General features: G+C 47.8%; 1 protein-coding gene across 2 annotated transcripts; it reads left to right on the top strand.

Annotated features, from left to right (window-relative positions):
- Positions 1-27,599: 27,599 nt before the first annotated feature.
- LOC142578131 (uncharacterized) lies at positions 27,600-70,749 on the top strand. 2 transcript variants are annotated; one of them, XM_075687536.1, is made up of 5 exons: positions 27,600-27,662; positions 28,639-28,756; positions 46,370-46,456; positions 66,924-67,022; positions 70,588-70,749. In XM_075687536.1, exons 1-5 carry the CDS (start codon positions 27,615-27,617, stop codon positions 70,593-70,595), a joined length of 360 nt encoding a protein of 119 aa, XP_075543651.1. In that variant the 5' UTR covers positions 27,600-27,614; the 3' UTR covers positions 70,596-70,749. The 2 variants fall into 2 exon arrangements, 1 of the variants encoding a protein (XP_075543651.1); XR_012827182.1 differs by lacking the exon at positions 27,600-27,662 and adding an exon at positions 28,028-28,091.
- Positions 70,750-72,089: the final 1,340 nt, after the last annotated feature.

Genomic DNA, 72,089 nt, shown 5'->3' with positions numbered 1-72,089 from the left:
AGGGTATCATAGCTTTCATGTCTCAAACCTAGTATGCGAGTACCAGTATCTTTGCAGTGAAAGGAAGTCACATTATTACCAGACCTATGAGGGGAAGCCAAGTTTCTCTAGTTGAATATTTCCTGTCTTGTGCTCCTATATCCTCGAGTTTTTCAAAAATAACGGGTGCTTGAAATAAGTACTCTATATTGCTCTTAAATTTATCCTGCACCAGAGCCCATGTTATGTTACATTTCTTGAACACATTGCAGTGCTGTAGAGTATCAAAGGAAGAAAAAATGCCGTAAGTTGGCATTTTGGCCTTCTGTACAACAAAAATTAAGAACCAATCAATTACATCCACAAGTACAAAAGAACTACAAGAAACGGGGGTTAAAGGCACGTATACATTATGATAACAGGTGTAGATGGTGAGAATTCTAAGAGAAAGAACTATTAAAAACTAGGTACTAAAGACACATATTAATTATAATAGCAGAAATATTTGCAAAGAATTTGAAGAGACAAAAAGAATGTCTGTTCAAATCACTCCACCCCAACATTCATCCATGGCTCGATAAGTGATCACAGATGGTGATGCTGTTTGAATAGATGGTAGGTGAGCCACAGCTGTGAAATAGGTAGAACATGTAGAGGGGTCACCAAAGGTTGCACGCTGGTTGCACAGCAGGTTTGATCTCCGGAGTCACTCGAAACTGATGCGTTGAGCCTGGTTATACGTCGTTCGCAAGAGGCCTGGTCCGAGTGTGCGGCATGGCTTGGGTAAAATTTCGAGGCAACCTGAAAAAACACAGATCCATATATTTAAGCACCAAAATATTCTGTACCACAGGGCAAATCTGAAGTTTACCATCTGCAAATAGCAGATGATGAAAACAGACACAAGTCACCAGAGTCAAGGCATATAAATGTGCAAAAGTGTAAATGAATGTGAAGAGCAGCTTATAGGATTGAATCCTTCATTTCGTCTTTTGTGGATCAATAATAGTATCTTAAATAAAGTCAAGTGTACATGACCCTCCCTATTTGTGTAAGTAGCCTATTCCATGCCAGGTGTTCCAACCTGGCACACGACCACTTGGAATTTCTTTTTGAAAACTGAGGGCCCTTCAATACAGAACAAATCTCAATTTCACGCAATACTTAAAGCAAAAAAATTTTTACTGGCATAAACATTATGTCAAATTTTGTGTAACGCACCAAAGTATGCATCATAAAATGGCATAGCCAAAAATTTGGTTCCTTCATTAAGAGGGCCCAATTTTTAACGACAATGAAGAGAGGCCTCATACCAAAAACTTAACTGCTTATTAGCCACTGCTCAGTTTATTACGGCTGATTAAAAATGGACAAAATAGCTTATTAACTTTATTTTCACAGAAGTGACCTACAGCAAAACCTGCAAATTTCTGCAATCCATATGTTTAGGACTTGTGCTGCGTGCAAGAATGGTAACAGAAAGATGCATTATGCAGCAGTGCAGAGAGAGGAGGATAAACTTGGAAAAGAAGTCAGTTTTGGTGTACGTTTATCGGCCTACTTACCATTGAGGCAGCCCTAGTAAACTTATGCCAAATACCATGTATGAGAGTACATTGTATTGTTTTTTTAAATTGGTAAAGCGTTATCAAAGTAGTCTTTGTGTTAAGCAAGAAAAAGAAAATTGTACAAGTGGTCTCTTGTAGTTTCAAAATTTACATCGTATTTCGTCTAATACACATAGCCTCTTGGCAGCTAAGACAAAATGCACGGACTTGAGAATCCCTGCACAGATAGCAGGGAGTCTAAACTGCTTCGAAGGGACTTCTTTCATTGCTGAGTGACTACAAGCCATTTCACTCAAAAAGACGCCACTTAATTACAGGTATTTACCTGAATCTCTCTGTCGGCTGTCAGCCTGCTGGCATCATCACTAAGGCTGCCAACTCTTTAGTGGACGTAGTCGGGACATGGTGTCGGCAGGATGCAGTGGCAGAAGCCACCAAAGGCTCCCAACTCCCTAGTGGACGTAGTCAGGACAGGGTGGTGGTAGGACATAGGAGTAGGAGCCGCCAGAGTGTACCTGCAACAAATTTGCACAAATGTTCTTAGTCTTACCATGTCACGATTTCCAATAAAAATTGAGCTGTCTGTGTAACACGGCTACCAATACAAATAAAGGTAAACAGTTAGGTCCTACGACACAACTACAAGCCCGACAAAAAAGAAACGGTACTTATGTTTATGAAAATCTAAACAATGAAAAAAAATGTGCAACCGATTTGTGCGTGGAAGCTCGGTTGAAACCTGAGCTCATACCATCAAGTGATCTGCTAGTCAACTGCAAGCCTGCCACCTTAAAATGTCATTGTAAATTCTTTTACATGCATTATTTTAAGCTGCATTATTACAAGTTCAAAATCTCTTAATATAAGTAAATCACAAAGCTAATTAATTTAACGCATTCCAGTGGTGGTTAATGCAACAAAGTTCAAGCTCGGAATGAAGCTGGCCAAACTGGGCTGTGAAAAATAACATTTGGTTCTCTACATCTTGTTTTCCTGGCTTTCGCTCTAGCAATGGAATATACAAGAATTTTGACATTCCTGATATTTCACCATGTTAATTTTTATGCCATAATACTTCAGCAAGAGCAATAATGCTTTCTTTTAACTGTAAATGGTGATAGAACAAGAAAATTCATTGGAGGCAACGTTCTGAGAAGAAAAATCTCCTTCTCTTTGTCGAACTATTGGCTCCAGCGAACTTTGTTCTATGGCTCTTCATCAGTTCAAGTCTGTCTTCCTGTGTACCTCTGTACTTTCAATGTTATGTGAATGAAATTGTAATAACGGATCATTAGTAAATGTAGCTGATGAGGAACTTGGGCTTGTTGGTAGATAATGACAGAGTAACTGCACAACATAGAGATACAAACAAGGGAGGCTTGTGTGTGTTGTCTCCTCCAGCCATGTCTACCCTTTGGACAATTACTCTGTCTCAATGTAAAACTGTTACCCTTTGCACAATAATAGTGAAATGCATAAAGACAGGAAAGTGGACACAAAAGTTACAACAAATAGCATCATGTGCTAATGAAATATGCGAAATTGCCTGCTACGATTTGTCTCACCCATAACGTGCTGGATAAGATGGCACCTTCTGGCTGCTGCCATTTCTTGGATACCTAAAATAAAATACATTTCAAAATTTAAAAAATACACAGGACAACAGCAGTAGCCGAGGACATAACGCAATGTTTAGTGCAAGAAGGTAAACTAATCTCTGATATCCCCGCAGGGGCGTCTGCGCAAGCAGGCGTTTGGTGTGTTGCGACACCACGTACACGAGCACACGAGGGTTGGACCCTCCCGCGTGTAGCCGAGCGCGGCTTAGCCGTGTCTGAGGAAAGGGGGATCCTGGGGGTTGAGCTGATGCTGGGCGTTTCCATATTCGGTTATAGTGACGGCCATAACCATATTCGGTTATAGTGACGGCGTACGACTGGCGTGGTGCAGACCTGTATGCAAGCGCTTCCGCGTCCCCTCGTTGGGCTCCGTCGTGGGCGGTCGGCGCTGTTGCCGAAAATATACAATTTTTCATGGAAACTTCTTTCTCCTCCCTTGCTGATCGTCTTCAGAAACGAGGGCGCACCGAAGATGTCTTCAAGTTTTTCGGACGCCAAACCCAGAATTTTCCCCGTTTTCACGTTATTCATTCTGAAAAGCCAAACAAAGTAGTCCGAAACATCTCACCATTCCTTGTTTCAAAATCCCTGACTGATGTTTTTGGTCCAGGTTACAAGGTGTCGAGGATGGCAAGCGGCGACCTCCTCTTGGAGCTCCGCGACGTAAAACAATATGAGAAACAACCGCAACTAGTGTCATTCGGGGAGACCCCTATAACAGTAACCCCACACCGTACAATGAACACCACCCGTGGTGTTGTGTCAGATGATGATTTGCTTGAGCTGACTGAAGCAGAACTCCTGGAGGGCTTCAGCGAACAAAATGTGATCAATGTCAAAAGAATTAAAATGAGGCGGGATGGTAAAGAGATTCAGACGAAGCACCTAATTACTTTTGGATCAAGTATCTTGCCCGAGTCAATCGAGGCCGGGTACATCAAGCTCCGTGTTAGGCCGTACGTGCCAAATCCACTCAGATGTTTCAAATGCCAGCGTTTTGGCCACAGTTCGCAGAGCTGCCGAGGCCGCCAAACTTGTGCGAAATGCAGCGCGCATGAACACTCCTCTGAAGATTGTGAGAATTCTTTCCACTGTGTAAATTGTGATGGCGAGCATGCCGCATATGTTGCATACCTTCCTAAGACCAGCTTTGCCGAAGTGGCGCGTCAGAGGGCAGCGTCACAACGGCCTCCGGTGGCTGTTCGACCCACAAGCCGTGAGTCGGCAGTTACGCCATCTGCCCCCGCGGCGGTTGCAGCTAGCGCTGTTCCGTCTACCCAGCAGACGGGGCCACCGACCCCGAAGGTGAGCGCAGCCGAGGCTGCCCCACCCTCCCTGGCCCCTTCCAGCGCTGGCAACAGCCGGCGCAGCGAAATTCCTCAGGGAGCCCCATCGACCTCCGGGCTGGTGGGCGCAGGGGTCTTGCCCTCCAAGGCGGGACTCTCTCTGAAAACTTCTGGCTCGCAAGAGCACGTGTCCGGCGCCTTATAAGAGGCAATGGGCACAAAACCTATCCTCAAGGCGCACCAAGCGCCTAAGGAGCGGCGAGGCTCCCTCGAACGCTCCAGAAAGAGCAAAACTCCCGTTACAGGGCCTCGAAAGGGCTCTGTAATTTAATCACTGTAATTTCCATAATCACTACTTCTGTTTCTGTACACACAGCACCTATTATCTCCCAATATGGATACACAAATAATTCAATGGAACGTCAGAGGTCTTCTCAGAAACCTTGATGATGTGCAGGAACTTATACAAAAACACAATCCAAAAGTGCTGTGTTTACAGGAAACACATTTAAAAAACAAACACACAAACTTTCTTCGACAGTATCTAACTTTTCGCAAAGATCGCGATGATGCCGTCGCATCATCGGGCGGTGTTGCCATAGTCACTCATAGAAGTATAGCGTGCCAACCTTTACAGCTACAAACGCCCCTTGAAGCAGTGGCGGTTCGAGCTGTCCTACTAAACAAACTCATCACCATTTGCTCGCTTTACATACCCCCGCATTACCAACCAAACAAACATGAATTTTAGTCCTTGATAGATCAATTGCCAGAACCCTATGTTGTTCTTGGATATCTCAATGCGCACAGCAGCCTGTGGGGAGACTCTCGTATTGATGCGCGAGGTGGCCTCGTTGAACAGTTCCTTTTTTCGTCCGGTGCGTGTCTGCTCAATAAGAAGACACCCACATATTAACGCGATAGCGTTAAGGAGCTCGTGTCGCAGAAAAGCCGGTGTCGTCGGTGTCGGGTGTCGGCGTCGGCGTCCGCGGCGTTGGCCGTGAGCGATAAATCATGGCAGGCACTTAATAAATAAAAAGCCACTTCCAAGATGGGCTGGGTGGGAATCGAACCAGGGTCTCCGGAGTGTGAGACGGAGACGCTACCACTCAGCCACGAGTTCGATACTTGAAAGCGGTACAAAAGCGCGTCTAGTGAATGCGGTGTTGCCTTAGAAACGAGCCGTAGAAAGTTATACTGCGGTGTATATCGGTAATTATGAGCATGTAACTTACAGAAGTCGCATTTACACGAATAGCGAAGTACGTTTCCGCTACATTTCTTCTGCGCTTACCACACACGCAGAGCCATCTTGCGGCAAACAATAGACCCCCTTCTCTCAATGTACGGCGCTGCCCCGACAGGTGGCGCGCCGCGCGCGCATTGGGGCTGTGCGCGGACCGGTGCCAGGCGCCTCGCGTCCCCGACTCCCTCTCCCCTGACGACGCTTCGCCGTGCTCCCACACGGGTTGCAGAATCAAGCGCCGCTCCTTTCTTTAGATTACTATCTATCTATCTCTCTGCCCCTGCCGATCACGACGTTTGGCTGGCGTAGATCGTTTCCCCCTCCGAGACACCGAGTTCTTTGCTTCGTTCCGTTTGTTCAGGCGCTGCGTTTCGTTGCCGCGCCGAACGCTGCGTTGCTCGACGCTCACCGCGTGATAGGTGGGCGCAGAGTCCGATGCGGGGCGCCTCGTAAGTGATCACTGTCTGAGCGCATTGTCTTACAGCCCTTGGCGGGTCGACGGCAACGCTGTCGCGTTCCACTCTTGAAGGCGAAGCTTAAGCGTCCTCCAATTTTTTATTCTCTCGCAAACAGAACGTTTTCTTCAATTGACCTCAGCCTAGTTACCCCTTGTATACTGTCTGAACTCGAATGGGAAGTTACCAAGAATCCTTACGGAAGCGACCACTTCCCCATACTGCTAAAAAGACATAAAGAAAAAGAATGTCTACCACAGGCTCCTAGGTGGAAGATCGATACAGCCGACTGGGAGAAGTTCCGAAACTTAACTAATATCTCATGGAATGACATGTCTTGTTTAGGAATTGATGCTGCTGTGCAGTATCTCATAGCCTTCATTATAGATATTGCATATAAATGCATATCAGAAGTAAATGGCTTGGCATGTAAACGGCGGGTCCCGTGGTGGAACGAAGATTGCAGGATCGCTCGTAAGAAACAAAACAAAGCGTGGGGATGCTACGCGCTTCTCCCACTGCAGAGAATCTAGTCAACTTTAAGGAAGTAAAATCCCAAGGCAGCAGAACCCGCCGACTGGCCAGAAGAGAAAGCTGGCAGAAGTATTTATCGAGCATTAACTGGTTTACAGATGAGGCCAAAGTGGAACAGGGTAAATAGAATTAGAGGGCGACAAACATATTCACTCCCTCTGGTAAATACACAGGGCGATACACTGAAAGATCAGGCAGACTCACTTGCGGAGCATTTTCAGAGCGTGTCAAGTTCAAGCAATTATTCGCAATCTTTTCTCATATATAAACAAATAGAAGAACGTAAGCCATTAACAAGAAAAAGTCGAGAGAATGAGCCTTACAACCGTCCTTTCAGTATAGCCGAATTGAGAGCTGCCTTGAGCGCATGCAAGAGCTCCGCACCAGGATCTGATAGAATCATGTACGAAATGCTGAAAGACTTAGACAATGACACGCAAGTGACACTACTTACACTTTTCAACACTATCTGGGACGCAGGGTACCTTGCGACCGCATGGAAAGAAGCTATTGTGGTCCCCGTTTTAAAAGAAGGCAAAGATCCTTCCTCAGTGGCAAGCTACCGCCCGATAGCCCTCACAAGTTGCATGTGTAAGGTATTTGAAAAAATGATAAATCGGCGACTGATCCATTTCCTTGAACAGAACAAAATGCTTGATCCCTATCAGTGTGACTTCCGAGAAGGGCGCTCCACAACCGACCATCTTGTACGTATTGAAGGAAATATCCGGGACGCATTTATACATAAACAGTTCTTCCTCTCAATATTTCTCGATATGGAAAAGGCGTATGACACAACGTGGCGATACGGGATCTTGCGAGACTTATCGGAAATAGGCATTCATGGTAATATGCCCACCCTAATAAAAAGCTACTTGTCCAATCGTACCTTCCAGGTGAAAATCGGCAATGTGCTGTCCCGTCCTTTTACACAAGAAACTGGTGTAGCCCAGGGAGGCGTGCTCAGTTGCACACTTTTTATTGTTAAGATGACAACGCTTCGTGCTTCCTTACCACCGGCCATTTTGTATTCCGTCTATGTGGACGACATTCAAATAGGCTTCAAATCCTGTAACCTCGCAGTATGCGAGAGACAGGTACAGCATGGTTTGAACAAGGTGTCTGAGTGGGCAGAGAAAAATGGTTTTAAAATCAATCCTCAAAAGAGTTCTTGTGTGCTGTTCACAAGGAAGAGAGGTCTGGTACCGGATCCTTGCTTGGAAATATGTGGACATCAGATACCTGTAAACAAAGAGCACAAATTTCTAGGTGTTATACTCGACAATAAACTTACCTTCGTCCCACACATTAAACGTCTTAAAAAAAAGTGTCTGAAAACAATGAACCTAATGAAACTTCTATCCCAGACTACGTGGGGTAGTTACAGGAAGTGCCTAATGAACCTCTATAAGAGCCTCATCCTGTCGCGATTAGATTATGGTGCCGTGGTGTATAACTCTGCCGCCCCGAGCGCGCTAAAGATGCTAGATGCTGTTCACCATCTAGGTATCCGCTTAGCCACGGGCGCTTTCAGAACAAGCCCGATTGAAAGCTTATATGCCGAATCCAATGAATGGTCTCTCCACCTACAGAGGTCATACATAAGCGTTACATATTTCCTTAAAGTACGCTCTAATCCTGAACATCCATGTTTTGATACCGTTACAGATATGACGTGCGCAACACTTTTCAGCAACCGTCCCTCCATAAGACAGCCTTTTTCACTGCGTGTAAAGGAGCTTAGCAATGAAATGCATGTCCCACTCCTCGAGCATCGCTTAATGCACACAATCAAGCTCTTACCTCCTTGGAAGTGGCAGGTGATACAATGTGACATATCCTTTATAAAAGTTACAAAGCACGCTCCTGAGGCTGAAATAAGAATGCATTTCCTAGAACTTCAGTACAAACACTCCTGCGCAGATTTCTACACAGACGCTTCGAAGTCAAATGCCGGGGTATCCTATGCAGCCGTCGGCCCATCCTTCTCGGAATCCGATGTACTACATCCGGAAACAAGCATCTTTACGGCCGAGGCCTACGCATTACTCTCTGCCGTGAAGCATATAAGAAGATCAAAACTTTCAAAAGCAGCGATCTATACAGACTCCCTAAGCATCGTGAAGGCCTTAATGTCACTCTACAAACATAAAAATCCCGTATTCAATGAACTGTATTCAGTATTATGTAAAGCGTACTCATCTAACCAGAAAATCATAATATGCTGGCTCCCTGGCCATAGGGGAATCGAAGGTAACGTTCTCGCGGACGAGACGACCACGTCAATCACATCGCAAGCTGTTAACCCTACCGCTGAGGTGCCTGTCACAGACCTGAGGCCTTTCTTACGAAATAAACTGCGAAATCACTGGCAGTGCACGTGGGACGCGCAAACAAATAACAAACTGCACGTTATAAAGCCCCAGTTAGGTTTTTGGCCCTCCCCAACAAAATGTCGGCGAACAGATGTCCTATTCTGTCGCCTCAGAATAGGACACACATTTGGGACCCATCATTTTCTACTTACTGGAAGTGAACCTCCAACCTGTGGTAGATGCGGTGAGAGGCTGACCGTCCTCCATGTCCTCTTGGAGTGTCGGAAAGCCGAACCTGAAAGAATCAAAGATTTTCCGCTTGCATACCGTAATTACATCCCTCTACACCCGGCTATGTTTCTTGGTAAGGAACCGCTATTTAACACCAAGGTAGTCCTCGACTTCTTAAAGGATGTAGTTCTACACGTTATAAGCCCATTAAATTCGTAGAGCATCCAAGCTCCAGAGGATACCGCTGCGATAATTGTTTTGTATAGCACATGCCTCCAGGCCCTTGTGCTTCAAGCGCTCTAAGGAGGTAGTAGTGCTCCAGAAATTTCTTATAATCTGATGTATTTTACCTATCGTATCATTCTTTTTATATGCACCTAAATGTTCATAGTACAAGCCACACATCATCGCCATAATTTTATTATACAGATTTTATGCACTTTAGAGCGTATATTTTAAGGCCCCTTTACAGCCACGTCACACTAATTTCACAGTAGTAATATTTACACAGCAAACTCATTACCACATACATGGCGCCCTTTGGTCATACCTGGCCCTCGCGCCATAAAACCCCATACATCATCATCATTATCATCAATCTCTGATACACGGCAGACGAAATTTCCTTTATTAAGTTAGTAGAAAAATACACCACACTTCATTTCATTCAATACTGTCAGCGTTTCTTGGTACAAGAAAAAAGGTATTTCTGTATGGAAGCAGCAAAATAATAAATGGCCTTCTACTTTCACAAAATATGCTCCAACGACTAAGCCAACTACTGCAGTATATACTTAAAATTGTTGTATGCACATTACAATAGCCAAGACAGGATAAACTTGGATTCATATGCAGCTCACTGGAAGGTACAACTTTGCAATCAACTCATTTCTGCTTGGCAACTATACGCACTAACATAAAACTACAAATAAAAGGACCATGTTTTCATAAAACACCGCACTCAATATGAAAAATCAAGTAGCAATATTACAATTTCACCACATAACACAGCCACGTTTTGTAAGCCTAGTAGGATTTACTATATAAATGTTGCAGCATATTCATGCTTTTAAATATTTACAACCGTGAAAATAAAGATTACGTAAAAATAATACATTATATATAGGCTTAGATTGTCAGCTAATGTGTTTTGTGTTTTCTACTTACAGCCAAATGCACATAAAATTTGTTCTGTTTCAGCGCTTTGAAAGCGCTGTGTCTGTTCACTTGTGCATGCAGCCGCTTCACCACTCTTAAAATATCTGTGCTGCCACATCGCCTGACACTTCCAAACAGCGTTGTAGCGCTTTTATTATTCGCAGTAATATACTTAAAGCGCTAGTAAATCTTCAGAATACACAAGCTGTCGTTTCGACTACCTGTCTTCGCCAGCGAAACTCACACAGGTGCTAGTATTGTATCTACACTTCAAGTTACACCATACTTGATATTCTACGGATTTTTCGATGCGACAGACCGCTCGTCACTAGAGTCGTTAAGAATGGTGTTTCTCCTGGCAGTACATCTTTGCAATAATTTCAGATGCTCTCCTGAGGCTTCCGTCTGCCAGTAGCATTTTCGCATACGTACGCGCACGCATGCCTAAGAAACATCTGTGAACTGCCGAGAGAAACGTGGCGCAAAATGTAGCCATACCGGAAGGGCCGAGTACGCGCCGTTAGTAAACTCGAAACAAAACCTGATATGCTTACCTGAGATGTTAAGAGAAATATGGCACAGGTCACAGGTCCCCGCTGGTAGTGGTTCGTATGCATCTGGTCGTCTCTGTCCGTTGCGATCTCCCATATCACAATGAAAGATGCAGTGCAAACCGCAGCACTTCGAGCGCTTGTGACGGTCTGGCGAGCTGCACTTGCTCGATGTCGGCAAAGACGAAATCGGCGATACGCTGCTGCTGGCGGCCGTCCCCTCGTCGCAATCACACGGCACGGACAGAAGCTCCCACCGTAACTTGCCGCAACGCTTGGTTGCAGTCGCCCCTAACGCAGCGATTTCAGAACCACTCAACGACAACGTAGTCGCGCGTGATGCAGCGCAACTTCAAAATGGCGTCATGCTATTGACGGCTTCGGCTTTGGATCATTTTGTATCTGCACAACTGAGCAAAACAGTTGAGCTAGTTTCGGTTTTGTTTCCTCGCGTTGAAATAAAAACTGGTTTGCTCACTGATAATTTTACGTCACTTAAGTAATGTTCACGAATGAAACAGCCATGAATTTAACACGCGTGTTGAAATGCCCGCTACGTTCACTTGGCAGAAGCAAAATTTGCTCGTCCGAGCGTGGTTGCGTTTGAAATATCTATCGGTGGGCTGTCGGAGCATGCTCGAAGTGTGAAGACGCGGCGTAATTGTCCTTAATTTGCCTAGCTATAACGGTGCGGCTGCCCTTGATTTCTGTCGAGTGCAGTTTGCTCTGATGTGAGGTAGAGCTACAAAGCCGCCCATGTTACTGAATGATCTAGTGCACTTGAAGCTGCCAGAACTACGGTATTTCCTCCACAAGTTCTTGCGACTGTGTGCCGCTGTCACCAAATGCGAGCGTAGTCATTTGGCGGAGATTTAGCAGCACATTTTCTAGAACTATCGTTCGCCGCTCTCTCAAGACATGGAGAAGCAGCGTGGTTGGTCCTTAGTAAAATTTTCTATTTATTGCGAATTTTGCCATAGCAATTATATGGACACAACTGCCGAAATAGATCTGTCGGTGTTGCCGTGAGCTTACGTATCAAGTCAAGTGCGATAAGGTCCTATCCTGCGCCGTTGGCTGTGACTTGAGTTGAGTTGTTTTAGGCTACTGGTGGGATTAGCCTTGCCGGCAATTGCTCCACCGTGGCGACACTTAAAATAAATAAATCACATAATCAGACACAGACCTCCCAATTACAAATGGTCACTCCTCAGTTCACCATGTGGAAGCCAAATCCGTGTCCTGTAGGTAATTTAACAGAAGGCGAGAGACCTCCTTCCTACACATTCGGTTCCCGCGCGGGAAAACAATGTCCTGAAGAGAGCTGTGAGGAAGTCCTGTGTTCTTGAGGGACCCGAATAACACCCTCCTTTCCGCGTTATACACAATACAGCACATTAGGTAATGTTCTATGTCACTGCACACACCAGACGTTGAACATAATGGTGATAACGCCAGGCCAGTCTTATACTTCCACGCAGGGGTACGAGCAGAGCCCGTGCGAATGCGGAGCAGTAAGGTGGCTTGGTTTCTTTTGAGACCCTTGATCACACATGGCTTGTGAGGTGAGCTCCACAAAGAACTGAAGTGGCACGACACCGCTTCTCTGAAGAGTCTCTTGTCTTCTTGAGGCACTTTTCTCAAAGGATTCCCAGACAGCGCTCTATGGGCGAGGCTGTCCGCCATCTGGTTGCCTATGATACGTATGTGTGATGGCACCCATTGGAATCGTATGGAGAAGCCTTTGACACGGAGATTTTGCACCGAACGTAGGGAGCTTAGAGATAAGGGCCTGCTTTAAACCATTGGGTTGAGGCATAACAGTGCGAAAGTAAACACGGGTGCTTGTGTTTGCGTGTGTGTGCATCTGTTAAATCCTTTAGTCTTAATTTTCTTCCCTTGGGTTTCATAAGTATGAGGCACACCATATTGAAATAATTTTGAATTCCTGGTGCTCCTTAACATTGGCAGAATGCACGGTACACAAGAATTTTTTCGATCATGCCCCCATCGAACTGTTACCGCCTCGGCCGCCATTGAACCCGCATACTCGAGCTCAAGATCGGGGTGCCATAGCTGCGGGCTACCGCGGCTGGTATATTTATTTTTATTGAAATCACACTTCGATGTTTTATTTGTACGAATGTACTTTTCGCAGTTGTTCTACTTTTGCATGATGCCGAATGGTGTTTTGTCGTTTGCGGGGTTAAACGAACGAAGTTTAATACACAAGAAAGGGGCTGTCAGCACGTTCTTCATCATTGCTCTGATATTTTAGTATTAACAAAGTCATGAGTTCCTGACGAGTTGTGTGACTTTAAAATTTCCCGACACAGCTATGTTAGTATATGAGGTATAGTTCATATGGAACAGGAGACTAGAACTGAACGTAGCAGTGCACACACGCAAAGCACTATTGTGTGAAGCAACACCTGCAAAATTTTTCCAAGCAACCTATAAATTATGCGTGTGAGAGTAAAGAATGTGAAAAACTGGCACGCTGTCGCTATCTTAAGCAGCTTTCTTGCTGTGCGGCGTGACGCATGCGAAATAAAAAGAAAAGGTTGCCTGTTATTCGCGTATTCTTGCGATTGTGACCTGACGCAACCTGGCGCGGGCGCACGTATTCTCCCTGTTCTTAACAAATTGTTGCTGTGCGACATGACGTCCGCGCCAATCGTCTGCAAGTACTGCACGGCGTTGGCATGACAGAAATATGCTTGCCACTGGGGCAGAACAAAACCTTTTTTTTCGAGAACTTTCATTTTTATATTGTTCGAGCACACCAGAGATCTGGTATTTGCGATCATCGAATACATACACACATACATGTGGCCCGTTATATCATTAAACGTGTTTGACGTAGCTCTTGCAAGGTCGACCCCATCGAAGTAGATTAAGCTGCTTCATTTAATAAATGAGACATATATATATTTTTGAAGCTGCTCTGCCGTTCAAATGTTGGGCATATCCTGTTTAATGAGATGAAGATTTGGTTTAGTGGTGGAGCAGCCGATTAAATCTACACGGTACCCTTCCAGCTGTCATTCGTGTTGTCACGTTGTAATGATGGTGAAAAACATAGTAGCAAAAACTGAATTAGGAAACTAACTTTTTACTGGGTGAACCTGTGCCCAGAAAACAGGTTAAACTCCAAGCACAACGATAGCGGCGAGCACAGTCGGCGATCGTCGAAAATCTCATCTGCGGTTCAAGGGTGTGGTCTTCTATGCTTGAGTCGTCGAAAGTTCCGGCGTAATTGCTGGTGCCCGCGTGCCGTCCACAAAGCACTACAGATGTCGAGTTGCACATATAAACAGGGGTTCATTACGTAAAACAATGCCTAAATTTTGTTATTCCGATCCTGCAATCAGCACTCCTCGATTGGTCAAAAACTTTTTTGGATCACCCCCACCTAACGTGTCTGTCATCGACGTCACGAAAACCACGATAACTCCCCATCTGATATGATATGCCGTGTAGACACTGAATATGCATGATTTGACCAAATAAAAGAAAACTTATTTCTGATTGGACGCCTTTCGCCATTAGCCCTCGGCTATTGATGAAAAGTTTTCTGGCTGCACCCACTTCAGCTGCTTTGACGCGACATCACAAAAGCGCAAAAATCACCACGTCAAAGTGACGTGTACGCGTTAAAGATACATTTATGTGCCGCACAATACTGAATTTTCTTTTGAATACCAGCAGGCTGCCCCGTTTCGCAAGGAATAAAAGATGACTGCAGCCGATCGCTCAGGCACTGGCTACTCGCACCTGCCGGAGCGCATGAGTTTATTTGCCTATAATAAAACTTCTTGCGCGGCAGTGTAACGTTTTCGAGCACTTTTGGCACGTTGATGACCTCGTTCTACCAACTATTCTTTGCTGAGAATCCATTTGAGCGTCATTCTTAAGCTTCCGTTGCACGCCGCCGCGATTTTCGATGAGCCACCGCAAGCTAAGTAAGGGAAAGCAGACCAATCGCAGACGCTGGCACCACCCTCTTCATCCGGTTCTCGATTATCAGTGCAGTTGCTCGGCCCCAGCGAATTCTCTCCACTTGAGCGTACTCCTCGCCTCTTATCAGCCAACTAGATAACACAAGCCGCTTTGTGTAGGCAATGTTATTCGTTGTTCAAGCAAACAAGAGTGACCTCCTATGAACGAGCAGTGTTCAATTTTTCTGTTCAGACAACCGTGCGGGTGCCCGCCCGATGCTTGCGTCGGCGGCTACGCAAATTTGACGTCAGGAGATTCGATTAAAACATATTGGAATAGTTTTACGTTATAGGGGAGCTATAGCGTAAAAATATTCCAAACTTTTCTATTCCAATCCTGCAAGCGGCCCTCCGCGATTGGCCAAATGCTTTTTTTGACCATCCCCACTTCACTTGTCTGCCACGCGAGGTCACGAAAACCGCGATAGCTCCTCATCTGATATGACGTGTACACACGCATTATTCATGATTTCTCCAAGGAAACGAAAAATATTTACTTCTGATTCGACGCCTTTCCGTCATTAGCCCTCGGCTATTGGTGAAATGTTTTCCGGCTGCACCCCCTTCACCTGCCTGTCACGCGACGTCACAAAACCGCTAAAACTCACAGCGTCAAAGTGACGTGTACGCGTTAAAGATGCATTAATATGCAGCAGAAAACCGAAAGCCCCGTTCCGAAAGGAATAAAAGATGGCTGCCGCCGATTGCTCAGGCACGGTCTACTCGCACCTGCCGGAGACCATAGGTTTATTTCTCTATAATAAAAATTTTGCGTGGCCGTGTAACGTTTTCAAGCACTTTTGGCACGTTTACAACCTCGCTCTGCCAACTCTTGCTGAGGATCCGTTTTAGCGATATTGCCTTTCGCTGCACGCTGCCGCAATTTGCAGAAGCAGCCGCCACCTAAGAAAGGGAAAGCGGACCAATCACAGGTGCCGGCACCACCCTCTTCATCCGGTTATCTATGTTCAGTGCGCTGGCTCGGCCCCGTTGAAACCCTCTCCACTTGAGCGTGCTCCTCGCCTCATGGCAGCCAATTACAAACGAAAAACACTCATTGTAGGCAATGTTATTCGTTTTGAAAGCAAAGGAAAGTGACCTCCCATAAACTAAGAGAGTGTTTAATTGGGCTGTTGGGGCAACGCTGCGGGTCACTGACCCATGCTTTCGTCGGCGGTTGCGCAAGTTTGACGTCAGAAGATTGGAATATATTGGAATAGCTTTAGGTTATAGGGCCCAGGCCGCCAGATTACAGACGGTTCAGTGACAACGGACAATGGATAGTGTGATATTGCATTAGTGACGTCGTGCGGTGACGCACCAGCGAAGCCGTGAAGCTTGTGCCGTTATCGTATCGACCAGCTTGAGCGCAGATAAGGGCGCCACTTCACCTCCTTAAAGAAAGCACGCTCGAAACAATCTGTTCTTTTCTTACTGGCTTATCTGCTGTCCTGGCGTGAGTTAGAACCATCGATAATATTCGAGAAGCTTCCGATACATGTAGGGACGTCGTGCGCCGGGCGATAACGTTTGGTAGCGGGTGAAAGGCGGTGAGAGAGAGACAAAAGGGAAGGAAAGACAGGGAGGTTAGCCAGTGTAAATATCGGCTGGCTACCCTGTGCTGGAGAAAGGGGTTAAGGAAATAAAAGGAGAAGGAAGAGAAAAAAAGCAAGAAAAATGCACACAGTAACGCGATGTTACGCGCAACAATAGTCAAAGGCGTTCGCACAATTCACATGTCCTTAAGAACTTGAGCAAAGCCCTTAAGGCCTTGAGTGCCGAAACCCGTCTGGACCAGTGTCCTAGAACTTTCTCTTCTGTGAAGGGGCGATTGTCCAGTTTTTCGAGCATGGTAACGAGCACTTTTCTTTGCAAATTGTAACGTGGACAGTTACAGAGGAGGTGCGCGATCGTCTCTTCGCAGCCACAGGTGTAGCAAGTAGGGCTGTCGGCCATTCCAATGCGGAAGGAATAGGAGTTCGTGAATGCCTCGCCGAGCCATAGGCGGCACAGAAGTGTTGCTTTCGCTCGTGGCAACCCTGGTGGAAGACGGAGTTGCAAACTTGGATCGAATCTGTGAAGACGTGTGTTCGTGAATTCACTAGCTTGCGTTCGAGGGAGCGAAGACTTTTGGCTGCATCTGTTCTTGACAGTGGTATGGGTACAATCTGAGAACCATCATGGGCCGACCGGGCAGCGTCATCCGCACTGTCATATTCCGAAATTCCGCAGTGACCCGGTATCCACTGGTAGATGATGTTGTGTTCCTTATCGATTGCGTAACGGTGGAGTAGTCAGATGTCTGCGACTAATTGAACATTTGGTCCGTTGTTGAAAGGGGACAGCCGGCACTGGAGAGCTGCCTTTGAATCACAAAAGATGGACCATGAATGTGGTGATTTGGACCTATAAGCTCATGAGCAGTACGGATAGCTGCAAGTTCTGCAGCCGTCCATGATGTAACGTGAGACGTCTTGAATTTGATAGTGACAGATTGAGCGCGAAGTACCACTGCTCCAGCTGAACTTTTACAGGAGACAGAACCGTCCGTGTAAACGTGGGTGCGTTCGTTGTGCTTTTCATGTAAGAATGAAAGGACGGTTTCTTTGAGGGCGAAAGATGACATCTCCGTTTTCTTTTTGATGCCGGGAATAACAAGAAGGGCCTGGAGCTGATGCAAGCACCACAGCGGCAGAGATGGTCGTGCTGCAGGTGTGAAGTTTGACGGTAAACTTCCGTGGTTGGCGGCAATAATTCTGCTAAATGCTGAACGAGGTCGAGCGGCAGGAAGGGAAGCGCGATGATGCGATGGAAGTCGGGCGAAGTGCCTGATGTGCACCCTTAAGGAGTCGACATGAATATAAGTATTGATAGGGTGGTCATGCGCTATGGCTATTGTTGCTGCCATTGATGCACACCTGGGAAGGCCAAGACAAATACGCAGAGCTTGAGCTTTTACAGATTGGAGGGCCCGGAGATTGGTCTTACCGGTCCCACCTAGTGCAGGTAAGCTGTAGCGTAGAAGACCCAAGAACAGTGCGTTATAGAGTTGGAGCATTGCACTCACGGACGCACCCCATGACTTTCCTGCAAGAAATCTGATCACGTCTGTTATGATCACTAGTTTCCTTTTCAGATAAGAGACGTGAGGACTGCAGGAGACGTTTCGATCTATTATTACTCCTAGAAAACGGTGTGTCTTCTCGTAGGCAATAGGCTGTCCATTAATTCTTACAACGTATTGTCTTATTGCTTTGCGCGTGAAAGCGACCATAGAGCACTTCTGGGAGGACACCTCCAAACCTCGTGCTCGAAGATAGCTGGATGTTAGTGTGGCCGCTTTTTGCAGTCTGGCGAGCACCTGTGGACGCGTCGCTCCTGATGACCAAATGCATATATCGTCTGCATAGATGGACACATGGACGGATTGTGGAAGGGTGTGAACCATGTCGATCAGCACGAGGTTAAATAGCGTGGGGCTCAAGACTCCGCCTTGTGGTACTCCGCGGTAGGTGTTGTGTTGTGTTGTGACGATGCGCCATCCTCTGTTTGCACGAAGAATGACCTGTCTGTCAAGTAGCTGAATATCCATCGAAACACAAGTCCCCCTAGGCCGACATCGCCCAAGGCGTCCAGGACGGCTCGATGTGTTACGTTGTCATAGGCGCCTTTAACGTCCAGGAACATCGCCACTGACAGTCTCCTTAGGCTGTTTTATGTTGAACAGACGAGCCAAGATCTATGACGTAATCTACTGAAGAGCGTCCGTGTCGGAAGCCTGCCATAGCGTCAGGGTATATCTTGTAGTGTTCTAGATAGCACTCTAGACGTTTCAGCACCATCATTTCCATCACTTTTCCTAGACAACTGGCCAGAGCAATGGGATGGTAAGACGCCACATCTAGGGATGATTTACCTGGTTTGAGCAGAGGCACAAGGCGGCTGGACTTCCATGCAGCCGGAAGCACTCCTTCCCGCCATGAATTGTTTTACACCTCTAGAAGAGCATGCCGGGCTGTTTGACCGAGCTTGCCAAGAGCTGCGTAAGTCACCCCGTCAGGCCCAGGCGATGAGGAACGTCTACACGCTGCCAACGCCGCTTGTAACTCATCGATGGAAAACAGATTGTCCATACGAGAATCCTGCGAGATCGGAACGTCAAGGGGGTCATGTACGGGAAACGAGGATGGTAGACCCGCTACCCTTAAACAGGAATCTTCCGCTACGTCGATCTCTCGGCGACCTTGACAGAGAGCCAGGCATTTGAAGGGGTGGCGTTGTTGTGGTGATGTTCGAAGACCGCGCACCGTTCTCGATATATGTGATAGGGGTGTATGTCGATCAAGGGAATCACAAAAAGTCTTCCATCTTAGAGACTGCAGGGAGTTGATCCGACGCTGGATCTTCTTCTCTATGCGTCTCGCTTCCCTTAGGTCGTAGATGGACTTGGTGCGCCTGTACCTTCGTTCCGCGCGACGGCGAAATGCTCGAAGCCGCTCCAATTCTGCTTGGAATTCAGAAAATTTAGGAATAGGCCTAAAAACTCTTGTGGCTTCTCGAGCAGCGTCGTTAATGAGCTCCTCGATGTTGCCAGGTGGACATTGTTGGATCTTTTGGCAATTCTTCTCCATGAGCAACGTGTATTTAGGCCAGCCGATGCGTTGAAGGACTGTGGTAGTGTGTGACTTGCGTATGCCATCGATCTTAACGTACGTTGGAACGTGGTCACTACCATGTGTTTCGTTGTCCGGAAACCATTTCACACTGGCACTGAGGCTTCTTGAAACAAAAGTTAAGTCCAGGCAGCTACTGTATGTCAATCCCCGCAGAAACGTGGCACTGCCATCATTTAGGCAGTAGAGTTCATGGTCCGACGCGAAGCATAGTACATGTTTTCCTCGACAATCCATCTTCAAGCTTCGTCATAGCGGGTGATGCGCATTGAAATTGCCGGTAAGAATCCATGGTCCAGGTGTCGCTGTTAAAATTGTACTTAGTCTTGAGTTGTCAAATCAACTCAAGGGTGAAATGTAGGCAGCTGCCAGCTTGAGTGAAACGTTCTTGCATTTTATAGCCAAACATACGTACTGATTGTCGTCATCAAGTGCCACTGGGTGTAAAAGATAAGTGAAATCGCATCTGACGTAGACGATGACTTTGCTGCGGTCGGTGTAGGTGGCAGACATGAAAGCTTCATATCCTGTTAGGCGGAAGGCGCTCTCAATGTTTGGCTCACAAATGAGAATGATTGGAAATTTGTGCTTGATAACAAACGGACGAAAGTCCGAAATGCGGGATTTAGGGCCTCTGGCATTCCACTGGAAGATGAACGCTTCCTTGACTTCTTTAAGGAAGGAGTGCTGAGGAGCAGCCATGGTGCTTCTCAAGACCGGACAGTACCGGATTCAGAGCATTCAGTATTTCAAGTGCACCTCGAGCCGCCGGGGTGTGTATGGCGGTCAGTAGTACTCGTAGCGTGTTCATAAGGGCCTCTGTCATGATGACGACTTGTTTGTCGTCGTCTGGGCTGCTACCAGAAGGTGAAGCATAATTCGGTGTGCATGGTACATCTTGCTGCTCCGCTGGTTCGTCTAGCCTTGGCAATGGTTGCCACTCCTCGCATGAGGCAATGTTATTCGAGACTTTCTGCTTAGGAACCTCGTGCTAGTATTCCCAGTTGTCTGTGGAAGTTTGTGGACTGTCAGTGGACGCGGCGCATCCTCAGCAATAGCAGTGCGTTTCCTAGATCCCCGATGATGTGAACGCCGACGTCGCACTTTAGCGGCAGCCTCCCTGTGTGACGAACCATCTCTGACCATTTGCCTCAAGACTTTAAGCTCATTTTTCACACGTGGGCAATTCTTTGAATATGCATCATGAGAGCCTTGACAATTGGCGCACTTTTGGTTTTCTGCACGACATGCATGGGAGCTGTGCGACCCAGAGCATCGTGAGCACACGGCACCATTTGTGCAAACAGCACTAAGGTGCCCTAACTTTTGACACTTCCGGCACTGAAGCGGTCTTGGAACAAAAGGCCGTACTACCCGTCGGAAGTGCCCGGCTATGACATGTGACGGTAGGCTGTGTCCTTGAAGTGTTAGCTTCACACAGTGCGAATTCCCCAGGCGTCGGGCTTGCAATATGGCAATTCCCTCTGTTGCTGGCTTAATGAGTATATGTAGGTCAGCATCGCTGATGGAATTGTCGACGTCGTACACCACACCGGCCGTAGAGTAACGATCGTCTTGTTTGTAGCAGCGTACGTTGACGCTGTCCAGCACCTTCACGTTACTGAGAACGTCTAGTGCGCTGCGGTTTGTGACATATATAGCGAGAATGTTCTTTCGGGCGTTGATCCTTATATCTTTGATCTGAGCTGGAACAAGCGCCTCGAGCGATACAGATCTAGCTTGACGGTTGAGCCGGTTTAGGTTGTCGCTAGCAGCCACAGGCACAAATAAAATTGTGTGGTCCGATGACTTTCGCCTCAGGACCACAGTTGTCTTACTTGTGGAAAGAGATGTCCTGACGAGTCTTCTGTTTGCTTTGCGCATTGCTACGGGCACGAAGTCACTGTCATCCGAGGTTTCATCACTAGTCGTTGAATAGATCACAGTGTCCTCGCTGTCGGTGTCACTCGGGCGACTAGACCACTTTCTCGGAGGGGCCGCTGTTGACGTGGAAGGACTCGGCACCCCTCCAGGTGACTCCACGTCCATCGCCGTAGTTAAGGGAACGGAGTCTCCCACAAAGTAGCTTGAAATTAGCACAGACAGAAAAGCAGCGTTCCACACAGCACACTTCGTCGTCGTCGAATTCCATCTCATAGAAAGGCGGTGACCGTAGAAAGAAAACTAGTAGATGTGTAAATGCCCTCCCCTTACAACGCATAGTCCCGATGCTGACGAAACAAATACGAAAGCGAATAGAAAACCACCAGAAGTAAAGAAAAAACAACCAGGCAACGAGGAAACAAAGTCCCAAAGTTCGTCAGCGGGAGCCGAATGGCCTAAGGCGCATAACAAGGACTATGTCAGGTTCGGAGTGGCGCCGCTGTAATTTTCAATATGCCATCTGGCACGACCTCGTATGCCAGTGCGCCAATACATCGGATGATCTTGCAAGGTCCGCAATAGCGTCGCAAAAGATTCTCACTAAGCCCTCGTCGGCGTATCGGAGTGCAGCTCCAAACATGGTCGCGGGGCTTGTACTCTGCGTAGCGTCATCGAACATTGTATTGCCGACTTTCAGTCCTGTGCTGGTTATTGATGCGCCGGCGGATGAGCAGTCGAGCTTCTTCGGCGCACCGGAGATAGGCCGCGACGTCGAGGTTGTCTTCCTCGGTGAAGCTCGGTAGCGTGGCATCGAGAGTCAGTTTCTTCCTTAAACCAGCTTCAATGCCGTAATCTGTGTTTTTTCTAGCACCGCCGTGTTACAAGCGAAGCTTATCTAGGGAAGCATCACATCCCAGGTATTTTGTTCGACGTCGACGTACATGAATATCATGTCGACGAGGGTCTTGTTCAGGCGCTCTATAGCGCCATTCGTCTGCGGGTGGTAGGCAGTTGCCCTGCGATTTGTCTGGCTATATTGCACGACAGCTTGCGTAAGCTCCGCCGTAAAAGCAGTTCCTCTGTCGGTAATCGGCACTTCTAAGGCAGCATGTCGTAACATGATGCTTTCCAAAAAGAATTTCGCCACTTTGGCCGCAGGAACTTTGGAGAGGGCTTTCGTTTCTGCGTAGCGGCTAATGTAGTCGGTAGCCTCGACGATCCACTTATTACCATCTGTTTACTTCTTAAATTACCAAAAAAGTCCATTCCTATCTCATAGAATGGTCGGCAAGGCGGCTCGATCTGCTTCAGCAATCCCGCGGGCCTTGTCTGTGGTGTCGTGCGTAATTGGCAGTCTTTACATATCCTGACGAAGTAGGCAACTCGGCGGTGAGGCGCGGCCAGTAATACCTTTACTGCATTCTCGATAGCCTCCGGGACAACCCGACGTGCAGAGTGGCCGGATCGCTATGTAGGCCGTGCAGTACCCCTGTGTGCAGTGCATAGAGAAACACAATGTAGTTGGTGTGGACTTGTGAGAAGTACTTTACGAGTACGCCGTTTTGCAAGGAAAACGAAAGAAATTCTCGCCAAAATGCCCTAGGGAGAACGTCAGTATTACCTTCTAAGTACTCCACGAGGTCCTTTAGTTCCGGGTCTGCTCATTGCTGTTCAGCGGTGTTCTGTGCTTATTGTTCCCAGAAAGGCGTCGTCATCCTCGTCGTTTTGCGGCAGTGGGTCAGTGGGGGCCTGTGATAAGCAGTTGGTATCAGCGTGCTTCAGGCTCGACTTTTAGACGACAGTGATATTAAAGCCCTTAGTTTCTCGACACTCCTTCGTGCGAGGCGTCCTGAAGGGTCCTTTAATTTGCCAGCATACAGATGGCATGATTGTCGCTTACGACTTCGAAGGGCCTGCTCTACAGGTAAGGGCGGAATTTCGTAGTAGCCCAAATGTTATCAAGTGATTTTTCAATCTTTGATTAACTAGCTTCTACTTTCGACAGTAACCGCCTAGCGTAATCAATAACCCTTTCAAATTCATCTTTGGGCAAAGACGGCATTGAGGCCTACGGTACTCGTATAGGTGTGGGTTTCGATGTCGGCGTCTTCATCGAAGTGGACGAGCACCAGTGCAGACTGCAGGCTTCGTAAGCTGTTCGAATGATTCAATTTGCGGCGTTTGTGTGAAAAGTCTGACCAAGCATCTATAATAACCACACCGTAAGTAATCTTCACACACCCTTTTTGTCAGCGGGTGGTGGAAAGTCAGCAATGGCAGATGTCTTCTGCGTATGAGGGTGTACTCCAGATTCGCTGATGACGTTGGCCAAGAATACCAGCTCGTCGTAAGCGAAGCGGCACTTTTCGGGCTTCAGAGTGAGCGTTGACGACTTGACGGAATCTAGTACTGTCCCAAGCCGCCTAAGGTGATCGTCGAAATTTCTGGCGAAGGCAACAACGTCCTCTAGGTATACGAGAGAGGTCTGCCACTTTGACCCTACTTACACCATGTCCATCACACACTGGGACATTGCAGGTGTCGAACACAGTCAGAATGGCATGACGTTGAACATTTAGAGGCCGTCCACCGTCATTAAGGTGGTCTTCCTGCGATGCCAGTCGCCAACATATATTGCCAGAAGCCAGCCATTGCGTCTCCTATCGGTGGGAGCGCGTATAAGTCCTTCTTCGTGGTCTTGTTCAGGCGACGATAATCTGCGCATAAACGCAGGGTTTCATCCTTTTATCTTCGCCAAAACTATGGCTGACTTCCACGGGCGTCTCGATTTCGTCGCGTAGCATATCATCGAGTTGTAAATTTATGACTTCTCGTTCCCGCGTCTAAACTTGGCATGATGTCTGGCGCAGTGGCCGAGCGCATTCGTCGATTACAATGCGATGCCTAGCAGCTAGTGTTTGTCTAATCCTCGATGACATCGAAAAGCAGTCTTTGTATCATTGAAGAAGACTTCTGAGCTGTTGCCGGTTACTCATAGAGAGAATCGGTTTATGTCGAATGCTGGTTCACGAACCAGCATTCGACATAAACCGATTCATCATCTGCTGTCGAGGCATCATCTGCTGTCGAGGCAGATGCGGCATAATCCGAGAAGAGAAACGAATTGCTAGTTTCCACAATTTCCTCTATATATACGATAGCCGTGCCCTTGCTCAGGTGCTTGTACTCCTGGTTGAAGTTTGTCAGCAGTAATTTCGCTTTTCCTCCAAGCAGCCGAGTGATTCCTCTTGGGCCGGAAATTTGGTGGTCTTGGAGTAGGTGTTGGTTGCCTTCGATGATACTTTCTACGTCTTCAGGTGTCTTTGGTGCCGACGAAAATGATGATACAGGTGCGAGACAGGATGTAGACACTCTTCAAGCAAACTGGAAGCATGGTGACTCAGAGAGCTCTCTGACGATAGCACATGTTCTTCGTATAGCCTTGTCGACTTGGGCTTCAGGTGGTTGACTGCACCGTGATGGCTCAGGAAGTCCATGTCGAGAATTATGTTTAGCGAACACTGTTGGAAGACAACGAACATCGCAGTTTAGGTCCGGTCATGAACAGGAGCTCGTGACAAACAGATTCCGTTCAGCATTCTAGTCAATTGAATATTCTAGACGGCTCCTTGTGCTTTGCATGACAACACGAGGCACTGGTTCTGTCATTTCAGCTCTTCGCTTAGCCTTGATCATCATCATCATCATCATGCTTTATTTTCCTCCCGACATACGCATGGTGTCGTGGTGGTCTTCCTGGAAGTCTCCGACAGAAGTCCTTGGTTCGGCGGTAATTCTTGCCGCCTGGGATCAGCTCTATGATCCGTGGCGACGTGGACGATATCTTAACGGCTAGAGCTTGCAGGAGGTTTCACTTACACAACGAAGCATCTCCACCACACGTCACATTGTAGTAACGACGCAAGACAAAGTAGCGAATACTGTGAATGACTAAACTCTTTACTCTTCCAACCTGTACCCATAAAAGCAGGTTACATTGAAAGCAAACGATTGCGGTGAGCACGGTTGCCGAGCGTCGAAAATCTCATCTGTGGGTGAAGCGTGTCGGATTGTATGACTCGTCCGAGGTTCCAGCGTAACCACTGGCGCCCGCGTGCCTTCCAGAAAACACTACACGATTTGAGTCACGAATACAATCAAATTAAACAAGGTTCGGTCTCAATGGACAACGGATAAAACCATAGATAATATTCGAGAAGCTTCCGATACCTGCAGGGGCGTCCTGCGCCGAGCAATAACGTTTAACATTTCTAAGCCGGTGAAATGCCGTCACCGGACGACGAAAACGAGTACACGTGTCAATATTCTCCTCTGTGAAACAGATATCTCCTCTTTCTTTAGCAGTCATACTTCAATGCTTCCTGTGAAGCGAAAGCTACTCTTCGTCCGGAAAAATTCGTCCCGGACCAAGACACAAATCGCAAATCATCTAAAAACAGCCACAGACCAAGCATCTTTGTGTATTTATAGTTGGGGCCAAGTTTAAAGTGAACATTTCGTTGCCTACCATCCCATGAAGAAAAAAATGGCAATCGTAACGTTGAGAGACAGGAAGGCAGGGGCGGATTAGAGAGCGAAGGGTAGACGATATTGTAGTTGACAATAAAAATGAAGAAATTGAGCTGAGCCGGCCACATGTGTCACAGATAGCGGCTGTTCTATCATATTTAAAGAATGCGCGGCAAGAGGACGTAAACGCTGTGGGAGATGGCAGAGACTTAGGTGGTGGTATAAAATCAGATAATTTGCACGCATAAATAGGATGACGGTAATTGAAGATCGTTGGGAGATACGTTCGCCCTGCTCTAGGTATAAAAATGGGGTGGTGATGATGGAGAACATAGGTCAAAATATTTCCACACACAATCATTAGGTAAGTACTACACTATTCCAAATACATTTTGAATCCGCTGAGATCACGCCAGGAAAATATGCAACCTCCAAGTTAAAACTACGGTAAAAAGGGTTAAGGTAGCGGCGCCACAGGTGCTCAGAGCAAACGCGAAGACGTATATATTTTCTGCTCTTATTTGAGCCGAAGTGAAGGCGGCCATTCAATATTTTTCGTATAACGTTCATTATTCCTGAAAAGTATGTTAAAAGGTGATTTTTCAGCATGTTCTGCCCTGCTAAACGTAAATCCTCAAATAATAGTAATGACACTTGCAATGCTCCGTTATGCCTTGGGACAGCATTTTATAGAATCGCTAAATGTTTTTGTGAATGCTGTCAAAATAAACAGGACCACCTGCCTGTGATATTGGCTGAAAGTGCATTTGTCCCGGGAATACAAGACCAGAACCGCAGTATCATGCACAATTACCATCACCCCAAAATGCTGGTACACTAAATATATGAGAAGCAGATTGAATTTGTGGATAAGCAGAAAAAGATGGAAAACTGGAAAGACGTGTGCCTTCAAATACTTCCTATTTTACCAGTCGTACTCGTAGCAGTGTGCTGGGCTAAATGTTCTGTTGCGCGAGCAGAGCAAAAGTCTACATGTAGACAGCATCTGACGCGCTGACTAAGGTGCACCTTGAAGTGTCTGATAATCTGAAGCATGTGCTCTAATACTGCTCGCAACTTTTTAGTGCAATAATACTGCAGTTGCACACATGCAGATGTGAGTCATCTTTAATATAATGTCGTAAAGACAGACACATCGATTACTATTCTGCGACTCAAGAGTGGGGATCACTATGCTTATTTTATAACAATGTATAGAGGTGAACATTTTATTAGCATACTTCACAATGGGATGTATTTGGGAATATGCTGTGTTCCTATGCTGTATTTGACAGCTGAAGCCAGAACTTTGCCTGAAGTCTATTTTTGCAGTCCAGGTAAATTTCCAGGGAGGTGGGATGATTCAGAAAAAGAACCATAAATTTATAACAAACAATGATATGCGCGCTGGCGAAATAGATTGTTTCCTGCTGCACTGCGTCATACGTAAAAATTTTTCATGCAGGAGACTGAAACTTTAGGCCAATCCATGTTTCACCAGCGTAAAGACAAAGGGTGATACATTTTTTACGTCACTGCAGATGCTGCCATTCATAATTATGCACGCACATAACACTGTATAAAATGAAGGAGATTCTGTGGTCTTCGGCCCACCTGAACTGGCGAATACAGGTAAGAACTTCCACAGAACTGGTGCTTGCCGCGGCGTAGTAAAGTATCGGCGCTACTTTTAGTAGGCTGACGCTGCTGTGTTCGAAATAGTTATAGATAATACTTGCGCTATGATTGTTCGCGAGCTTGTAATCAATTATTTTTTTTACTCAGAATAGGTCAAACGCGTGGGATATCCGGGCGCTATATGTAGCTCATCTTTGCGTGCTTAGAAAACACATGCAATTGTGCCGACAGAAGCGCACAATAAATGTAACTACCTTTTTTTTTTTTAAAAAACCCAGTCCTATAAGTACGTCTAATGTGTGTTGCTGCTTAAGTTTTCGCGAGAATTAACTGCCATACAGGGATAAAAAATGCGTGGTGTAGACTCTGCAAGCATGAGTTTCAACACATTGAGTTCTGCATGGCTGCGCGGCCACTGCTTAGGTGAAATATCGTTGAATATCAGAATATATGTTGAACTACTTGTCCTGATTCGCTCAGCCGTGTTCGGCCCCCGTCCGTCATGGTCATGGCACCGGCACCCTTCATGGGAGAGCGTTTCTTCGCCGGTTTCTCCTCAAGAACGGAACGCCAGCGACGTTAGCCTATGCTCTTAGCGTCTGTGGCGTCCATATTTCGAAGAAAAGCTTGCGAGAAAATGTTTTGTCCCGAAAGGCACCGGGGTCATGATGGGGACGGGACAATGCGCATCACGGCTTTGCGACACAGATATTGTATTTCGTGTGTGTGCTAACACCACGTCACTGCTTCGCGGCGTCACGTGACTTACTTACATGTCTTGAAATCTATTTGCTAACGAAGTTGTTTGTCCTAGTGATGTTTCTGTTGCTGATGTTGTTTGTGATTGTGCTCTGTTTGTGTTTAAATTGCTGCCTGCGGACAATGAATTTTGCATTGGCTCTGCTCTCTTGAACAAGAACGGCCTGTATTCTTTTCGGAAAACTTATTTCCTATCTGAAATTTTTTGCAGCTATCAAGTCCGATATATTCAGCAGCGTTTATTCGCTTCTCCACATTCCTGCACGTCATGAGTTTAAAGTGTCTAGCCCTGTGTTCTCTCGTGGTCATCATTTTTATCGTGAATACAAGTAAGTATGGTTTAAGCTTCGAGCATGCATACATTACACCTGGTACTTACAATTTGACAGATTCTTATGACGTGGACTGCCTATATTTGCTTGCATATATGAACGTAGATGTACATATGTATGTAATTTTATGTTGATATGTAGGTATGAACCCACTAGCCTTGAAAAGTTTGTCTCCTCACCTGACGTTTTTCTCGATTGGTATTTTAACGCTTTTATTGCGAAGAATGAAGGTACCTGTGGAATCTTTGTAGACAGTTGCTAAGATATTCGAGCATCCTTCCTGTACACGGATTGCTTCCATGACTGTTCTTATTTATAGTTCATGGAACGCCTTTGCGTAGTCTATGGGAGCCATATAGCCACGTGAAAGCTTTCGAATGCTATTCGCTGCACACATTGAAGTATCTCCGCTATTAGACTGACAAGAATTAGGAGTCAGGATAAATGGCGAACATCTCCGCAAGATAAGATCCCCTTCAGCAGCGCTGGAGTCTTGAAACAAACGGTTGAGGACCTTAACAGACAAACTGCAATTGTAAGCTTAAAGAATATTATTATTATTATTATTATTATTATTATTATTATTATTATTATTATTATAAGACAAAGTTAAAGTTCAATAGTCTGGCAAGGGAACGAAAATTCTCTATTGGCAGGCAGCCTCGAGAATGTATGCAAGAGTACGTTTACCTCGGCCGATCATTTACAGGGAACCATTGTCACGAAAAGAAAAATTAAAAAGAATAAACCAAGGTTGTTGCGCATACGGCAGTCATTCTCTAATGAAGTGCGGGAGCTCACCGCTATCCGTGAAGAGAAAGGTGTGCAATAATTGCTTTGTAATGGCGCTAGCATATTGGGCGGAGTCTTGAAGAATAACAAGGAAAATTGAGAAGTTAAGGACGGCGCAACAAGCGATGTTCCGCAATTACAGGTGAAGTTTAAGCTTCCTCCATTTTTTTGCGAAAGCATCAAATGTCCAATTGGGCGAAAAATCCAGTGTCTACAGCAGCGACATGGCCCCTCAATTCACTTTGGCTGCGACGCTCGTCACGTGCGCGCTTCGACAAAGAAGAGCGGGCGAAACGAAACACCTGCTGCCGCTAGCGAGGGAGTGATTGTGAAGAGGAAGAGGTGCTATTTTTCGCACCCCTTTAGGGAGCATGACTCAGCGCCTCGCGGCGGCGCGCTCAGTGTTGCGCGAGGGGAGAGGGCATCGGCGCGACGCCACGTCATCCTCGCTCTCGGAAGCCTGTGTTATCGGCGCTTTCCTTTCCCGCACAAGTTCTTGCCAGCGTTCTAACTCGCCTCCGTAATCTCTATGAAGAAATTACTGTATAAAAACAGAATGAATATGAAAGGAAAAAGTCTACCGAACCTATGACCCCACGGTCAGAAGCTGAGTGTCTCACCCAGTGGGTTCAGCGAGCGATTGCAAGCTTGTACTCAGTGATATCATGCAACTTGGGAACGTGGAAATGTCCATTGCCAAAGCCTGGCGTGGCGAAAGCGGTGGCGGTGACGTCAAAATCACCGTGGATTACTCGGGAGCATCCCCATTAAATTCGACGGCAGTAGGGCAATATAGCATGATGTCACCGTTCGAAGTGCACCGGCCTTGTGCTATTAGTGTTGAATTCCAATGGCAGATCACGAGCGCTCGGCTACATCACGAACGGAGCGCATGGTTCCGACTGAGATCGCTCTCGTCATATCTGCGAACGGAATCCGTGGGCTCTCGCGGGTGCACTTCGTACACAGAAATCAACCGAGAGGGCGCTAGAGTAGAGCTGGATCGGGTAGGCGTCATCACCATCCATCTGGATCATCCCGCCATTCCGTGCGTTTGTTTTTCTTTTGTGTCAGAATAACCTTCACTGGACTTGGGAACTTATAGTACCTGAGTCGGAGATGTCACTATCCAGGAGCAGGAACGAAAACGCACGGGCCGATGTAGCGTCCATGTTTTCCATGTCGCCCATAGCTGCCTGCGACCGGAAACAGGCGACCGTGACAGGAAGCAGAGGCGGGTGAAGGAAATACGCCACGCGGACTTCCGGTCGAATCTGCGGATGCTGGTGGAGCAAATATTTTTGCTCCGCGCAGAGCGATCCGAATCGGTGTCTGCTCCCAATCAGCCATTGGAACATGCAACCAACGCAGAGGAGGAAAACTTGATCTGGATCTACCATTGGAATTCAATAGAGAAGACGTTGTCTAAGCGCCTCAAAGCGCTCACTGGCCGGTGACCGTATGCATACATGACAGGAGCATGGCAGAGTGGAAAGACGACGCGAGAAACTCGTTTGGACCTTTGCACCACGTCGAATGTCCACAGTGCCCTCTGGAGCTCCCTGCGCGCCACCACCTTACCCTTTTGACAGCTGTAATTGTCCGTGATCACCCGCAAAACATTTCAGAAATTGCAGTTATTATTCTACCTGCGTGCAAATCCAGAGGGAAGCTAGATAGAATAGAAGAACGGAGGGGGGAGAGGAGGCAGATAACGGGCAGTGGTGGTGGTGGAACAAGTGGTGTGGGTAGAAGCGACGCAGGTCTTGCCACTCTTCACTCGCAGTACCACTCAGGGGGGGGGGGGGGAGAGGCGTGAGCGGAAAAAGACGTGAGAAGGCAAGGAAACGGTTGCGCGCAAACTGAAGGTAAGGTACGGAACGCTTCTGCTATTTCCGAAAAATAAACATGTACATTTGGCAAGTGGACAACTTACGGAGTGCGTGCAGAAGCAGAGCCGCTTTAAAACGCGGCCACACGACCAATCAAGAATTCTGTGCCCGCCGCGGTAGTTTTGCGGTTATGGAATTGGTCGAGGTCGCGGGTTTGATCCCGACCGCGGCAGCCACATTTCGACGGGGCCGAAATAAAAAAAAAAAAACGCACGTGCATTTAGCTTTAGGGACAGGTTAAAGAACACAATGGAGTCAAAATTAATCCGGAGTTCGCCGCTACGACGTGCCTTATTATCCGGTTGTGGTTTTTGCACGTACAGCCCCATCGTTTAATTAAAGTTGAATACTTCTACCACGACGGGATGTGCCATGTGAGGCAATGAATCTGGCGAACCCTGATATGGTCATGAACAATGGCGCACAAGAACGCCTCAAGTAAACACGTGTCCCTGTGGGGTGTTCTGTGTGCTACGCAAACAAACAGGAGTGTCACAAGCAAGGTAGCGTTTATCATAAACCCACCACTCTCGTGTTGAACTAAACGTTGAAAAAATTAAACATTCGGTGTCAGCACCCCCGCTAATTATCGTCAATCAAAGCAAACAGCACAGAAAGCTTCGCTTACGTCGATTCCTACAGTGCGTGGGATCCGCATAATGTTCGTTCAATGAGCCATGTGGCGCTTTCGCATCAAAAATGCGTTATTAGGAAATCTGAAACTAAAGACACCTTCGGCTGGTCGTTTCGGATAGACCAGTCTCATGAGCAGCAGCGTTGTATTGGACTGCTTGAAAGAGGGTGTGCGCCTTGCGTTCGGCAGGTTCTTTTCGATCGCTCTGCTCTCGCGTCGATGCCTCTCGGGCGCTCCCACCCCTGTCGCCGGAGCAGTCGTTGAGGTTGAGAACCTTTCCTGCTACGTCATCACAATACAGCGTCGCCGCTATTGGTGATGGTCCGCTGTAAACTAGGCCAGTGCACGTTGGAGTCTCAAGAAACGCTTGTTCACCGGCGCGTGCGCGGTTTTAAAGCGCGTCGAGCCGAGTTTCGCCGTAGCCTGCAATTTGACCTTCATTTGACTACAGCTGCGCCGTAGCCTTAGCAACGCGCTGCACCGCGCTGCGCCGCCACCGGCTTGGCGCGTGCGCTCTCCTCAACTGGGTCGCCGCCTGACCACGTGACTCGCCGCAAGGCTGGCGAAAAGGAGTGCCGCGCTCGCCTAGTCAGTGCGAGCTTGGCCATAAATGAGAGCTAGGCTGGGCCGTCTTTTCTGAGCGTTGCGCGGGAGCGGGATGATTTGAGCCGTCGTCGCCAAGTGGCGTGTGACCACCCGCGGATATCGCCCGGCGAACTGTTCGCTGAAGAGGGTCCGGAATGCAAAAGGCGTCGCAGCGTGGCGACCATTGTAGGAACCGCGTTCGCGCCTTCTCCGTTCGTGCTTCGACGTTGCGCATGTTCGCGGCGTGGTGTTTGCATGTCTCTGTGGCACAACAGGCGTCGCACCGGTGAAGGATGCGTGCCTACCCAAACCTAGGGCTCTATAACGTAAAACTATTCCAATATGTTTTATTCCAATCTCCTGACGTCAGATTTGCGGAACCGCCGACGCAAGCACCGGGCGGTCACCCGCAGGGTTGTCTGAACAGACCAATCAAACGCTCTCCTTGTTCACAGGAGGTCACTTTTGTTTGTTTGACAAACGAATAACATTGCCTACACTGAGTGACTTGTTTTGTCTAATTGGCTGACAAGAGGCGAGGAGCACTCTCAAGTGGAGGGGGATTAGATGGGGCCGAGCCACTGCAATGAAAATGGATAAGTGGATGAAGAGGATGGTGCCGGCGTCTGCGATTTGTCCGCTTTCCCTTACTTTGCTTGCGGTGGCTGGTCGAAAATCGCGTAGACATGCAAAGGAAGGTTAAGAAGGCTGCTAAAACGAATCCTCAGCGAAAAAGAGTTGGCAACACGAGGTAGTAAATGTGCCAAAGGTGTTCGAAAACGTTACAATGCCACGTAACAGCTTTATTGTATGTAAATAAACCCATAGTTTCCCGCAGGAAAGAGTACGTAGCCAGTGCCTGAGCGATCAGCGGCATCCATTTTTTATTCCTTATGGAACGGGGCAGCCTGCGGCTAGTCAGAAAAAAAGTTCATATTTGTTCGGCATTTTTATACATTTTTAACGCATACACGTCACTTTGACGAGTGAGTTTTCGCGGTTTTGTGACGTGGCGTGACAAGGAATGAAGTGCGTGCAGACCTAAAACTTTTGACCAATATTGGAGGTCTAATGGCGAAAAGGCATCGAATTAGAAATAACTATTTTTTTTTCTTCAGTCCAATCAGCCATAATAAGTTTGTACACGTCATATCAGATGGGCAGCTATCGCAGTTTTCGTGACGTCGTGTGAGAGACAGACAAAGTGGAGGTTTTCCAAAAAGTTTTTGACAAGTCGCGGAGGGCTGATTTCAGAATTGTAATAGAAACGTTTGGAAGAGCTTTACGTCATATCGCCCCTGCTCCTGTATTTTGTAAGAAGGCGGGTTCCCATACGTGGCTGCTGACGTCAATCAAGAAGGGTGTTTGGATCTTTGCGCTTCTTCATAGTGTCACTGTGTATACTTATTGACGAAGTTCAATAAACAGGCCGTAATAAGCAAGATTGGGCTTTGGAATTTCAATAACAATTACGTACTTCCGGAAGAAACCGGCTGTCCTCTCCTCACGCTCGGCCGCGACTGCCCCCGCAGCAATTAATATTTACCTTCCCTGCTTATTAGTGTCGTAGCTGATGGGGCTCGCTAATTTCGACTAGTTTTGAATGCTTAACTAGCGTCGAACCAGGTGAAACTTAAGGTCAGCCCACATGCACGCTTGCCAGCGCGCGTTCGCTCGTGCCCGCTCCTTGTTAGACGCCATGGCAGACTGATAGCGCTTCAAAAATGAGGAAGCTGGATGTGGCTATTATCCGTCGGCCAAGCTGGTGAAGGACAAAGCCGGTCCGTACCACGTAGCAATGTCATACTTTAGCATATGAGCGCGAGCGCTCACTAAAGCGCCATCGTGTACAAAGCAAACTGTGCGCATACGCACTACATTTGCATGTAGCAGCGGTCCCTTACGTAGAGTCGATACCGTGGCCGCCGCGAGGTACCGCGATGAGTCCACTGTCTAAGCGCGCTGCAGCTCCCCTGAGGACTAAAACCCCTCCATCTACGCGCCGCCGCCGCTTTGGCTAAGTAGCGCCAACCTTTGATGTGCGCTGCCTTTTGCCCTCACACCAGTTCCGGTTACGGCATTTCCGGTTCCGCCATTTCCGCTTTCTGCAGATGCGCTGCTGGAATTTCCGCTGCGAGTGCTTTATTATACGATGGCTGCTGTTGGACGCTCACAGGTGCTTATCAGCTGCAGCAGCGGGCGCCAACCTGAGTAGCTCGCTCTAGGCCCTCCACCTACGTGCAGGCGTAGCCCGTGTTCGTCTACGCGTTTGTTGAGTGGACGCTGCGCCCGCACGGCTTGTCTATCGTCCATTTTTGCTGACAAGGCGCGGAGAGCCATGTGCCGGTGCGTCACTTCCCCTCAGAACATGAAGCTGAAGCCTCGTAAGTTACACTTGACGCCGGAAGCTAAGGCGGGGCTTGCGAGAGGAGCACGGAAAAGGAGGGTAGCTTGGCGGTAGTTAACCTGGTTGGCCAAAACGTGCATGGAGGGGCATTACTGAGGACAACCGCGTTGGGCTTACGTTTGACGCGCCGTAGGCGCCGAACTGGGATGTAGTTTCATCTATTAATATCCAAAATTAAATTTGAACTGCGCGGCACGGTTACATTTAGCAGGCGGAGCGCTGTGCGCGCGCCCCGCTTCGTCGTGACCTTCGCAATGCAAGGCATTGAAGAAGGCACCGGAGCACAGCTGATTTCATTGCTAATGACTCCGCTTCTGCTGAACACATTGAAATATTTAATGCGCCAAAGCATTTCTGAAACAGCCTATATTACCCTTAAAATTCATTTCTCTTCTTCGATAAAGAGTGGTCTGGCGCCCCTTTAAATAAAAGGGGTAGCTAAAAAGATAGTTCTCAGTTCATTTTATGATTAATCTCTGTTCAGCTTTCTGGGGGGGGGGGAATTGGAGGACGCTTAAGCTTTGACTTTTTCGCGTTCAATGAACCCTGACTGCATCTCGCGCTTTCCGGCAACTGTGGCTTATGTAACTGTAATGTTTACCCAGAAACGCTGGCGGCGTGCGCTATGCACGAAGGCGAGCTTTCTAGTAGAAACGCGGCCTCTTGCGTAGGTCATTCGCGTAGGTGGTGCCCAGAGCCACGCAAAAAAAAAAAAATCATAATTTTTAGGTTACTGCTATTGCTTCCCACTTTTAATAATAAGTGTGAGAAGACTTATCATAAAAGGCCTGCGCTGTCGGTGTTTTGTTTCATGACATTTGTCTGTGGGCTGTCATTCTTAAAGTTCCAAGCAATCACTTTGCCAAGGATGTAAGAAAAAGTATGAGCAACCTTAGCAATAGGATGGTGTGGCCATATAACTCGCATATACCACGTGACATATAGGAAGGCGTGGTGTAAGCATATACTTAAATACATACGACAACCTCGCCGGCGCCGACGCCGACACCAGATTTTATGCAACACGGGACCTTTAACACTATCGCATTAATAATGAAGTTTCTGTATTCGGATGGGAGATAAACGCATTTAAACAAATCGGGTAGCAGAATTTTACCACTAAATTACAGACCCTTTGCCTTAACTAGCACGGCCCGCAAAATAATGGAGCATATATTATACCCAAAGGTTTCTCACTTCTTTGAATCTGATGTTCTTTTCACTTCATCACAACATGGCGTCCGACGTTCGTTTTCCTGCGAAACGCAACTTCTTATTTTCGCACATTCACTACATGCTACATACTAGACAGAGGTTCTCGTGCTGGTTGCTTTTTCTTTGTGTTTTGCAGGCGTTTGACAAACCCTAAATCGTTGCTGTATAAACTATCCTTGGTTACCTTGATCCATCATCATCATGCTACATTGGCTCTAGTGTTTTCTTACTAATCGCTTGCAGTGTGTTACTATTCAACCCGAATATTCCAAGTGGTCTAAGTTTTCTACCAGCTTGGACCACTAGGTATTCGCTCTTGGTGGCGATGCCGTCGTGCTCGTAACATGTTCGTCATTCGAGCTTCGTCATGTCACTCGCCATGCCGCCGTCGTCGCCCCTTCCACGCCGACCCAGCGGCTCAAGTTGTCTTCTAGGACCGCCACTTGGTATGTGCTCGTAGTCGTGATGCCGTCGAGGTCGTCGCATCTTAGTCATTCGAGTTTCGTCACCAGAATTTCGCCATGCCGTGGTCGTCACACAGTCGGCATGCGTTCTTTGTGTTGTCCGGCTCTAGTTCTGATGCCGCGGTTTTCGTTGTAATGTCGTCCCTCCAACTTGGCCATCCGACTCTAGTCATTCTGTCGTCGTCACGCCGCCGTAGTCATACAGTCTTCGTGATACAGTTGTCACGCCAACGTCTTCATGCATTCATCTTCAAGTAATTGTCATCATACCCTTGCCTCCCTATCCTCGTCACGGCGCCGTCGTCATACAGTCTTTATGAAGCAACTGTCGTCAAGCAAGCGTCGGCATACAAACGTCTTCATTAAATTGCCTTCATAGCCTTGTGGTTCCATTGTCGTCATTGCGCCATCGTCATAAAGTTGTTGTGATGCCATCGTGGTCGTTCTATGATCGTCATTGTAACTTCCTCATCCGACTCTCGTCATGCCATCGTGGTCACGCCATCGTCCTCACACAGTCGTCGTCATGCTGTTGTCAGGCCGTCCTCGTCACCCTATAGTTTTACCGTTGTTATCACTCCAATAACGTCATCTTATTGTCCTCATGCCGTCGTCGTCATACCGAATTCGTTCCATCAACGTCAATAGTTCGTTATTCTGTCGTAATCATGCGTTCGTCATTCCAGCATGATTATGCCGCCGTTGTCTGGTCATCCTCGTATCGCGTCTTCGGCAGTGACTGTCTTGCATTCGTTGTCACACCGTCGTCATAGGTTCGTCGTGATCGGGCCATAATCGTCATTTTCGCGTTGTCATACCGTCGTCGTCATACACTTGTCGTCATCCCATTATCATAATGTGATCATCGCCATGCTGCCATCGTTACACCATCGTCATCATTTCAGAATCGTGATCTTATTGTATCGTGCGACCGTTGTCGTTGAGTCAACGTCATTTTTTATCCGTCATTGCATCGTCATTATTGCGTCGTCGTCGTGCAGTCATCGTGATGCCGTCATGCTCATGGGCGACCTTGGCAAGCATGTGCCACAGTAAAACTCACTGATGCAAGAGACAACGCATGCCGCATAAATCCGAAGTAACGTAACTCTCAGAACAACCGCCTAACATGTTATAGTATCAACATGAATTCAGCAATATCTGATGTCACTACCTTGCTGGAATGCTAATCGCATTACTTTCGACAGTCATGGTGAGATGGTTTTCACCGCATCGTTTTTCTAATTGAAGGTAATGACTTGCCCAACTCTCTTGAATAATGTACTTATATCGATACGACTGCGTTATTTACCGCGAAGTCCGTGACTTCAGTGATAAGCCGGCCTTACAAAGCGATTTTAATTCTGTCGTAATAAAGCGCAAAACTTGTAAAATGGAACTTAACCATATGATATTTAAGCTAACGCGCATTTCACGTCAGAATGTTTATCTTTCCTCTGCATCGTAACATAAGTACTTGGGAGATCTCATAATTGCTAGTTTGACTTGGGAATCTCCAATTGATTTGATAATCAGTAATACTAACGGTATATTAGGTTGAACATCTGTAAAGGAAGTCTCTAAAACTACTCATTTAGGTCTATAGAGCACTTTCTGAATCATATTTTGAATATGCAGCTTCAGTATGAGACCACAACCAAGCTAACTTATCTCAAGCCCTTGAACTTGTCCAGAATAAAGAAAGTGACTTTATCCCTTCCTATTGCAACTGCACAGCCAGTGTAACATAAATGAAAAAAAGCTTATCATTGCCTTCATTGTCACTACGCCGAAAGCCGTCCCATCGTTCTCTTTTCCATAAATTTAAGCTAGTTGCCATTGCTCAGGTCTTCAAATTTTTCTGCGGGAAAAACTGGGGTACACCAGTTCATCCTATGTTGCAGCTGTACAGGGTTTTGTTTCTCGGACTCCTACGTTACAGCCTACCAGTGTTGTGAAATGCATGCAAGACGAACTTTCGCGCCTTCGAGAGCATACAAAGTCAAGCCCTACGCACGTGTTTAGGGCTGCCTCGGTGCACCTCAACAGAAGCAACAATCGCCATCGCGGGAGACCATATGATCGAGACACATGTAGCTGTCGACTCTCTCAGAGCGCACATTCGCCATCTGTCAAGGATCCCCAACCATCATTTGGCCTCCCTACCAGCCGAGAGACATCAAGCGACCTTTTCACGAGTGATTAGCGCTCATCAAGAGTGCATACCGGCATCTTTTACACCGGCGGCGAAGCCTTCCTCTCCCCTGTGGTGCCTGCGACAGCCTCAAGTGAATTTTACTATTCCTGGAATTACAAAAAAGTCCGATCATGCAGCTCCGGCTCTGAAGCAGCTTACGCTGCTATTACTGCACCAGAGGTATCATGACCACATTCATATATATACCGATGGTTTGACTTCACCTACCAGCTCAAGTGCCGCATTCGTCGATCCAGCCAAGAACGTTACAGTTAAATTCAAATTGTCGCACACGACTACATCTACATCGGCAGAATTTGCAGCTCTCCATGCCACTATGATGTACATCACGGAAGAGCCAACAGAGAAATGGGTCGTATTTTGTGACTCTGAGGCATCCCTTCACAACATCAGGTCTGCATTACGTCACAGAACTTACGAGCAGATGACATCTGACACCAGGGAACTGCGCCACCATGCTCTAGAAAGAGGACACCACATTATATTTCAGTGGATTCCTGCTCACTGTGGCATCGTCGGCAACAACCTGGCTGACAAGGCTGCCCGGTGTGCCCGCGAAGATACCAAGACGCGCCCAACACCTTTGGCGAGGTCGGACGCTGCCAGAGAACTTCGCCTACTTGCTCGCAAGAAGTCACAAGATCTCTGGATTTCAAGTGCCTTCAATTGCAGATTACGCAAACTGGACCCCACGCTACAGCTACAACTGCCATCTAGCCTTTTCCGCTGCGAAACAACCTTGTTGTGTCGCTTGTGGCTGAGAGTGGCGTTCACGAACGCATACTCCTACCGTATGGGAATGGCCGAGAGCCCGATGTGCGACTCCTGTGGGTGCGTGGAGACCATCGAGCACCTATTGCATACCTGCCCTCGCTACGATGTCCAACTCCTCTCTCTGCGGGCAACTTTACGCCGACTGGACTCGAGACCGTTCACCGAGTCGAAGGTACTCGCTCGGACCGTGGCCACACGCGTCACTGGCTCAGAAAGCGATTCGTGCACTAGTGCAGTACTTGAAGTGGACGGGCTTAAGAGATCGTTTATAGTGTCCTTGTGTATGGTGTCCCTCCCACACGTACTAAGTGCTTACTCTCTCCCTTTCTTCCTCTATATCTACCCCTTTCCCCACCCCCAGTGTAGGGTAGCAAACCGGATGCTCTTCTGGTTGACCTCCCTGCCTTTCCTACCCTTGTTTTCTCTCCCTCTCTTACAATCACACGTAATTTCACAACCACCCACCTATTGCGCGTATCGGGTTGACGACAAAACAAAGTCGGTTGCATCCGCCTGGAACTACATACCGGCTTTTACTGCATCTATCGCCGAGAGGGCGCTCATTTGGAGATGTTCATTTCATTTCGTTCTTTATTTGATTGGAAAAGACGAAGAATTAGCTCTTGTGCGGAAGCTCCTTTTTCACTGCTCTAATTTTAAGAGTATTCTTGCGTGTTTTTCGGAGGCGCGGCTACAAAGACCTTCGACGATAGAAGCGGAGTCAGCTAGACGTCCGAAGGAGACATACGTCACAGCGTCAAGCGCTCCGAGCAAGCGCAATCACCTCATGAGCGACACGGGCAACGAGGACACGCTGATGTACTACTATGCTTCAGAAGAAGATCTGTCGGATAACGGTGATTACTTGACAGTTGTGGGACAAAAACGAAAGAGCAGAATCGTCACTGCTTCCTCGTCTTCAACAAGGACGAAGGCGATGGCAAAGAACAATGACACGGCTCATATTACCCTCTTCTTGGCGGAGACGCCGACCGATGACCTGAATCGGCTAAACAGGCAAGCCATATCTGTCACACTGGAGGCTCCTGTTCCGAATGAGATTACGGATGTGAGAATTAACACCTGTAAGAACATTGTCGCGGTCGACGTCAAGACCAGAGCAGCGCTGGGTATCGTCAGTGCAGTTAACTTGTTGGGCAAGATAAATGTTCGCAACATAATACCATGGGATAGTAATACTTGATCAGGTGTGATTTATGATGTCGATGAGTCAAACAATGACAACAATCTGCCTATTTCGGTTAAACGCGCCACAGCAGATGTAACTATGATTGAGATCCGTCGCCTAGGAGATTCAGGTTGTGTGAAGCTAACCTTCAAGAGAGGAACTTGGCGTCACACGTGAAAGTTGGATTTTTTCGTCATCCAGTGCGCCGTTCGTTCCAAGACTACTTCAGTGCCGTAATTGTTTGAAGGTCGGGCATGTCAGCGGCGTATGCAAAAATTTGACCGTGTGCCCAAAATGTTCTGAGCAGCACAGCACTGATGCTTGCCGTGCGACTGCTTTCAAGTGTGCCACTTGCTCTGGTCCTTATGGAGCATTGTTGAAAGAGTGCTCGAGCCACAAAACAGAGCTGAAAGTTCTGAAACAAATGGTGAGAGAAAACTCAATGCACAGAGAGGTCATCGCTAAAATGCGACGACGTCGTGCCCACCTCAGACGATCTTCTTCTGCTAGAAATACTGATATCGTCGCAAGAAAGATGCTACTTGTTGCAGTTGGCGCTCCCAAGGCAATCAAGCACACTAACAATATGGTGTCTGGTGACGCAGTGAATACGTCCACTGCAAACATCTGGCTTGCACTTCCGACACGAAATCTGTCAGCAGTACAAAGATTGACGGTGGACGACCAACGTACCAATGACGGCACATATCGCGTGCGAGGTCAACACAAGCAGGTAATCGCTATAAGCAAGTCTCTAATGAAAGTCATTCACGTGTTGATAAATGACATGCCGACGCCATCTGCTCGGGGTGCACTGACAGTTCTGGACGGTCTGGATCCGGATCTTGCGAGCCTCAAATAGCAAGCACAATGGCTCTACCGCATCAGCCGTTCTTTAGAAAAGTCAAGGAAGTGCCTATTAAGCAATGGAATACCCGTGAACTGAAATACCGTATTGCTGATTTTGGCTAGTACGTTTTCATCAATAGATTCCCCATTATTGTCGTCTGTGAACCGAACCTTCAGAAACCTGTCCGAATCTCAGTGTATGAACCTTATGTGTCATCGACTTGTAATAACATTAGCAAGGTGATGATCTACATACAGTGTGAACTGACTTGCGTTGTTCATCCTGTGCGGCCATATGAAAGTAATGAGTATGTCTGTTTGACCGTGAAAAAACACACTCTTGAGTTTACTCTATTGGGCGCTTACCATTCTCCATCAAGGCGTTTCGACAGACAGAGACTGAGAGACATTATAGATGTGACTCCTGGTTCATGGATTGTTGTTGGGGACTTTAACGCACATCATTCACTTCGGGTAAGCATCAAGGTAAATTTCAAAGGAAGACACCTGGTTTCATTTGCCTGAGACAACGAACTTTGTTGTCTTAAACGATGACAGTCCCACGTTTCTGCGCTGCAGAATGTACAGTAGTTGTATAGACTTAGCTTTTGTCTCGCTATGCCACACTCGCTGCGTCCATTGGTTCGCAGACATAAAAACTCATGGAAGCGACCACATTCCTAAAGCCTAAACCTAAAGATAAATGGCCTAGCGAAATCCGTTCCATCAAATTTTACACAAAGAATAGATTGGCCTATGTTTAAATCACTTAGGGAAGATGTATGCCACGAAGGCTTTTCGTCCACACTGGGAATTCAGGTCGCCAAGGCTTTGCAGGATGCTATGCGTTCATTGCGGCCATTGGAGAAATACACAAATTTTGATTCGGAAATACAGAGCCTCAGTGCAATCCTCCGGCGTGCGGAACAATGGTACAGACGGACTAAATCGGTTTACGGCCGTAGAGAGGCTTGACGCACACACAAAAAAAATTCAGCGTCGCCTCGCTGTACTGCAAAATGAATGCTGGAAATATTTTTGTCAGTCTCTAAATCCGCGTAGACCTCTTTCTGCTGTCTGGAGAACAGTCCGCGGACTTCGAACAGCTCCTCAACAGAGCCATCCATTTAAATCTGTAGCCCTACATGAATGACGCCGAGAAGTCGATGTAACCGAAGATTACTGCACCAGGATTGCGGGTCTGACATTCCAGCCTTGCACACCTATTGCTATTGTCTCCCCTTGCTCCCAAGATTATTGTACGGACACTCTTTCCTGCATCGAAGAACTGAAGGCCACACTTGTTGGATGCAGTGGATCTTCGTCACCAGGACCCGATGGCATCACATGCTGTGCGCTTGCAAACCTTGGTCAAGAGGCCAGAGATGCACTTCTTGGCCTATACAACACATCACGGCGTGACGGCCCGGCCCCTATCACGTGGAAATCCGGTCGCCTTGTTCCAATCCTCAAGCTTGGCAAATTTTCCTGGGAATTGTCATCATACCGTCCAATCGCACTGGCCAGCTGTGCCGGCAACGTAATGGAGAGAATGATCCCTACATGGTTAGAATAGTACTTGGAATTTTACAGCGGCTATCCAGAGGTAATTGCTGGCTTTCGATGCGAACGCTCATCAATAGATAGCGTTATTGACCTTGTAACATATGTACAGCACCAGAAACATCTGAAGCAAATCACTGCGGCCTTATTCCTTGATATCAAAAGTGCGTACGACAATGTAGATAATCATGCAATTCTGGAGGCTTTAGAAGCTGTAGGGATTGGTGGACACGCCTTTCTCTGGATATGCAGCCATTTGAATAGAACATTTTCACTGAAGACGGACCAACGCCGTCTAGCTATACCAGTCGTGATGTACCGCAAGATGGAGTACTCAGCCCTACTCAGTTCAACCTGGTGCTCGTTGGTCTCGCCGATTCGTTACCGCAAGCGGTACAGCTCTCCGTATATGCAGACGGCATTCGCATATGGGCTTGAGAAGTGACATGTGTACATGTCCGCGCACGACTTCAGTACTTCAGAAGGCTTCAACGGCCGTGTCAGCATAGCTAAGAAGGCAATGCCTGGAGCTTTCACCCGAGCAATGTGCACTCGTTGCTTTTACTGGGAAAGCGATGGCCCTGTGTGGTTTGCGTATTATTGATCGAACTGTATAATACACACGAGCACACACATCTCCTGGCGTCATCAATCATAGAGACGTGTGTTGGAGCCCTCACGTCTCGTACATGACAAAGCATTTGGTCACCATTAGGCAGCTTCTTGCGTTTCGCGGCCGGCAGTCTTGGGGTGCAGCAATACCATCAATGTTGCAACTATATAAAGCGCTGCTTTCGGGCTCCCTGTGGAACAGCTTACCTGTACTAGGAAATAGTTGCACTAGAAATATCCGAAAGCTCCATAGTGTGCAAGCACAAGCACACGCACTCAGAACTTGTCTCGGTCTCCCAAAAACTATGTCATCGATTGCGGCAGTGGCCATTGCTAGGGACGCTCCTTTGAGAGTCTACAATGATACCCGAGATGCCCGGAGAGCACACATCGGACACCGGACTCGGATTCTCCAACACCATCTTGTTCGCCTGCCAGCAAAGAGGCTACATTAAACTTTTGCCAAAAGTATTGCGAGACGTGATATTACCATCACAATTTACGCCCGCTACACAATTATCAGACCTACTGTGGTATCTGCGCCGCCCGCAAGTGCAATTAACAATTCCAGGCATCAGGAAGAAAGCTGGAGCGCCGTTGCAAGCTTTGAAGCAAGCAACTATGGAACACATTCACAACGTGCACAGATTCCGGCAACATGTCTACACAGATGGTTCGGTAAAAATCAACAGCTTTGCTGTTGCAGGCATCATCCCGGCAAAATCTGAAGAAATCAAAATGAAAAAATTCAAGTGTGACTACATCGACGTGTACCGAACTTGCGGCACTTCGTGCTGCATTTGATTTCATTATTCAGGAACCACCACAACAATGGACATCCTTTAGCGACTCCAAGGTAGCCCCTCAGTGCATACAAAGCCCTATGCACAGCGGACTCAATGAACAACTGGCCTCAGAAATTCGACAGATATATCATCGCAGCCACGACAAAGGACACAACATAATCTTTCAGTGGCTTCCAGGACAATCAGCGTCAGCGGGAATGACCACGTCGACAAAGCCGCCCGATCTGCACATGAAAGTGGTCAACGTGCCTTGATTCCGCTTTAGGGAAAAGACGCTGCGGCTGGGCTGTGATTGATGTCCCGTGAATGTACTTTGCCCCTGTCGGACTGGAACGTTTTCACCATGTGTGGCTTGCATTTGTTGTTTCAGGACATACGGATGCATCCACCGACTGGGTTACCACGACGTCAACAGACCATGCTGTACCGTCTGTGGCTAGGCGTTGCATTTACGAACTCATATGCTTTCGTTATTGGAATGGCCAACAGCCCCAGTTGCCACACAGGTGACACAGGCAACAGCGATGAGACGTTCGCATACATTATCTGTGTCTGCCCGCGATATAGTGCCAAGAGACAAGTGGTGTGCAGGGTACTGGACCAGTTGGAAAATCGTCCACTATCATAAGAACATCCGCGCTGAAGGCCTTACTCGCGTTACTAAGGTTCCTGCGGTCTACGGGCCTTCACGACAGACTTCAAGAACGCCGCCTCCTACCGCTCTAGTATACACCGTTTGTTCGTGCTCGTCTCTCTCTCTCTCTCTCTCTCTCTACACATATATATATATATATATATATATATATATATATATATATATATATATATATATATATATATATATATATCCCCCTTCCGCGCTCTGTCTCTACTTGCACCCAAACAGAACTACCTCTGGTCAACCTCCCTACATTTCTATGGATCCTCTTCCCTCTCTCTTTATTTCATTGTTTCCTTTGTGACGATGACGCGTCATTTTTTTTTCGTTCTATATGTATCGTTTACATATGTTCACGCGGCGCACGTTCACTGCGCATTCAAAAGCGCGCGTCTTTGACATCGTTAACTGTCGTCATTTTCTTTCTTTTTTAAAGACTGACTGCACTACTCTTCCTTTTTGTCGTGCCATCTTTACCGTTTGCTGTGGTAGGTGCTTGCAGCATTTTCTTTTATTTTTCATTTTTTGGCCCTTGTAGACGGACGCCTCGGTTTTAATTTTGAATTGCTTTTTCAATTGTAACCACACTGCCCTCATTAGAGCTACGCCGATTGAGGGTATTTGTAATAAATAAATAAATAAATAAATAAATAAATAAATAAATAAATAAATAAATAAATCTGTTGGCCTACAACGGCTATCTCGTTCTAGCGCGTGAAAGTTCTAGAAGCTGCAAGATAGTATGCCCCATCCGTGAATATCAAATTATTGTGTTGCAGTTTCGAAACCTATTTGAGTCAACATGAGTCAGTTTTTACCTTTATTGAGTTGGAATGCTTGTGCTAAAGTTAAAAATCCGCACATTTGAGTGTACTACTAGGTTTGCCGGTGGTAGGTGAGAATTTTCTAAGCGATATTTACGTATCTCATGGCATTGTCTCTCGATGTGCAGTGGTGTCATCGACTTCCATAGCATGCAAGCCTGGCCAGAAGCCTTTCTGTATTGGAAATCCTGGCATGCCGGACAATTGCACCTGTGGTGAGAACTTCATTGCATTCCCCGTGTTATCGCGGAATGTAGTGCCATCGAATTTCGAGCGATAACTGCATTGGTCATGCACAATCATGCTTTACACAGGGCGGTATTTATTCATAGTGCGAGACAGCTGTTAAGCCTTAATGGTTTTATTATCCACGTCGCGCGCTGAAGACGATGACGCTGGTCATGATGATGAATATATACGGATGAAGAAGTTAAAGGGGTGAAATAATGCTCACACAATTTCCACCGCGCGTGGAAGCAGCCAACCTGGCCGCTGGTTATGGCTGGAAACGCCGTATGAAAGGCTTTAAACGTGGAACATGCACAGTCTCTGTGGCACGGCGGCGGCCGTCCAAAGGCGGAACAACTGCAGTGACACGATAGTTAACTGGCGAAGTCTGTTCGCGAACAATTTAGGGCCCGATAAAACGGGACTGAAATTTCTCGCACAATCCAGGAGCGCGAACTAGGGTCCACAGTAACACTTCGTCCCCAGGGTGGAAGGAAACGACACGGTGAAATGCGTCATAGCGAATTTTGCAGTCTTGTTGACTGGTGTCGGTGTTGAGGCGGGCACGTTGGCAACACCGGGCAATGCGCGAAACGAACTGCTCACACACTGATGTGGACGAAGGCAGGGGACACCGAAGAAAGAAATGTCGAAGGTAGCGATAGGTTGGCGACCATACACAAGGAAAAAGGGCGAGTACCCCGTAGTGCGTTGGACGGCCGTGTTGGATGCTAAAGTGATGAATGGTAGAATGGCATCCCAATTGGTGTGGTCAGGGTTGATGTACATAGATATGTCGGACAGCGTGCGATGAAAGCGCTCTGTTAGACCATTAGTTTGAGGGTGGTAGCTGGAAGTCGTTTTATGGATGGTATTGGACGCACGGAGAACATCGTCGAGCAGTTTAGAGAGAAAGGTCCTGCCGCGGTCACTCAGAAGGACACGTGGAGCTCCGTGCCGTAAAAAGAGGGCTTCCAAGAAAAAGGCCGCAACCTCCTCTGCGGATCCCGAAGATAGTGCGGCTGTTTCAGCGTACCGTGTCAAGTGGTGTACAGCTGTGAAGATCCATCGTTTATCGCCAGTGGTTAAGGGTAGTGGTCCATAGAGGTCGATACCAACGACTGCGAAAGGAGTTTCAGGACATGGGACAGGTTAGAGCAGTCCAGCCGGAGGTGAGGCCAGTCGTTTGCGGTGTTGGCAGAGCGAACAGGAAGCCACGTATTTCGCTACGCTGGTTGCAAGTCCAGGCCAAGAGAAGCGGCTGCGAATTCGCTCGTAGGTTTTATGGAAACCAAAGTGGCCGGCAGTGGGATCGTCATGAAACGTCTCCAATATCTGGCCTCGAAATTATCGGGGAACGACAGGAACCCAACGGTGTCCTTCGGGATGAAACACTTATCGGTATAATATCGAATTTTCGATCTTGAAGTTCTTCGACTGCCGACGGAGCCGAGCGTTACGTTGGCGAGATGATCTGCGAATGCGCTCCATAACGGAGTGGCAGTAGGAGTCATTACGTTGGCTAGAGGCAAACGTATGAGAATGGCTGGAAGGGAGCCGGTTGAGAGCTGCGAGCGAAAGGAATGCAGGCGACGCGTCCTGCGGTTTCCTCGCGGAAGGTGGTGCAGCGTTTGAAGACGGTGGTAAGGGACAACGAGAGAGAGCATCGGCATCGTGGTGTTTCTTTCCAGACTTGTAGGTGACGTCGAAGTCGTATTCTTGTAAACGAAGTATCCAAGACGTCCCGTTAAGTTCTTTAGCGTCGCCAACCAGCACAAGGCGTGGTGATCAGTAACGACCGTAAAGTGGCGGCCGCGCAGGTAAGGCCGAAATTTTTGGACGGACCAAACAACGGCGAGACACTCTTGCTCGGTAATCGTATAATTTTTCTCTGCAGCTGTTAGCGTGAGACTTGCGTATGCAACCACACGTTCTTCAGAATTTTGCTGACGTTGCAGAAGGACAGCGCCGATACCGTGTCCGCTGGCGTCAGTATGTAGAAGAGTGGGTGCGGTGTTGTCGAAATGACAAAGTACAGGTTCGGACGTGAGGGCACCCTTGAGGGCGTCAAAAGCAGTTTGGCATTCGTCCGACCATACGTAGGGAGCTCCAGAAGGAAGGAGTTGATGGAGCGGTGCCGCAATGGTGGCAAAGTTACGTATGAAGCGCCGGAAATACGAAGCTAGGCCAAGGAAGCTACGCAAGTCTTTGGCGCGTTGAGGCCTGGGAAAGCGGAGGACAGCGGTAATCTTGTCGGGGTCGGGTGGAAGGCCCTCCTTGCTGACGGTGTGTCCGAGCACTTTAATGTTTTTGCTGGCGAAGTGGCACTTTTTTGTATAGCTGAAGGCCGCTAGCTGAGAGGCATGTCAGGATTCATCGAGACGCTGCAAGTGCTGATGGAAGGTCGACGAAAATATGATGTCGTCAAGGTAGCATAAGCAAGTCTTCCACTTTAGGCCCCGTAGTACGGTGTCAATCATCCGCTAAAATGTGGCGGGAGCATTACACAGGCCGAAAGGCATTACGTCAAATTCGTAAAGTCCATCGGGTGTGGCAAAGGCGGTTTTCTCTTTATTTGCTTCGTGCATGGGTATCTGCCAGTATCCGGAGCGTAGATCAAGGCTGGAGAAATACTCCGCGCCTTGCAATGAATCTAACGCATCATCGATTCGGGGCACTGGATATATATCTTTGCGGGTTATTCGTTCAAGGCACGGTAGTCTACGCACAATCGCACTGATCGCACTGATCCACCTTTCTTACGCACCAAAACGACAGGTGACGACTAAGGGCTTGAGGATGGGCGGATTATGCTACGTTTCAGCATGTCGGCAATGTGGGTATCGATGATCTGGCGTTCAGCGGAAGAAACACGATATGGTCTCCGCCGCACAATGGAAGTTCCATCTGTGTGTATGCGATGAGCCGTCGAAGAAGTCTGTCCCAGAAGAGGAGAGTGGGCGTCGAAGGAGTCTTTATGCTTGGATAACAATGCCAGTAACTCCCCCGTCTGCTGTGGCGTTAGATTGGAGCTGATGGTACTAGCGAGAACCGAAGCAGGGACCGGATTCGTAGCTGTGGGTGGCTGTGAAAGCGCAGTAGTCGAGGTAAGCACTGAGACAGGTTGAGTGTCCAAGACGCACATGAGAAGGGCGCCTTGAGAAAGCCGGACTGGCTCATTGGTTGCGTTGAGTACAGCCAAAGTGGCCGTGCCGTTGGTGAAGCGAACAAGGCTAGGTGCCAGAGCAATCCCTTTGGATAAGCAACGGGCTGACGGTACAACTAAAACGTCACCATCGGTGACGTCAGAGTTAACTACAAGGAGTTGTTCGCGGCCAGGGGGCCTCATACAATCGTCAGCAGTTCGTAAGCGAAGGCGCGGTTCGTGCACGTCATCGGAATTGTTGGTCTCTGTCAAGTTAACGCGGCGTTGACGGCACGAGATGAAAGCAGATGCCGAAGAGAGAAAGTCCCACCCTAGTATAAGCATGTGACCACAGGAAGTGAGTACTGCGAATTGGATATGGTTGCGTATCTCGTCGATCGAAACTCTAACGGTGCATTGCGCCGATGGCCGAATGACATTATTTGCACCGTGAAGAAGAGCTCCACTGTAAGGTGTAGTAACTTTGCGTAGACGAGAGCACAAGCCAGCGTGAATAATAGAAATAGCTGCTCCCGTATCAATCAACGCTACGACTGGTACACCTACTACGCAAAAGAATAAATTATTGCCCGGGCACGCTGGAGGAATTGCAGTCTGTGCGAGCCATGCAGCTTTCCTGCATGGCTCGCACCATCTCCACCATCTAGTGTTCCGATCGGTAGTCAGGAGTGTGGGTGGCCGGTTGCAGGGGTGATGTCGAGCGTCGGAGAGGGGAGGGCGAGCGGTGGCGCCCTGGACGGTAGTTGCGAGGCGCTTCGGGAGGTGGAGAAAGGGAACGTGGGGAGAGCCGGCGCTGGTAAGGACTCGCAGGAAGTAACGGGTCTCTCTCATAAATATCGTAGCCACGGCGTTCGTCCTGTTGTCGTCTTCAGCAAAAACGCGATATGTGCCCGCGAATACCACAATAATAACAAATGGGGCGGGGCGTAGGTCGGGTAGTGTAAAATGCTCTGGCAGGCGGACGGTGTGGTAGAGTCGCCAGATGGCTGGGGGCAGTAGCAGGAGCAGGAGGCGCTGTCCGAACGAACGCTGGTTGCATAGCCGCAACCTGAGCATACGAGGTGGATGGCGAAGGAAGGCCACAGCTCGCAGCGCATGTCATGGACGACAGCTCCTCTTTGATGATGTCGCGCAAGCCAGGAACCGAAGGTTGAGGCTGGAGAACAGGAGGACTGAGCAGGCCACACGCTTGGAGCTCTTCGCGCATGAGAGTGCGAATCAGTATACGTAGGTCGGTATCCGCCGAAGGAGGCGCGTCACCGGCGGCAGGTTGTAAACGGATGGCCTGAAGTGCGTCCAGGTGTTGGCAAGTCGCGATCACATCGTTAACTGTATTTGGAGTTTTGATCGCCAGTGCGTTGAACGCGACTTGGGCAATGCCCTTTAGGATATGACGAACACGATCAGATTCCGTCATCGTGGCGTTAACACGGCCACAAAGACCGAGGAAGTCCTCGATATAAGAGGTGTATGTTTCTCCGGGAAGTTGCGTGCGTCCATCAATCTTGTTCTTGGTGACCTCAGAGCGGACGTTGGGAGCACCAAAATCTGCCGAAGCTCGTGTTTGAATGCCGCCCAGTCAAGCAAGGTGCTCTCGTGGTTGAGAAACCAAGTCCTGAAAACGTCAGTGAGGTAGAATGCGACGTTGCGAAGCTTGTGCATATCATCCCACCGGTTAGACTCACTCACGCGGTCATAATTGTCCAGCCAGTCATCAACGTCGTCACTACGAAGGCCAGCGAACACGGTGGGGTCGCGCTGCTGCGTGCTGACGCTCCATGAAGGAACGGCCGGTGGGGCAGTGACGGTGACGCCGGAGGCTCCTGGAGGATGTTCTTGGAGCATCCTGGCGGAAAGGCGGAGCAAACGGCGGCCTGAACGAAGCTCCAGGGAAAGTCTAAGGCGTAGAGGACCAAGGGATCGAAAGCAGCCTCCACCATTTGCGAGACAGCTGTTAAGCCTCAACGGTTTTATTATGCAGGTCGCGCGCTGCAGACGATGACGCTGGCCATGATGATGAACTTACGCATGAACAGCGCATGGAACTTACGTAGGTGGACGGCAGATGGCGCTGCTCAACCAGGAAGTGGTGTTTGAGCGAGGGAAGCTCGCAGTAAAATTGAGTATGAAGAACGACTGAGGAACATGGAAGAAAGTAAATGGGCTGGGAGAGTGTTGAGGTATCTGTACAGGAAAAACAGATTCACAGTAGAGGAAAAGAACTAGGAAGCTTACCAGCAAGTATGCGGCCTGTACGCTGGGCAACAAAGAACGTCAAGCGGAAAGTCAGAGGCCGAAATAATCTTTTGGGTGGCGGCAATGGAAAATAAACCTGCCATGAGTAACTACTTAAGAGGAAAAAACGAAATCAGGAAAGAAACAATTTATGATAACTCAAAGGGAAGCTTAATACTTTTCGAAGCGAGATGGGATGCCTTAGAACACGCACCTATAAGGCGAGATATATAAGAAGGAAGAAGAGGCATGTACTTGCTGCGGTAAAGCTAGCGAAACTATGGAGCATCTTTTATTATAATGTGAAGACGTCTACCCAGCGGTCGATTTAGGCACCACTGGCCTCCTTGAAGCCTTTGGGTTCAGCGAGAGCAGTGGAAAACTAAACATGTCCGCAATAGGGATTAGTAAGAGGCGATTGGAGGATTGGTGGAATAAAAATAGGGAAACGACAAAACACGGAGACCTACGAAAGAACAGTCCGCAATAGGGGATCGGAACATTTGGTTGTGGGAGTTGATAGTGTTTGTTTTTCTTTTTTTATGGTTTAGCCCACCGCCCCGTTCCAAAGGGGACGCTCATAACATCCATCCATCCATCCATCCATCCATCCATCCATCCATCCATCCATCCATCCATCCATCCATCCATCCATCCATCCAGAGAAAGTGCAGTTTTTTAGAGCAAAATGCAACATGGCTGTTTTTCACCGGTAGCGTACGCTGGTACGCACCGTGCTCGCCCTGCCGGCTATGCGGCGTGCCCCAATGCCTTGGCTGCCTCGTAGCTGGTGCGTTATAATTGCCAGGAGAACAAAGAGCCTCTACTGACGCCCATACAAACAAGCCACAAGTGAGTGAACAGATCTTACGCCTTTATTGGCAGAAGAGAAGCAGTGTACATTCTCGTGCAATAGCAGGAATAAAATTTGCATGTCGAGATACGCTGAAATAATTGACGCGAGCTCGTAAAAGGCTCACCGTCGTCGTCGCACATGGCTGTCTGGTAACGAGCGACAACCAGCAGCGCGATCAGGTTTGACAGTGTCCTACCTGTTCACAGCGACAGTCGCCGTTAAAGATGAGAAATTTGCATTGCGAAGCAATCGGGTGACGCTGACATCTGCTGCCGCAGCCAGCACAAAGATATTGACTACCCGGGATTTGAGCGTTAACTCCGTTCCAACCTGCACTTTTCTTTCGGGAGCCGCTAATGTGTGGCTCACACTTGTTGTCCCACTTTGTCTCAATATGGACAAGTCGGCTTCTCAGGCATCATCTTCGGTAGCCACTTTTGCGGGCCTTTCCACGCGTGTGGCTATTTTCTTCATACACTTTGAACGATGTAAGCACGTATGCTGGTCTCCGTTCTCAGCAAATCACGGCAGAGGAAGGCCACAAGCAAAATTTGCCCATGGCTGCAGCAAGAAAGAACTAACGGAGAGCGCCAGTTACGGTGCCTGTATACTTGGAGTCTATGTCGCTGCGCGGACTGCACGAGCAAATGCTTACCTCGAGAGACTGCTTCTCAATGCAACTGACCAGGCCACACATCCCAGAAACGTAACACGGCGACCACAACCAAGTGGGGCAGCATAAGCAGATTCTGCAATCAATCACACCAGTGTAGCTTGCGCAAAGACACAGGCTATTGATGAAGAAGAGTCATCAACGAGACTAAGAATATGGGAATGAGAAAGCTTGCATTCAAGAAAGAAGCCACTCTGCTCTGCAAGCACTGAAGCAATGGAGAGATACACTAGAAAATACTGCTAAAGATATGTTATGCTACTACACAATGACTGTATTAAGTATGAACGAGGAATTGACTGACCTTTATGTTTGAATGAGGAAGATTGATTTCTAACGAGAATGGGCAATGAAGAAACTTGCATCTATAGAAAAAAATTACACTTGGTACAAATGGAATTGACATGGCCAGGAAGCTGATTAAGGGCAAACTGACGGAACTATATTGACCAGCGTCGTCCATGCTTGGTGAGAAGTTGCAAATGCACCTGAAAAGGAAGAATTTATAGAAAGCCCTTTTTGAGTTACCTGGATGACTCGGCCATTGTGCGTGCTAGTGGAGTGGTGGCTGAAGCTCTTTTTAGTCTTGACACATCCCTCCGTAGACTTGATATCTCATCCAAATTCTTCTGCATACGCTTCTTTGTTCGTGGTGTAAAAGCCTTGCAAATTCGGCTCTAGCTCCTTCCTGTTGGTGTAGATAGGAGCTCCTGTGATGACCAAGATGTGCTTCGCACTGATTCTGTTCGGGCAGAACAGTGACACATGACATACAGCACAGATTAGTCAAACTAATGTAGTGTTTTCTTTTATGTTCGAACCAATTATGCTGAAACATAAATGTGAAAAATCATTCATATCGTCTGCTGCAGTCAAATAACGTGTATCTCAAGACTACCAAGCCAATATCAAGCACATTTATTTCTGAACCAGCTGTTGTTTACCTTGTAGTAGCAGCTAAAGTCTATACAATGACCTTGTTGTAGCGAACAACAGCTTCTCAATAGTGCCTGGAGTGTGTAACTTTATACTGGTGCGGTCCTCATTAGTGCATGTCTGCAAGAGAAATTTTGACTGCATCAGAAATTGAAAAAAAGCACAATTTTGTAACATGAAAGGCAAAAAGGTGTAACATATATATTGTAATGGTTTGCCACTACAGAACACATGCAAATGTGCACTGTTTGCTCTAGGGTGCTTAAGCAACATGTTAAATAAATATTGCTACTGTCCATAAAATTGATGTGTGCCTAACTACAATGCATGTCAACAGCTTAAGTATTATTACGATCACAAATGAGAACATTTTTGTCTGCTCTAGTATGCACTAGAAGAGATCACACTGCTGGTTTCTCTAATAACTGCATGAGAGACATGAAGCTATTAGAACTGATCCATTATTTTTCTACATCAACGTGATGCGCCGCTTCACTACGCCAAAAATAAATGCCCTGTGGTAAGCCAAACAACAGCACGAGCATTTAGAACTAACAAGCACGAAATATGGTTGAATTATCATGCTTGCAACTGTTTATTACATTAAATTCTGTACTTTCACTTCATTTTACCAAAAGGTTGTTCGGTTTTGTGGACGCGGACTCGAAAAAAAAAATCACACACACACACACACAAATACACACACACACACACACACACACACACAAACACACCTAAAATGTCATTACCAGAGTTCTCTATAGGAAACAGCAACGGAGGGTCCTGACTCCCCATATGTAATGCAGGATCTAGTTCGTTAACCTGTCTCCGCCTGTAAGTTAATGTGACGAATATTATATAATGATTCAAGCAGCGGTGTTAAACGACTCACCGTTATTGTCGATGTTACGCTTGCGCGTAACAGGTAGCTTTGTCGCGCAAATATTGGTTTTGTCATGCTTGCCAGTCATTTTCAATACGTAATTCACAAATAAGGGCCTAAGCAAAAGCTTTTCTTGCTGGCCTGGTAGCGCACCCACGAGAACTTTACTTTCTAGGACCATCTCAGTGGCCTTAGCCACGGCTTCTGTGAGAAGCTCATAAATTATTCTTACGCCGAGAACAATGTCAATAAACCAGTCACGGCCAAATTCGTTCTTTTGATCAAAAATTCAGTGTGACCACATTTCTGGCATCATTCGAATCATATTATCATGTAAGAATTTTCAATTCTTCAGTGAGTTTTCTTAAGTTTACAGAATGTGGACTCTGCGAGAACTCTCTACACGGGTATCACATGTGAAAACCAGCTGGCTCATGTCTAGCTTATTCGGAAAGCACTTATCCAGCGAATTCAGAAAAAGATGCACCATGTAAAACATTATGGGAACAATGAAAGAAATGCAGCCAACTATCACGGCGTACTGACGTCGAGAATAAATATCCAGCCGTCCACATTGTAAGTCGTTTTACTCAAATCGTTGGGACATATCATTCAATGTTCCAGCGTAGTTTCATTCACAAGTGCTCAAACATATTGCAAAGTGTTCACTTGGCTTACATCTGGCGGGAAGCGCACTACAGCAAAAGTAGTCAAACAACACTCAATGCACGCAAGGCTGCGAGCAAGCTTACTGGCCCACATTCTCCACGAATTACAATAAAAAAAGTGTGGGAGGCGGCGAAAAGTGGTAGCCGCCGCAGCCACGGTTTATTTAGGCGAGGCAGCCATGATACCGCTAGATATCGGAAGCAGCCGACACCGCAGCCGCTCAGGTAGAGCGCGCTAGAGTGTGCTACCAGCGTGTAAGCCCTCTTCTTCGCTCGCTTCGGGGGTGATAGTCGCGACCCTACAAAATAACAGTAAAAAAAGAAAACAACTCAATGGCCTTTCACTTTGTGAAGAAAGATGACCAGCGAAGCTTTGTATGTGGGCCTCTTAACGGCGAACTGCACCTCAACCGCTGGTCGGCCCGGTATTGCACTATCTTCGGGATCAGCCTTATCTTCGGGATGTCTTGTGCCTGCACACGGACACGATCCTGGGCGAACTGGCTTTTATCGCTGTGAAGTTCCTTACCTATTTCTGTTTCTTAATTTCTTAGTTAATTGTATCTCCATATTGATTCAATGCTAATGCATTACCGCCGACAGTCATCCTGAGGCGGGTTCTTCCGCAGTTATTGTGTTGTAATTTGGAAGCCAATAGCAGGCTCAGCATGATCAAGACGGATAAATCGGAATAATGCGGCATTTCTTCGACAGGAGATTCTGCGCCGCGCCAGACATCGAGCGCTCCACTGTCAACGAACCATAAATTGAGCTATATTCGGTGGACATCAGGAGCGCTTGGCATCGCAAATAACTAGATTTGCCAAAGGCAGTACGCTGGAGCATCACCCGTAGGTTCTGCCACGTCACACCTGACAGTCACATGCATTTGTCACCGGTGTATATCGACACTGAGACGGAGTGCAGAAATTCATTAATCACACCTATCATTGCGAGATGAGATAGCGTTCGACGAAAAAGTTTGCCTTGCGGAATACAGCGTGCCGCACAGTAGTCTGCTGTACATTCAATGGGCATTTAGAGTTTAAAAGCTTAGCGACTCTGTGGATGCGGCACCGTTTCTCATATCCCCCTGTGTAAAGATCAATGACGCTAACTCTCCATGGACACCTCTAGGGAATATATGTAATTGTCGCCAGGCTTTCTGCAACAATTTGTGCAAGAATTACTCCAGGTGGAATAAACGAGAAATGAGGGGCTTGGTTAAGCAAGGGGCCCAATTTTTAATAATTATATCATATGAAGCTAACAAACAAAGACACTAAGGACAGCATCGGGGAAATTACTTGTACTTAATAACTGAACTAAAGAAATCATACAATAATGGCAATGAAAGTGGACGAAAAAAGAACTTGCCGCAGTATCAAGTGTCACATTGTCTATACTTGTACGTATTTCGCTAACGCGATTGGCTTAAGAGGCAGAACGTCATAACGTCACTGTCTAGGATTTAGCAAAACTACAATGTGACTCCGCTTCCAATGTGTACGAACAGTGGCATACTCTCACAATCAATTGAACAATGAAGGAGTGCTACCTTTGTTCTTGGTGCAGAATAGGCAAAGAGCCGAGTAAGTGATGCCGTCGGGTCCAGTTGAACTTGAGCCTGTAAAAGAAGAAATCACGCCTTTAAATTAACGGTGATCGTCATGTGAAGGCGATCATCTGCAGTCTTGTGACGGGCATAATTGCTTTGGTGCTGTGGCCGCCGTCGCGCGTCCTGCGAGAATTCGGCGAAAATCTTGAGATACCTCCACTTCTTTGCGACTTCTATGCCCAGCTAGGCCGTGAGAGAGGCACTGCTGCTATTGTGGCGATGGCAGGGCACGAACCAAAGAAAGTGGCGAACTTGGATTTCTTCTAAATGTCAGCAGCTTGCACGGGGAGTGGGAGCCAGTTTCTGACAAAGTTTTCCTACCAATATCAGCGCGACGTCATACGGCTTACACTATCTTGCATAACACAAACCCGGAATGTTTTGCTATATTTGTTGGAGTACTTTGCGTTATTTCAAAGCGAATGTTTCTTCCCTGCTGTCCCAACTTTTCGGGTGTTAGCTGCTGCTTTTTCCCCATTAATTCAACAATTATTTCGGCCACCTGGTATGTGACAGTGGGTATTGTTGTGCCATTACCACAAGCCTGGATTCCGAATCTGCAAGATGGAGAATTTTCCTGCGAGCGCCCTTTGGACAAACCCGGGGCTGCGCCGAAAGGCACAGCGCCCTAATTCTCCCTTGACAAGTCAAGATGCTGAGCCGTCAGGCAGTGGTATCCTCCGGAGAAGCATCGGCGGGCAACATGTTCAAACGTGTCGCCAAGTGCCAGACAGCCCGGCGCCGTACCTCCCCTTCCCTGGAGGTCACCGCGCCCGCCAGTTTTGAACGGGGTGGCCAGCGTGGTCGCTGGTTGGACCCCTCCGTCGACCGTCGAGTGCTCACTTTGTATTGGGCCGTTTGAGTGACAATGGTTTCTGGGGTCTTATAAGCCGCGGCGCGCCGCCTGGAAAACCGGATCCGCCGACCCACCGGGAGCAGAGTGCCGCTCTCGACTGGAGTGAGATGTGTCACGCGTTTTCGCCGGACGTCGCCGTGCGGGAACAGTCGCGTTTGCTGTGAGCTCTCGGCCCCAGTGCCGATCCCTTCATGTCCGGTATAATGACCTGTATATAGTGTATAAAGTCCCTTTTGTTATTCTCACCGACGCCTGACTCGGAGTCTTCGCTACCAACGCTCTGTCACGAAACGGGTGACGAGCGCTACGGGACCACCTCAAAGTCGTAACAGTGGATGGCAGCTACGGGATTGACCGGCATCAGCTACCTCGGCGCGGTGAGTGCATGAAGTTTACCTCAAACACCAGACTTTCTCTGACACAGGTTATAGTAGCTTAGGGAAGGATTTGGTGTTGCATTGTGATAACCTTGTGTGTTTCAAGCCTAGTAAGAGTGTTTTGAAAACCAGGGGATGCTGAGGGGGTAAACAGGACAGTGTGTGAAATACTTGCATATGTCTTACTAGTAGCATTATAGTAGCGTACGGCAGGTATATTCAAAAAGGGTAAACAGCAGGAGGACAGTGTGAACGATGGAGAAGTACAAGGTGAAGGAACTTCTCGAAATTTGTGAGGAGTTGGGCATTGAGTTGGGCTCAACCAAAAGAAAGAATGCGATCCTTGAGGTCATGAGGACTGGGGACGTAACGGCTGAGGAAGCCGCAGAGGCCTTGGCGGGTATCAATGAACGTCGGGAAAGGGAGGAGAAGGAACGTTGCGAAGAGGAAAGGAAAGAAAAGGAACGTCGGGAGTGGCAGGCAGAAAAGGAACGTCGGGAGTTGCAGGCAGAAAAGGAACGTCGGGAGTTGCAGGCAGAAAAGGAACGTCGGGAGTTGCAGGCAGAAAGGGAACGTCGCGAGCACGAGCTTAAAATGAAAGAGTTGGAGACTCGAAACAGCTCGCCGGCGCCTAGTCTCACATTCTAATGTTCCGAGAATACGCGATCAACTTCCACCCTTTGTCGTCGGAGAGGATATGGCCAAATACCTCGTGAAATTTGAGCACGTGTGCGAACGGAATAGCATTGAGCGATCCCTCTGGGCAAAGAATCTGTTAGCCTTGCTTCCTGGGGAGGCATCAGACGTAATAACTTGCTTATCGAAAGAGGCGTTTGAGAGCTACAGTGATGTGAAGGAAGCGCTACTGCGGAAGTACAAATTGTCGCCCGAAGCTTTCCGGCAGAGGTTCCGGTATGCAAAAAAGGGCAAGGAGTCGAATGTTGACTTCGCGTTTCGTCTAAAAGCCGACTTGGTGGAATGGCTGAAGGGCGAAGAGGTTTACGACGACCGCGACAAAATTGTCGAATGCATCGCGTTGGAGCAGTTCTACCGTTGCATTGATGAGGATGTCCGGCTCTGGCTGCAAGATAGGCTAAAGGAGGTTAAGCTAAACAAGGCAGCAGAATTAGCGGAAGAGTATTACACCCGCCGCAGCTTGCACAGCAAGGCAGTGCGCGTAGAAAAAGCAGATAGGAGAGATGGGTTTTCCGGAAAGCCCGAAAAACGGAAATGTTACAATTGCAAAAAGCAAGGGCACATCGCTGCGAACTGCCCAGAGAAAGTTGCTTTTGCAACAAAACAGCGAAACGATACGACGCGTTCTTTTGAAAAACGGAAACCGTTAACCTGCTACAATTGCAAAAAGCAAGGGCACATCGCTGCAAGCTGCCCAGAGAGAATTGCTTTTGCAACAATACAGGAAACTCACAAAAACATACGTCTATTGGAGCCCTATGTGCAGGAAATTAAGATAAACGGTAAGAAGTGCCGTGCACTTCGGGACTCTGCAGCAACTATGGACGTTGTTCACCCGTCTTTCGTCTCCTCGAGTGATTTTACGGGAGAGTGTACTAGGATACGGCAAGTGGCCGAGGAGGAGAGTGTCTGTTTACCGATCGCAACGGTTATCATTGAAGGAAAGTTTGGGAAACTTAACACCGAAGCCGCTGTGTCAGCCGCCCTCCCGGAGCACTTTTCCTACCTCTTCTCAAATAACTCGGAGCAGCTGCTGAAGGATCAGGGCAAATCATTCTTTGCCGACGTGGCGTACTTGGCGCTCACGCGATCCAAAGCGCTCCCGCTGTCGAGGGAACTTGACTTTGCGTCGGTGAGCGAAAGGCGGTGCGGCACACGGACTGATCAAGGTAACTTGAGTGGCGAGCAGTCACGGGAGAGGCAGAGCTCGGAGGCTGGCCTAGGCGAGCGGGTCCTGGAAGTGAGTGGGAGTGACGCGTGCAGTGCTAGCCGCGATGTAGACGCGACGCCGCAATTAGGCGACGCGGGCTCCACACTCGCTCCGGTTTCCGCCAGCTGGCAGGAGCAGGCGGCAGTTGAAAGAGAAACTCTGATTCGCGAGCAACAGGAAGACTGTTCACTAGCCGATCTGAGGAAGAGCGTCAAACGGGGAGTGAAAAAAAAGTGGGTTTCATTTGGTAAGGAATCTGGCTTATTGTACCGCCGCTACACGGATAAGCAGGGTCGCAAATATAAGCAGCTTCGGATTCCGCGAAAATATCGCCGGGAAAAATGAATGACCTCATTTGCTTCCTCAGTAGTATGTTTTCGGTCCAAGTGATTTCAAGGGGACCATTCTATTTGTCATTGTTATTGCTGATTATTAATTGTTCCTGATCTTTTGGTGTGTTGTTCATTTGAAAAAGGGTTGTTTGAGCCTTGTATACTAGATCGTACGCCTGCCTCTTGTTGCGGCGGAAGCAAAAAGGGGGATAGCAATTCAGTTAGGCTGATTTGGATTATAGCCTTGTCTGGTGTTTGACGGGAGACAGAGGGCACATGTTCGTGTTGGGTGTTGCCTTTTGCCGGTCGGTTTTGCAAGCTGCAGAACGACCAATCGGGACCAGTGGCGAGAAGCAAGGGCTTAGGAACGACCCGAGCGGAGCTGGTTGAGGTGCCTTGGCGACAACGCGGTGAGCCGAGCTCCTGTCCTGGCGAGTGGGACCTGGGCACGTGAAGTGACCTGGCGTCCCGACACTGGACGTAAACTTGGACGAGCCTGACGAACGTGCGCGCCTGGCATCCGAGCCACGTGGAGGCAGCTCGTCTTCCCGGCGCCTTATCTGAGGGCGGGGATGCTGTTGTGCCATTACCACAAGCCCGGATTCCGAATCTGCAAGATGGAGAATTTTCCTGCGAGCGCCCTTTGGACAAACCCGGGGCTGCGCCGAAAGGCACAGCGCCCTAATTCTCCCTTGACAAGTCAAAATGCTGAGCCGTCAGGCAGTGGTGTCCTCCGGAGAAGCATCGGCGGGCAACATGTTCAAACGTGTCGCCAAGTGCCAGACAGCCCGGCGCCGTACCTCCCCTTCCCGGAGGTCACCGCGCCCGCCAGTTTTGAACGGGGTGGCCAGCGTGGTCGCTGGTTGGACCCCTCCGTCGACCGTCGAGTGCTCACTTTGTATTGGGCCGTTTGAGTGACAATGGTTTCTGGGGGCTTATAAGCCGCGGCGCGCCGCCTGGAAAACCGGATCCGCCGACCCACCGGGAGCAGAGTGCCGCTCTCGACTGGAGTGAGATGTGTCACGCGTTTTCGCCGGACGTCGCCGTGCGAGAACAGTCGCGTTTGCTGTGAGCTCTCGGCCCCAGTGCCGATCCCTTCATGTCCTGTATAATGACCTGTATATAGTGTATAAAGTCCCTTTTGTTATTCTCACCGACGCCTGACTCGGAGTCTTCGCTACCAACGCTCTGTCACGAAACGGGTGACGAGCGCTACGGGACCACCTCAAAGTCGTAACAGCATGCGTTGGGCACTTGTTGCTGGCTGCTGCTAAGAATGATTTCCATCCAGGATATAGCGCATACCCGTACCGCATTAGTAGCTCATCCGAAGGATGCGAGTCTTGTACATCTGATTTCCTGGGAATAGTGCAGACCAGTACTGTAACAACGGCAAGGCTAGATGGTGCAGGCTGGCAGATGATCTACGCAGCTGCAGGCGTGAGCTCGAATACACACTTTCTTCGTCCCGTCGTTGAACTCATCATTTCGGCTTCAGTTCGACGCCTTCATTTCCACCGTCCCTGTATTGGTCTTGCCATGCCATGACGTCAAGATGTTGTCGTCATGGCGTCATCGCCATGCATTTGCTATTGCAGCGTCGTCATACATTTGCCGTCATGCGGTCCTTGTCACACTGTTCTCTTCACACTATTGTAACCATTTTAGCATCGTCACACTATTGTAACCGTTTAGCATCGCCGCCATATCTCTGTCTTCATGCTATCGTCGTTATATCACTGTCACCATTTCTTCACCGTCAACGCATTTTCATCATGCCAGCGTCACTATACCGTCGTGGTCGTTTCATCGTCGTGATTTTATCATAGTGATGCGAGTGTCGTCATGTCGTCGTAGTTCCATCGTCGGCGTACTTTCATTGTGATGCCGTTGTTATCGCTCCATCATCGCCACTTTGCCGTAATGGTTCTAGCGTTCCAGTTAAGATGGCTGGCCACCAACAACACGCCGCAGCCAGTGTCTCCGATCCCTTCTTCGTCCTTTCTCTTTTTTCATCCTTCCGTAACGATATGTCACATCTCCAAGAAAAGTTCCTGAACCATCATTGAGGTTGTTGTCGCCTTGGAAGATAATGGTAGTTTGTTCGAAGAACCAACCTGACATTTCTAACGCTATATACGGGAAATTTAGCAGTAAATAAGGTACAGAAATTCTGAGATTTGTCAACTAATGCGTGAGCATTGTTTGGCTCCGCTGTGACTTCGCTTTTTCTTAGTATTGCCTGCTAGATTTTTCTAGCTGATGCGCGTCTGCCGATGGCCATTCCGAGGGCAAAAATGGGCTTAAGCTATAGTCGGCAATTGTCAGATTTTCTCGCCGTATCCGGCCGCTTAATGAAACCATATCACTTTAGCCAGCCCTACTGGCACGAGAGCGCTTGACGAAGCATAGCAGTCGCAAGGGAACGCCAGCGGCCGCAATAGCGCGTAAGGCATTGCGTGAAGGGAGAGTGCATCGCCGTGTTAACATGTCACCCTCGCTGTCACTCCCGCAAGCCTGTGCTATGCGCGCCTTCCTTGTCTACGCCAGCTCTTGCCTGCGATGTGACTGCACCCACTGAAAACCCGCCAAGCGTCTCGACACACTCGCTTGCCCTAAAGGTGTTCATAACTCGAAGGACGCTCTGCAGCGTTTAATCAGACATTGAACCACCCCAAAATCTCACGTTAGCCCACCTCCAAATTGTAAGTTGGTCCATCCTCTAAATTTTAGTAGGTCCACCCCCAAATTTTATTCGGGCTACGCGCCACACCAAAACTTAAATTTGACCTGCCTCTAAATTTCTGTTGGCTCGCATGCAGACTTGAAGCTGGCTCACTCCCAAAGTTGAGGTTTCCCAGCCCCAAATTTCAAATTGGGCTGTCCCCAAAGTTATGTTTTCCCACCCCCAAACTTAAGTTGGTCCACCACCACGTTTCAAGTTGACGCACCCCAAATTTAAAGTGGGCCCAAATTTAAGGTGGGTTCGCTCAGGTCCAAATTTCAAGTTGGGCCATCCCTAAATTTAAGTTCACCACATGCAAATTTAAGTTGGGCTACCCTCAAACTTCAAGTTAGCACATCCCCAAATTTCATGTCGACCCACACCCGAATTTCAGTTGGTTCACCCCTATTTTAAGCTTCTCCATTTATTTTCTAAGGAACCCTAGTTATCCGTATGGGTATTCTTTTATTTTCTTTCATTAAATGCTACCAAACATCTAGATTTACACTATCATAACCATTAAATGTCTGGAAATCACGAATTTTTTGCAAGATATTACACTATTCGGAGCCAGGGCAGGGGGGACCACTAAAGTATGCTTAGGCACTAATATTAGAAGACACATGACAAAATAGCCTAGATAAGCTCGAAGGCGTGGGAAATAAAATATGACGACTAAGTAGAAATGTAACCGTCCAGAAAATTATTGTCAAGTGACATATTGTTCAAGTGTTCTACATATTCCTACACGTAATGCGACGGTAATTCATTCAGCACAGGGAGTTCGTAAAGCTTACGTGCATCAATGTCTTGCCGACAAAATGTAGTTTAATGCGATAGGAATTAAATGGACACTCCAAGTGCATTTCTGCCGTCGGCGTCGCCTTGAGGCTCCGTATAAGTAAAGGCGATAACAGCGTCGCGGCACGCCCTACGCTGTAAGTGCGTGTGCAAGCGTGCGAGGGGAGCCAACCATCGCGGCTCAATCTCGCCCGCGCGAAAAGGACGAATGGGAAGAGGAAGCGCGCCATCTTCTCGCGCGCGTGCGAGGTACCCAACGTTGTGAGGCGCCTGGGGGAGGAGAGGCAGGGTTGCGGCGTTCTCTCCGGCTGCAACTGCGCATGTGCATGGCGGCTGAGAGCGATCGCGCGGCCGTATCTAAAGAGCGATCTGCTTTGGGGGCAAAGTGTATGTACTACGTCGGCGGCTCGTAGCATTGTGCGTGCAGGCTGTCCTCGGCGCTTGCTTTGCGTTGAAGCGATAGACAGCACGAATGTCGCTTCGCCCGCCATTGCTGGTGCGTCTCCTCACGCCAGCGTTTGGGCAACGAGTGTCTGCAGTCACTGAGCGTGATGAGTTCATGTTTGCAGTGCGCGGACACCATGCTTATTAATTTATTTAACGTACGAATGTTTATAGGTTCATACGCCCGATAAATAATTATCTTTAGTTCATATGGCTGTCTGCTAACTTTCTATTGGGGGCGAGCTCCAGCCCTAGAAGAGCTCGCGCCACCGTCGGCGTGACGTGGCATGAGGGATCACGTGGACACAGCGGCCGTGTAGGCTGCTTCGGAAGTGCCGCAGCGAGATGAAAACGAAAGTTTACATTCCCACCTGCGCTGCGGTTCTAATTAAGTGGTGAGGCTTCACCGCCTTGGGTGTCTGCTTGGCAACATTTGAAAGTAGTATGATTCGTTGGTGGCTTTGGAGGCGTGCAGCATGGTAGGCTTGGTGCCGCAGTGCCGGACGTACGCAACGGAGCCCGGTCTCAGCCTTATTCACAGGTAGCCGCATGACAAGGAGCTGCGTGAAGCTTAACTCGCGAAACTTAAGATTCGGCAGACAGCCATCGGCTACAACTCGTATATGCAGTAAGCACAGACGCAAGGGAGATTTCTGCTACGGCGCCGGCACTGCGATGTTCGGTGAGTAGCAGAAAACGCGCACTGAGACGCTCGCGTGCGCCCGCTGCCCGGCTAATGTCATGACGGTTTGGTCTAGGAACTTGTTGATGCTTGACACTGGCAAGTTCACTCTAACGGAAAGGGATTTGTAAGACACACATTAAACAAAGGGATGGCATATGGTCAGGCTTGCGTTATGAATTAGTGCACTGGATTACGAAAAAAGAAGCAGAGAGAAATCGCATGCTGAGAAGACCAATAAGCATACAGTGTGACGCAACTTTAGAAATAATATTGAAATGTCCAAGAATTTAGAAGACAAAAAAAGGTTGAATCGTCGTGACGGCACATCACAGTCGCCGTGGGCGTCGAAGTCTCTATAACGAAATTATTTTTGAACAGTTCTCATAGCGTCCATGCATCAGTGGTTGCTATTGTACTGTCAAATGCTCATATGCTGCGCCCTAATGCTCACGGCACGGTGCGAAAACGCGCTCACAGCGAGAGCAAAACATTATGCGCGGACATGCATGCAGACGCGCAGTCGGTCACTGCGAACCCGTGCTATCGCTGCATTCAGGCTTCATTCTGTTATGCTCCATTTGGTTATACAGAGAGCCCACCATAAGAACATATTTCACATAGTTTACTCTCAGCGTTTGCCTACCTTTCACGGAAGAAGCCGGTTAGGGAGACTCCATCGCGGCGACCGCGCGCAGTGGCGTTCACTGTACGTATTCTGTAAAGAGATGGCGTCTGTAAACAATACTGTGCTTTCAGTTTGCCCAAGAATATTGTATCGACAGTCAGAAACTTCCCTCAATTTCAGAGTACTTACATAAATGTCCAGGAGGGCTGCCGCGTGGTGTTGTTACTGAGCGCCATAAGCGAAACCTATGAGGAGCGCGCCGCGTGATCGCTCATACAACGCAAGGGAGGCGCTTCCGACAGATGGCGACTCCGTAATCCTCGCCCCCAATACCAATCAATGTTTCGCCTTTCAGGCGAAACTGCGCTTTTTTTAATTGTTGGCTCAATATCGCGCATTTCGAATGATTATTTGGCTGTCCTATTTATATCGTTTCAAAACACCTCTGACCGCCTTACATGAATATGAAGCTGCAAAAACATTATGTTGGAAGATTTGACATAAACATAGGCCACCCGAGCAAGCATGGTGAAATTTTGATAGTGGGCTTAACTTAGCACTGACGGCCTCAATGTCCAGTGAGATCAGAATACATACGCTGTTTTCAAAAAATATTATTTATTATAATGCCTGCATATTCCGAACTAACCGTGTTAATTATTTTTCAGTTGCCAATGGCACTCCATGCCCCCCACCGGGTACATCATGTCCTAATGGCAAGCCCCCGAGTTGCACCGACGGTCAATATGCGTGCTTATGCCAATGCTGTGAGTACATCAACTACGTGTTAAGGTGAAGAAAATCTTGAGATTCACAAGAAGGAGAATCGTGCGCAATACTTTTTCAGTAGATATGAAAGCTGGTTTGCGAGTGTTAAGCAAACGCTGCAAAAAGTTGCAGCAATGTGGTCTATGTTAATTAAAGCAGCGCCGCAACATTTTTCGAGCACGGTAAGACACAAGACATCCATGTACACCCGAGCCAGATATTACCCACTTCCATGCAGCGGAGAACGTATAATGTCACTGTGAAGATCAGTCATGCTTTCCTACAGCTTTGTCAAACCCCCGCCATCTAAATTGCACATTATAACAGTATGGTGCCCTCACGCGACTATTGGGTAGATCTGTGAAAACGTCACGATTAATAAGAGCTTTATGAGTGGCCACAAAGGTGTCTACAACGTTAACAATGTTCATGCTACTTTACGTAATCAAAATTGAAGAGATACCACTGCTTTCAACGCACCGATATAAAAATTCAATTTTAAAGTTCCGGTATTCAGCGGACGTCCTCTGTTCTAGCTAGTTGTGCCGGCTCCTCCGCAGCGAGAGATCGTGTCGTCGCTGAAATTTTCATACCTGCTCCAGCGATGACGCTGCTGTTCCAGTGAGTTTTGCGTCTGTGTAGAATTTTTGTACTCAGAGACTCACTTGAACGCAAACTTACGTGCACTGCAAACGCGACATTGGTCACGTTCACACTGGCACATGGCACTACGCGTGGGCCGCAGAGGAAACCCTACGCAGGCCCTTTGAACAAATTCTATAATATTTCATGCCACAACAAGCGCCATAATGCTCGCCGATGAGGCACACAAAATATAGTGCGGAAACCATAAGGGCAGGGACAGCCTTTGAGGTCAGCTTCTTATAAGTGCGAAAACGGCAAGTAGTTGCGTCTACGTGAACATCCAAATCCGAATTTAAACTTAGTGCTGCAGTGACGTTCAGTGTTCGGAGCATTGGGGACACAGCCCCACTCCGCCGCAGCCTCCACAGTGCGAGACGCGGAAGGAGGAGCGGGAGCACCGCGGAACGGTCGAAGGGCAATAAAGGATGTACGGAAGGCATTGAAATAAGTTTTGCTGTAAAAGATTTGTGAAATAGTATTTTTATGCACAATATTTAAAGGGGTGCAGGGGCCATTACTGGCGTGAAGCGTATAATTTAGACAGTATTCAATTTGTCGTGTGAACAATGTAAACCAATTTACACGTATAGCAGTGTTTTGTATGCCTACACATAAGACCTTTACATTCCTCGAAATAGTTGGTTGAATTGTCAACATTAAGCCCTTAGCAAGATCAGATTTTTAACATTGTAATTACGAAATTGAAATTACAGGCGGCAACAAAAATAGCATTTAATAGCGTTATGAGCTATTTTTCTTGATGAACAGACTACGTTCAGTCTAAATGCTCGAAGCCCGATGAAACGGTACTTATTTATAGCAGGCAAGGCAGGAGAGATCAGATGCGCTGCTACAGTTCAACCCTTTTTGCAGCGTGAATCAGCCACGTACCAAGGACTGCCGATTCTCCTGGTTGACTGGCGCTTCGGTCGGAGTGTTGTCATAGAAGAGCTTGAGCCACTCTACATGAACAGCCTCACGACCACGGCGGCGTTGATAAAGAGGCGGAGAGACATACTGTACAACATATTTCATGGGAGAGGTTTGCCCGACCGCACGGTATCTGGAGTCAAATTCACATCCAGAACAGAGGGTCAGAAAGCAAAATTGAGCAGTCAGTGGGAGAAGGATGGGGCTTCTGGTGGTACTGAGCTGCGGTCGAAAGGGAAAGGGCGAGAAGCCAGCATCGCACAGTATGCTGCGCAACGCTCCGTTAAGCCGTTCGTCTTCAAGTGGTATGGGCTATTAGTGTTGTGTACGGTTTTGCACTCTTTCGGAAACAACGGTCACAAGATCACACTGAAGAGCACGCCTTCTATCACCAAGAAGTTCTCGAACTTCTCCGTGACGAAGAGTGAAGTGGCGCAGTGCGAATGATGGAATGATGAGTGGCGCGGTTTCATTGTGCGGTGAGAGGTGATAAACTGCAGCGATAATCCAGTGGTTGCCGGAACTGGTACACGTAAGTGGACCTTAACAGTCTGTCCCGACCCAATCAAAGGGACGGGCTCAAGGAGGTTTAATGCAAAGCTGTTTCGATGGCCAGATTAAGAAAGCGGCTGCGATGGCAACGCACCGAATTGATGAACTCACTTGCGGCTCTGACAGTTGAGACAGGAGCGGACGTACTTGCCAGAGAACGTGTGCCTTCGACGCAGTTGCCAGGCCACTGATATCAGAGCAGAAGGCAGGTGTAGATGACGTGGCATAATAGGAGACATCGCGTCTTTCACGAAGATAGTTACCATTGCAGAGGAAGTGGTTGTGAATAGCAGTAAGATGTGCCTGCCGCGGTATATAGTCCCAGTTGCCGGAAAAGCTGTAGATCGTGCGAGGAAGTGTGAAAGGGAAGCGACCTATGGGTCTTCGCTCTCCTCAGATCACATTCTCTTTAAGGTAATGTATTGGCAGAACAAAGTTGAAGGGGTAAGAACTGCTGCCGCGAGATGAAATCGCTGAAGGAGGATATCGCTGAGCGCGGTGTACATGGTAGGTGCCAGCTATTTGCGACATGCGAGAGAGTCTAGAAATTATCTGTGACGACATCCACTGAAACGAAGCAAAACTTCTCTCTCATAATATATAACATCGACTAAAACAAAGCCATTTGTTGAGTTTAACTATAAATGGCGACAGGCGCCTCACAGTGTGAAGAAAAATTTGGAACCGGCACTATTCCTGCTGCTCTGGAGTGCTCATTCTTAATCGGGACTCCGGACTTGTTTTCCGTATTGCTGAATCTCTAGCTGCAGTGTTAGCCTTACGCAAGGTAAATTCATCAATATCGACGGTAGTCAATAAAAGACCCTTTATTATTGTGTTCATATCATAAAAGAAAGCCAAACCAAACAAAACCAATCGTTCTCATTACATATCGAAGAAAAGTTAATTTAGACCACCCCCGCAACTGAGAAAGCGGTGTGCCAAAACGCAAAGAAGGCGCGGACGTCAACTGTATGCAGTACAGAAATGTGGAGCGGGCGTTCATTAATTATTTTAGCTACTGTTGCAGCTGCTAGTGATGCAAATCCTGCCTTTTTGGGTCTCTGAAAATCTTTCCTGCATTGCCTTTTTCCTGTGTAGTGCTCGCATACGATATTATTTTCGCTGCAATGAACACTAGGTATAAAAAGGTGTCTGAGAGGTAGAATTCAGGAGTACCGGCAGTCTTACAGACCAAAGTTGTAATCATCGCGGCTTAATGAGAATGCTTTTCTTTGTAAATTCTGGCAACAGTTCTTAGGATTCCATAGATCAGACTGGCTGCCATGAAACATACTCTAGAAGTGAGCCGATAACAACTGTTGCTGTAAAAGTCAGCAAGTACGCACAGTGATCATCAGCTACTTTTTAAGTTGTTGCAACTCGTCAGAACCGTGACCTCACCCCACTGACCCATGCATTTTTTTGTTGCTGCAGCTGCATAAGGATCCACAATACGATACAGGGGATTACCACTCTCAGCTGGCTACTTTGGACAATGAAATAAGTCTTGCTGTGCTAATAAAAGTTTGTTTTCGAAATGCCCTTTTGTCGTTAGCTGAACTTCTGCATTCAATTTTAATCTAATAAAATGTTACACTTTAACGCTCAAAATGCCCTGGTCAATGGTATCAATGTTAAAAAAACGCAACAAATAAGCCAACCTGTACACTATATGTTACGATGGAATCCTTCAAGAATTTTGCACATTCAAAGCACTTATTGAAATGCATGTGAAGTGAAGCTATCGTTAAGCGGATGAATTATTGCTTTATAAAGTAAATAGGGTAGGTGCAATTGTCTTTACTTTTGTTCTTTACAACGTATCCTCTCAAGCAATGTTTACGGATCGCGAAGTCACAACTGGCGCCTGCGAACTGGTTTGGAGTCCCGAAATTGGCTGGTTGGCAACAACTTTATTTGTAGTCCTGCAGAGCTTTCGCCGACTTGGCCTTAGGTTTCCCACGTAGGGACGTCGACGTGTTGCCTCGCCGCCGCCTCGCGGGCCTGCTGGACGGCCCAGAGTTGGTCGCTGAGGCTGGGGCTGCACAAGGCAGCGGCCCACCGCGGTGGAAGGGTTCCGGAGTTAGCACCGTGCGGATTTTCGTTACACTCATGTGAGTTAAAGTGACTATGTCCCGACATTGGCATCAGGATTATTACAAGGTTCTATTAACACTCATGGCGCAATTAACTGCATAATGCGTTTAGCTTTCCTTTCCTTAACATCATTCTATCCATCCATCCATCCATCCATCCATCCATCCATCCCATTACGCCGACCAAGTTGCCTTCCATAGTTCTATCCTGACCCAGCGGCCCTAGTTATCTAACAGATTCGACCACAAGGTAAGCGCTCGTTGTCGTGATGCCTTCCTAGTCGTTACATAACGATTATTCCAGCTTTTTGACCCGAAACTGTTCATGTCGTCGTAACAGCATCGTCATCACACAGTCGTCATGTGTTCGTTGTCAGACCACTATTTTGAAGTCTCTCGTTATGATGCCGATCCAGTTGTAACAGTTGTCTTATGGCTTGGGTCACTAGGTTGGTGTTCGGGGTCATGATACTGTCGTGGTCACTGCGTCGTCGTCATTCTAGCTTTGTCACGCGAGATTCATCCTGCCGTCGTCATCACGCCATCACCATCACACCGTCGCGATCGTCACGCTGTAACATTATAATTGTTACGACTTCAATAACATCATTCCATTATCGTCACGCAGTCGTCGTTACACCGCCTTCCTAGTTGCATCGACATAAGTGTTCCTTCATCATCTTGTTGTAATCATGCTGCCGTCATTCATTCGTAAATATGTCGCCCTTGTCATGCAGTCATCGTGAGACAATTGTAATGCTGTCGTATCGCGCCATCACCTATACTCCAGCTTCGTCATCCGACTCTCATCCCGCCGTCGTCTTCACACAATTGTCGTCA

This window comes from Dermacentor variabilis, chromosome 4, assembly GCF_050947875.1.
Source record: "Dermacentor variabilis isolate Ectoservices chromosome 4, ASM5094787v1, whole genome shotgun sequence".
Lineage (NCBI taxonomy): Eukaryota > Metazoa > Arthropoda > Arachnida > Ixodida > Ixodidae > Dermacentor > Dermacentor variabilis.
The sequence above is the reverse complement of the archived record's forward strand: the minus strand, read 5'-3'. Positions and strand labels throughout refer to the sequence as shown.

Coding starts and splice junctions, on each gene's coding strand:
- LOC142578131 (XM_075687536.1), top strand. CDS start 27,615: ATGAAGGAGATTCTGTGGTCTTCGGCCCACCTGAACTGGCGAATACAG. Junction 28,757..46,369: donor CATTTTTATCGTGAATACAA/GTAAGTATGGTT, acceptor CTCGATGTGCAG/TGGTGTCATCGACTTCCATA. Junction 46,457..66,923: donor GCCGGACAATTGCACCTGTG/GTGAGAACTTCA, acceptor ATTATTTTTCAG/TTGCCAATGGCACTCCATGC.